Consider the following 72089-nt stretch of genomic DNA (forward strand, 5'->3'; position numbering starts at 1 on the left):
CAAGGTCAGAGATGTAAGAGGGAGAAGTGTTGGTAAGGGCTTTGTAAGTGAGGGTAAGGAGCTTGAAGTGAATTCTGAAACGGATAGGGAGCCAATGAAGGGATTTACACAGAAAAGTGAAACAGGCACGGTGGGAGAGGAAAATTAACCTAGCCGCAGAATTCTGTATGGATTGAAGGTCAGAAGTGCGAAAGCGAGGAAGGCCAGTGACAAGGAGGCTTCAATAGTCGAGATGAGAAATGATGAGTGAATGGACCAGAATTTTGGTTGCTTCCTGAGAGCGGAAGGGATGGATTTTCTTAATGTTATGGAAGAAGTGGTAGGATTTGGTGAGGGACTGGATATGAGGGGTAAAGCGGAGGGCTGAGTCAAGGGTGACTCCAAGGCAGCGGGCTTGGGTGACAGGAGAGTGATGTCAACCAAGAGGGAGATATTGGGAAGGACAGCAACATAGGCAGGAGGAAAGATGATGAGCTCGGATTTGGAGAGGTTGAGTTTCAAGAAGCGCTGTGACATCCAGGTAGCTACAGCAGAGAGACAGCTAGATACCTGGGTTAGGATGACGGGAAACAGGTCAGGGGAGGAAAGATAGATTTGCTTGTCATCTGTAGTTTCTTCATTTTTTCCAGACGTGGGGTTGATTGAACGTTAAATCTTATGACAGAAGATGCAGCATCTCTATTTTCTGGCGTTTGCTGTGATTTAGAGGGCTTCTCTATCATGGAGAGGCTCTTTAATTCATGTTTCAAGTTTTATATTAACAAAGGAACATACAAAATACCAGTAAAACTTTTGGAAAGCAATTAAAGTAATGAAATACCAAATATCATAAAACATCCTAAAAAAGCCTGTCATTATATAAATATACCTCTGAGTAGGTAAGAATATATAAAAAAGGTCATGTGTAGATGATATTGAAACAAACTAGTCAGTCAAACTGCACAGAGATAAACGGCTACAAACACAATTACTATGCTTTAACATTCACTGATCTTGGATCTAGTATGCTCAATAGATCGGTCAGATCCCACAACACGCTTCAGCCAGAAACTGTTAAATACAACAATCTAAAGATGCTACGTGGTAATAACATGGGTCTTAGTATTCAGGATATTACCTTACATCAATAAGCACTATTGTTAAGATTAATGCGGAGTTCCTGCTGACTTAGTTGGCAGGAAGGAACTTCAAATTTAAGAAAGCAATGATTGCAGTGTTCCCTAATCAGTGATGTGTTCCACCCTGGAATGCAAATTAATTCAGTGTATGGAAGCCCGCTGCTAACAAAAGGGGTGGGCCAATGCGTTTTGTCTTGTAGACTTTTTCAAGGGTCAGTCCTGTTGATATATATATATCTATCTATCAACATATATATATATATTGTTAGGTGCGTATTTTCGCTAACCAATAACGATTGTCGAACCTCGATTTGTGTTTCCAACGCACAAAGATTTATTCGCAAATAGTAGAATAAAATGCTCAAGCGAAGTGATAATAAATACAGCCGTTACTTATCGCAGGCGCTCTGGATCCAGTGTGCAGTCATTCAATCCTGAAGTCTGGGGACAAGATGTCTGAACACTAGATGTGAAGCTACTGCTTATATACACACAAAAATACAGTAACACAATGAAGATGGTATAGCTTGCATCTATTGGTCCAGGTCTCAGGAAGGTCCAAGGGGTTGTCAATCATTGGCTAATTCATCCTAAGGAATCCAAAGGAGGGGGTCACCTCTCCAGGGGGTATGCTCGGCTCTTCCCGCCAAGATTCCTTAGTCTTAAGTAGTTCATAATTCCCTATCATTCATAACTTGTGTATGCACTCTGCGATTCCCTCGCAGAGTGAACCAAACAGTAGGATATGTAAAGAGGTTCATTATGATACCACTCATGATGTTATTCCTTCAACCTGTTCCGTGTATTTCACTAATATGCATGTAACTCTAATATAACATATAAATACCACTATATTTCGACATAACTGACTATGTGTTGCAACTACCATTAATGTGTACTATTTTATTAGTATGCGTGTTTGTGCGAATGTATGGTAAAAGACCAATTACTGTTGCTGCCACGTGTAGTGGATACGTACGCCCTTTCACGCCGTAGCGTGCCCTTGTACGTCGTAGCGTACCGTACGCATCTTTTCAGACAAAGACAACCAAGTTTGCTCAACTTTAATTGAAATGACTCTATCCAATTTGCTGACTTCGACAATATATACACACACACACACACACACACACACAAACTCCTTAGATAAGCGTGTCTGTTAACTTATGAGTTATCTGTCTAAAAATATTATTACTAATAATATTTTATGGAGAATTAATAAAAATTGAAAATGATATAGAATATCTGGAAAATCACCAGAACCAATTAGCATTAGGGCACTGATCATTTTTAAATTATCATTTTATTTTAAGCAATTCACTGCACATGGGGTAATGTGTGTACCCGCCAATGTGCTTCTGCGTGGAGCAGGTTCCATTAAAAATATAGGCTTTTGGTGGAGAACTGTATTTCTATGTGCACTCCCAGCAATGTAATAAAAGGTTTCACATACACAAAGTGACACTTTTAAATAAAAAGTCCCTATGTCACCTCACTGTATTTCAGACAAAAAAAATGGAAAAGTGTATTCAACTGATAGAAGGGGGTTCAAAATGGGAAGAAGGCAGAATTTTTAGGTTACATTTACACATTAGTAGGTTTTATCAGTTTAGACTGAAACAGAATTTTGTATAAAATAATTCTATTTCTTTAACTAACATGTCAAGTCATCAAAATTACTTATGTTTTATATGACTTGAATCTGTATTTAGAGGCTAATTGTCACAAAGCCTAGGATAACTGAATCTTGATCTGACAATTTGACGCTACTTCTTTCAGAGGCACGGAGTCGTTGATGGTCTTCTCCAGGGACCCTCGCACAAAGGCTTGGCTTTAGATGCCTCCACTACGCACGTCATGGCTCTCTTCGAGAGTACTTGGCGAGACTTACAGGGAAGAGGCAAAAGGGAAGATCACGGAAGACACAGTAACCTGCAGGTTGCCAGGTTAATACCACAGATTGGGTATAGGGTGTGATGACCTGTGGATGGCAGGAAAGTTACCACTGAAATGGTGGAAGATGTGATAGTCTGCGAACTGCTCTGGTGATATCACTGGAAATGCTGACAGGTAGAATAGCCTGTGGGTCGCCAGGAGAGAGCGCAAAACACGTCCAACTCCTTAACAGTAACCTGAAGAGTAGGAAAGGAGTAATGGAAGGAGGTGCTTTAAATAGCTGGAGACCTAATTGGAGACCAATAGGCGATTTCAGAGGAATTAAAGGAGATCTGCGCAGAGCCGCTATGGAGATGGCGGCCGGCCAGAACTGTCAGCAGGGATGCCTGTGATCAGGTAAGTGAGCCAGGCTTCGGTTTATTCAGAATAAAGACCTGGCGTATGATACGAATTGATAATTGAATACCAACTGTCACAATACATAAATATGATGCAGCACACTAGTTGAGAACCTAAATTAATTCTAATATGTAAAAGGATTGTTTATGGGGGGATTCAGTTAGACACAAGTTGTTTCCTAGACGTTCTGGACACACCTCGCGATGGAGGATTGAGAGAAATCTCAGCTTATTTTTCTTTGCACCTCATAGGAGGTGAGAGGAGAAATGAGCGGCTATTCCTACCACAATTGCAGGCAACGTACACAGCACGACGTCCGAGCACCACATCGTCGCCAATCGAATCTCCCCCTATATCAATTAACTGAGCCCAAGTTAACTTAATGCATACTTGCCAACATTTGTATTTCTTTTTCCGGGAGATGCCAGCTGGGACGTAGCGTGCAGGGGGCGGGGCACCGAAATCGCATCATTTTGGCCCCGCCCCCGTGACGAAATGACGCAAATCGCGTCATTTTACAGTGGGGGCGAGGCTAAATGGCGCGATTCCGGGTGAATCGCGGCGTTTAAACCGCATTCTGCCCACTTCCTATCAGGGAGATTGCCACACTCGTCCGGGAGACTCTCGCAAAATGCGGGAGTCTCCCGGACATTCCGGGAGAGTTGGCAAGTATGACTTAATGTCAGCACTAAATTCAGGAGCAGACAAATATCTCCTGAATAAATTGACAAGTTGACCTCCCTGTATAAAAATTGCTTTGTATTATCTCCTGATCTGCCTATAATATATTGAATAATGTTTTATTCCAATACACTATCAAATAAATCCATATTACTGCTAACACCTCCCCCCCCCCCCCCACGATTGCAACTATTTTGCTTTGATAAACAAGTTATTCTCAACAATCCATAAAACAACAAAATACAAATTATGTAAATTAACTTGGTCATGTCATGAAGAGGTAAATACCTAAAGCAAATAACTACTTACTATACATACATACATATAAAACTTGTACTCACACACATCAAGAAAATAATAAATAACAGGGACAAACATTTCCAAAGCGTAGAGGAACTGGTAATAAAGACTATTATAAGCCATTGGCCACCTGCTTGTGCTCCAGGTTGTTTGGTCACGTGATAAAAAAAAAAAGTATTTGCAAATCCTTCACTGAGCTCCCGCTTATTTCAAAGCTGCCACGTCACACCGTGGAGCACCAGGCCAGCCGCGCGCAGTGTCCCAGTCTCCTCTCTGATTGGCTGCTACTGTTTGGGCTGTGCTCTGCGTGTGACGTCGGCGTTTGATGAGCGGAGGGCGGTGCTCGGCACTCGGCACTCGGTGGACACAACTGGTGCTGGGACATTAGCGGAGTGGAGGAGAAGGAAGCGGTGGGTGTGTGAGCTGTGTTAGCAGCTGCAGGTAATGCTGGCTCTGTGCAAGTCCGAGGGCTATGGCCCGAGCGTGGAGGGTGGAAGGCGGCCGCATAACCCGGGCAGCGGCCTATAAGTGCTGTGCTTACGGCTTGCTGTCACAGTGTCCCACGACATGGCCCTATGACAGCTCCCTTGTCTCCTGTCACACCGTGGCCGGTGGCTCAGAGCTGCAATCACACAAACTTTTAGTTGCTCATGTCTGGCAAGAACCTTGTCTATTGTCATGTGAGGTGTATCTGGGGAGAATTATGTGGATTTACTGTATGGCAGAAGTAGGTAGCTGCTGGTTGTCTATCTGCACTGCAAGTCCCAGAATGGCCTGTCAGGTTTTCATTGACAGGGCACGCTGGGACTTGCAGTTTCATATAAACCATTGGTTGCCAAACACTAATTAGTAGGTGGCTGGTTCTCCAACCTGTCTTTGCTGGGTAATGGCAGGCCACAGCCTTGCATTTAATCTACTTGCAGACTCAGCTGGTTTAAAACTATCTCTCCATGACTTATGGTTCTAGCTCGGCCCCCAAATTGCTGACTTAAATTTACAGCAGAGAGGTAGATTATTCCTATGGTGTGGTACTGATCACGTTAAGCTTTAAGGAGTGGTACTGCTATCTATGACAGATGGGTTTTGGAGAGGGCATGTGTCTTTTTGTAAAAATGTTTTCAAAAGCTCTTGGGGGGGGGGGGGGAATTAAGAGAGCTTTCCTCTATGATGCTTGAAGGTTGTAATTTGGTCTAGTGACTAAAAATAGTATTTGTGTACTAAAAATATAGCATGCCCTCAAATATTGACACTAAGTGACAAGACTATGCTATGCATTCAAGTACAGTATGTTTGTTAACTTTGGTGTATGTCCACTTTTTATAAATGAAATTTAAAACATGCAGGTATCTAGAACAATTCACACATTTAAATACCTTACCTTTTTACAATTGTAACTATTGCACCTCTTACAATGCTTTACAACTGGATTTATCAGCAGGGTGGCATTAATGTTAGATTTCTCTATATAAACCAGAACAATAACTTGGATTTATTTTTTTACAAAAAATTTTGTTTGCTTTTTAATCCACTTTGCACTCCCAGTTTGCTTAAGAGTGCATCCACAATGCAGCTCAGCCAATATGCAAATAACTGTTTGGAGCACCTGAGTTAAGCTCTGCAGTGTTTTTTTTTCCCCCCTCTCTAATGATTGTGTTTGATATTTGTGAGCTGAAGACTAGTAATATGCTCACTGTAATGGGATACAGTGAATTTGAAAAATAATTTAGTGCTGATAACTTTTATGTAAGGTTAGTGTAGGTTGTTGGATAAGCGCACTTGGCTTAGAAGCTCTTAGTTCATATATTTGCATATTGCGTTGACCTTTATCAAGGGTTCTGAGAACCTGGTCCCCAACATTTAAACATGGAAAACTTGTTTTCAAATTCCCTGAAATATTTATTTTTTCTACATCATTTTTTTTTTTTATGATCGAAGGGTTAATTTATCACTTCTTACTTTGATCCCACAGAGTGACATTTGCACATGTCCCTGATGTAGAGTTGCCATTCTGGCTTCTCTTAAACTGTGATAAGTCTTACTTCAAAGGCCTGGCCAGAAATCTTCCTGACGTTTAGGTGAGCCGTACACATTCATTTTTGAAAACTGTGCTGCAAGGGTCACCTTTTTGCACCAATGTGTTGTGCTTTGGAGCAACCTCTGATGAACAGTGTGCATGTAAAAGGGCAAGTCAGGTGCTTGCATTTTTGAAAGTTGTGTTCAAAATGCAGAGGCCACCTAACACTTCATCTAGTGACGTGTGGTTGCCAAGAAACCCAGTGTTTTCACTATTCCAATGGGATTCCTTTAAATGTGTTGCATCCTTTAGCAGGGTTAGGGAGGTATAAGGTGCTCATAGGACTTTTTAACACTGGGCTTATAGTGTTAATGTGCAGGGGTGATCCAGCAGACCTTTCTGTCATTCTAAAGAGTATCTGAAATGTAATTAAGTACAAAATAAAGCAGAAATTAAAACACTACAAAAATAAGAGAATTAAGTTTCTTTCCCAATGTCTTCCTTAGTACATTGACGCCAATTAAGTCAAGCAACCGTGAGTTAATGTGGCAAAATAGACACTTCAAAATTTCCCAAGTAGTACCAGCCCCCAAAATCTGCTTTCCTACTCCTGACTCTATCCCAACCTACTTCACCCTTAAGGTTCACAATACTCATGTGTAGTGACATAAGAGCAGGATGATTAAAAATAAAATGCAGAGCCCTTTATCTCTAGACTATTACATTCAGACATTGTATAAAATATTATCTTCTTTTTTATTATAGAGGGGCAGCATCTTATGCAGTGCTTTACAGAAAATCATTAACATCATTCTTTTCCCAAGTGGGCTCACAGTCTAAATTCTCTGACACACTATTATTCTTTTCAGAAACTATCTACCTATATGCTTTTGGACTGTGGTAGGAAACTAAAGTACTTGGAGGAAACCTATATGAGCATGGGGGGAATATGCAAACTCCACACAGATATTGCCCTTGTCTGAATGGATCCTATGGCCCCAGAACAGCAAGGCAATAATCTTAATCACTGTACCATTGTGCCGTTCTAAATATATTTGGTACAAGTTAACCCGTGCATGATACTCATGCATTCTAGTCAAATCAAGCTACTTAAGGTGTTAAAAAGGTTCTTGTCATGCATTTGGGCCATAGCCCAGGCCTCCTCAGGGGAAGAGCATTACTTCCCGACGCAAGCGCCCTTTTTTTAACGTGGTTTTGTCCACATGTCACCACCTCATCATTCTTCTCCATCACCTCATCCTTCATTTTCATCGCCACATCTATCCAGATGTCTATCCAGACACAGAGATCTCTCTCAGCGGTCCTGAGTATCACACCACTCCCCACTGTCACCCCCGGCAACCACCAACCACTCCCCACTGTCACCCCCGGCAACCACCAACCACTCCCAACTGTCACTTCTCCTTCAAGAAATATATATATATATATATATATATATATATATATATATATATATATATATATATATATATATATATATATATATATATATATATATATATATTTAAATCTTTATAAACACTTTTAACAATTAACATTAAATTAAAAACATCTTAGTATACCAAATTTCAGCCCTTTCTGAATTTTTTCCCCACACACACTAAGAATTTAGTAGGTCAGTGTATAACTCCGCCCAGCAGGTGGCGCTGCAGCTTGGTTTTATTTTTTCCACACACACAGACAGACTAACACACGCCACTAGGCATTTATATTATAGATTCCTATATTTGGAATAATTAGCAGATTACAATTTTAAATACCTTTACACAGTTAGTGCTACCCCAAAAGTGTAACGGGTAGAAATCCTGAAATTGTTTCACTATTGGCAGTTCTTCCTCATATAGTGACCATAAGAGATTTATTTCACCATTCTACAAAAGGAAGCTTCATTTGTTATGATAAAACCTAAAATTAACTTGTGTATAGTAAGAAATAAAGTTCTGTGTAATTCGAGTACTTTGCTTAATGGGTGAAAATGTTAAGAAGGGGAGAAATCATCCAATCATGCAGTGTTTCAAAAAGTGGCCATATTCTGAATTTATTATGATATGTGAGTTGTATAACATACTATTTTCATTTGTACGGTGGGCCCTGCATACCCCAGTCTTGCTGCTAACTACAGAAATTGCTGCTTGTTGGTAAACTGTCTGAAGCCTGTTCAGAGTAGGCCAGGGCTCCAAATCCAGTCCCCAGGGCTCCCCAACAGTGCAGGTTTTCTGGATCACATGTGACATAATTAGGACCACCTGTGGATCTGTTACAATGTGTCAGTCAGTAATGAATACACCTGTACTCCAGCAAGGAGATATGGAAAACCTGCACTGTTAGGGAGCCATGAGGACTGGGTTTGGGAAACCCTGGAGTAGGCTATTATTTTGTCTTATATGGCATTTCTCAATTGATGCACTCAAATTTATCCATAGCCACACACTCATCCATATAGAAACTGTCAAATGGTCATCTAATCAAATATTAATTGCGGCAATAAATTTGAAATTTGCATGTTGAATGAATAATTATTCCTTGGAGCCCACAAGCAGTTTGTGCAGTCTTCACACAGATCTCTTTGTGTAGAAAATTGCATCATCTTGGGAACCAGTCAGAGAAAATGCTGTTCAAAGATTAAATATGATTAACTTGGCCCATACCGTTTGGTTTTTTTTAATTCTTTTTGCAACTTGAGAGAAATCGACTAAGTGACCAGCTTCAGTAGTATCGCCATTCTTAAGCTTTTTTTTTTTTTTTTTTTTTAATAAATTGCGGTATTCAGGTAGAACGGGTTTTAAAAACTCCACTGTACCATGCCATATAAATTACTTGCAATTACTTGCAATAAATACATTTTTTTTTTTTTTTTTTAACTTAAAAGGTTTTTATTGTAATCTCCTACGTGCTGTGGCTGAATGCCTGAAATGGCCTGAAATTTTACGGGCCACCGAAAGCATCTCCTCCACCTCATGGTTATTTCGTAGGAAGCTCTGCACCACCAAGTTGATGGTGTGAGCAAAACAGGGAATGTGTTGTAAATCACCCAGCTGTAATGCTCGCACTATATTGTTGGCGTTATCAGAAATGACATACCCTGGGGAGAGTCCAAGTGGTATAAGCCATGCATCAATCACATCTCTCAGTTTGCGTAAAAAAATTGTCAGCTGTATGCCTGTTATTGAAGCCAGTGATACAAAGAGTGGCCTGCCTGTGACAAATGTTACGTAGTGGTGTAAATGCTGCTGCCGTTCCTGCTGGTCAAGGTGAATGACCAGCTACACTCGGGCTATTAAGGCACACATCAGCAGAATCCTCACGATTAGACATCCCACTGTTGAATGGACTCTCCACAGGGATTGGTGTCATTTGTGATTCAGAGCAAACATTATCCTCTAATGCCTTATTGTTATCTTGCAGCTTGACTTTGACGCATAACAGTAGTTGTGCACCAATTGTAGGCTCGGTAACTTTTTGGGATCTGCCACTAATAGCCAAAGGTGAAGGCCTCATTCTCTCTTTGCCACTGCGTGTGTAGAATGGCATGTTGGCAATTTTTTTTTTTTTTGGACTGAATTCGAAACACTGTATTTTGACCTCGCCTTGCCCAGATGACGTACTGGGAACACTAACATCAGGACTGATCATATGTGGACTGCTTTGAATCCATTCTGAGCCCAAAGCACTTGTAGTGCTAAAAAATATTTGGTAAGATACTGCTGACAGATAGTAATTTTGACAGCCAGAAATATTTAGGCACAATTATGGGGGACACCCAAAAAGCACTTTGACTGCCAAATATTGAAAGAAAAACCCCAACTCCTCTATCCTTCTCTTCTCTATCGATATTTGTTAGCACAATTGAAATCAGAATTTTGTATTCTCTGTCCCTGCTCTAATCAGCCTGTGACTACACCTTGCTCTCTCCCTCTGTCAAATGGCGATGGATTGCTGTGGAGGCGTGTATTTATAATCTTCAAGTATCGCGAGAACCGAGCCCCGAGATCCGACGACGTCACTATGACGTTCGGCCTCGATTTGGATTCCGAACGGGCGGGAGAGTACCGAGCCGAGTCGAGCCTACTCGGCTCGGTAGTCGGATACCCAAAGTTCGGGTGGGTTCGGTTCTCGGAGAACCGAGCCCGCCTGTCTCTAGTAAGGATAGAACAACTGTTGGCCAGTTAGAACTCTGGAATGTTCACAGTAACACCAGAGTTTGACAAGTGAGAGGGCAGTTCTGTACATTACAGGGGCAGTGTCATTATGTGTTGAGTAGATATGGGGCAAGCAGGAAGCTTCAGACTGCGATAGTGGAATAGGCAGGTCCCCCAGCAGCACAGAGTACTGATGTCGGGTTCTTGTCAAACTGATGCAGGGAGTTTGTGAGTTTCAATGTACGTCCTATATGAAATAAAGTTCATACATCCATACTTTTTACATAGTGGAGTTGTTTTTTTGTTTTTTTTTCAAGCTTGTTGATAGTGTTAGAGAAGATTGTGATGCCTCACATGGAATCTGTTTTCTTTAAGGATGAAACAAGATTATTTTTTATCTCCTTTGCTACTAGAAGTCATTCCTAGCATACCTATCCTGCTATATAATATCTGCTTTTATTATTGTATTGTAATGTGGAAGTGATGGGACAAGGTTAAGATGCCACACTGCTTATACCCTTGGTCTCCAGATATGTGCATGTAGTATAGATGGCAATTCTGTAGGGCCCAGATGTTATCTTTGTGTTGTAAATGTGTAAAATGAATGAAACTTAAATAAATCAAAGAACCCATTTTTTAAGGTCTCAGTCTATATTTATGTTTGATCTGTAAATGTAGTGTTAAAAAAAAAAAAGAAGCAGATTTTTGTGTTGTCATTTCTTATACAAGCGAACTCTGCATGTTTTTTTAGTATTAAATAGAGTTAAATTAACAGATATGGTGCTGCTGAGTGCTCTTCTATTGGTTGTGTATATATTTTTCTCTACAATGCCCCCAACCTTCCAACATATGCGACATTGTCAAGAAGTACTAACCTACTTTCCCAATCTGTTCTGCTGATGGCTTTCTCCTCTTCTGCACTCCTATCAACATCTCACACTCTGAGGACTTTGTCCTTGCTGCTCCTCAGCGCTCCCTGTCCAGCCAGACCAGACTCACTCTCTGTCCAGCCTCCAGTCTTTCAAGCGCTCACTTATAGCTCACCTCTTCGTGTTTGCCAACCATCTGAAGCTCCTCCCCACGCTCCATCTGCCCCATCCACTTTTTTCCGACCACCCCACTGTCTGCTCCCCACCCTCTAGTGTATTAACTCTGACGAACACGACTCTCTTCCTCCCGTCTCCTGTCCTCACCTCCTTGTCCTCTTGGAAATGTTACTTTACATTCTGATGTAATTGCTATTTTCTCATGTATGATGTAACTTGTACACATCTGTTGTCTGTATTGCTGACTGTAATGAGCTGCTGCATTTGTGGCACCCCATAAAGAAGTATGGTATTAGCTTCTTGCATGTGCAAATGTATTTGGTGTGTTTACTATGGTTCTTAGATTTTTGTTTTTCTTCAGTATTTGCGGCTTTGCCTTACTATTACTTAGGGCTATCCTACAGCTACCTACCCTTTCAGACCAATGGAGATTACACCTGGAAATTTCTAATCCTGAGTCCCTGACCAGATACATACTACATGGCTGCACTGAAGCCTTATGTCCCTGCCCCTGTACCATTATGTGGGTCATTATTTTCACACCTCAGCAAATATCTAAAGCATATGGAATGTGTTTGAGACAGTTCATCAGCAGAGCTATTGCTCTTTTATTAACGATTACACCGTCACACTATAGTATGGCAACGAATCTAACGGTACAAATACATGCACCTTGAGCCAGTACCGGGGCACACTCTTCTCTCTTACTGCCAACAGTGGTCCAGCCTCAGTGCCGCCCTGCTTTTCGGTGGGCACATACTGATACATTACCGTTTATTTATATAGCGCCACTAATTCCACAGCGCTGTACAGAGAACTCACTCCCATCATAGGCTGAGTTCACAGGACTGAAGAATGCACGTCATAATCTACATGATGTTGTTTCTCTTCCTTTGATACATAACGGTCTATTGATAACCATAATCCCCAGCCAGGCGTGTCCGCCATGTCACTTAGTACCTGGCCACCTGTTTTTACCCTTTAATACCAGGTCTGGTTCTCTGTACCAATGGGTTAAGTCAGTGAATGTACAGCAGTCTTCTTGTCCAAATTGATGTATAGTCCTGGAATGGGCTGTGTGATACACTGGTGCTTGGTGCACCCAGAGAGATAAGTAAGTGGAAATAGTCTAAGGGTTTTATGGCATTTCATTCATCTGTACAGCAATGTATTGAAATGATCAATGGTTACTTTCCTGTCTAAAGGTTTGGACTGGTTGACTGTGCTGGATAAGTACTTGAAGCTTGGTTTTGTCTCAGGGAATTTATCAGTCAGCGAAAGTGTTATAGGCTGAATCAATTTAACTTGTCTTTGTACTCGTGAGAATACCCAGAATGGCTTTAAATGAAGTGCATCCAATTTTTTTTTTTTGAATGGACAATAAAAATTAAGAGATAATTTGCTTTCATTAAAATACATTTTAATCATCTAGCCAATAAAAACTTTTATCTAAGACAACTTTGATAATATAATAATTAGTAATTCTATACAGTGCTTTTCTCCCAATAGGACTCAAGTTGCTTGTGGCATGTGCAGATTAAAAAACAAATTAGTCTAGAAATGACTAGCAGAGTATAGAAAAGAGAGCTTGGCATTAGGTTGTTCTTAGAAATTAAAGGGGATTTATGAAATGCTTGAAATTAATCAAACTACATGACGCATGTAAAAAAAATGTCAGTCATGAATTGAAATATCTAAACTGGATTTGCCCGCAACAGTAGTCCAAGTGTGTTGAAAAGCCATCCATTGGAGCTCACTGACAAGAGTTTATACACTCCCTGCAGATGTAACACTTGTGTATGCAGGTTGGTAAATATCTCCAGTAAGGAATCCTGTGAGATTGGGGATTAATAGATACCTTACCTGCAGTATTTACCTGGGAATAGTCATGTGCTGTTTAGATCTAGTCCTTTTGTAAACGAGACGTTCATGTTAAATAACATCCATGAGCTTTCTTGTTGAATCCTCTATTTTAATATAAATCTACCCTAAAATGTTGAAAAGCTCAGCAAATCAGAGGGGGAATAAAGACTATATATAATTTTTCTTTGTTTAGTTAATGCAATGAGCATTCTCTTATAAATAGAGATGCACAAGCTCTAATAAAATATATATATATATAATGTTAACCCGTGCATGATACTCATGCATTCTAGTCAAATCAAGCTACTTAAGGTGTTAAAAAGGTTCTTGTCATGCATTTGGGCCATAGCCCAGGCCTCCTCAGGGGAAGAACGTTACTTCCCGACGTAAGCGCCATTTTTTAACGTGGTTTTGTCCACATGTCACCACCTCATCATTCTTCTCCATCACCTCATCCTTCATTTTCATCGCCATGTCTATCCAGACACAGGGATCTCTCTCAGCGGCCCTGAGTATCACACTCCTCTCACTGTCACCCCCGGCAACCACCAACCACTCCCCACTGTCACCCCCGGCAACTACCAACCACTCCCAACTGTCACTTCTCCTTCAAGAAATATATATATATATTTTTTAAATCTTTATAAACACTTTTAACAATTAACAAATTAAAAACATCTTAGTATACCAAATTCCAGCCCTTTCTGAATTTTTTTTTACACACACACTAAGAATTAAGTAGGTCAGTGTATAACTCCGCCCAGCAGGTGGCGCTGCAGCTTGGTTTTATTTTTTCCACACACAGACTAACACACGCCACTAAGCATTTATATTATGGAGATATATATATCTATATCTACTCATAAATCCGTTTTGAACATAGATGAACATATTCTGCAACCAAACTGCAGACACTCAGTGCAGGTTGGTGGTAGGTTAATGGTGTAAGCAGTTTTTCCAACAGCATTGGTTCCTTGGATACGAGAGGAGCAATGTTTGAATGCCACAGTATAGCTGAACATGGTAGCCAATACATCAGTTTATGGCAACGCCACCAAACAAGTCTGCAAATTGGATTTTTTTTTTTTTTAAAGCAAAATGATGTTCAGGGCCAAAAGATTAGAAAAGCACTGGAACAGTTCCTAGAGCACCAGACTGCTGTATTAAGCTAAAATCCCTGTTAAATCGCTCGATCTAAGATGGAATTAGCTACTTGGATCAGATATCCACCACCACTTGATCTACAACAACTATTTGCCACCTTGAGTGCATGCCTCAAGCTAAGGCTGTTTTTGTGGGCAGATGGGGGAGCAACTCGCTAATGGGTGAAAGATTAATGTTTAATCAGTAGGGGGATATTTATGAAAGCTAGTGCACATGAAAAGTTATGTTGCTCATGGCAACCAATCTGATTGTAGCTGTCCTTCTTGTAGTATTGTTTAGAAAATTAGCTTACGTCAAATATGGGCAGCACCACCCAAAAAATATTTGTAATAATTGGTTCTCATCTTAGAACAAAATCTGTGCCTTTAGCCAATGTGATCAGTGTTGACCAGGAGATGTGGGAAGAACTGGTAGGTAGCAAGTTTAGTGTAAAAATAACTTGGTGTTAAATAAATAGCAATGCCAATCTAATGGGTAATGTGTTTTTTTTTTTTTGTTTTTTTTTTACTGGTCTTGCACTTATTAAAATAAGTATCTTAAATTCTTCTCCTTCACCTTTTTACTTGTGTAATTTGTATGGTCTACACACATTTTAGTGACTTCCCTGTAGACACACATCATAGCCATTATATAAACATGTCAATGCTACTAGTTAGTGCTAGTAGGTAGCAGGGTTGAAAATGAGGTCAAAAGTCTGTCTGGTTTAACCTATAAGTTCATGCTGAGTTGATCCAGGAGGATGCAAAGCCAAATCTCAGTGAAGCAGCTGCCAGTTTAGTCTTGGTGGGGTAAAAATACCTTACTGCACCTGTTAATGGCAGTAGGATAAGTTCCTGTATCAGTTAATCCAATAATGTATTGTAATTTAATATAAGCATCCAATTAATGAAGTTGCCATCACATCCTGTCTTGGTAAAGAGTTCCATAATTTGACTACCCTTACAGTGAAGAACTGCTTACTATGCTGATGTCTGTTTTCAAGTCTAAGTAAATGTCCCAATTGTCACCTGCCTCTTCATAGATATGAAGAGTTTTACTCATATTTTTATATTGTCTTTAGATCACCTAGTTAGTATGTATACATTTATCCAAGACACAGTCCCTCACTCCCCCCTTTGTAAGCAAGGCCCAGTTTGTCTAATGGTTGATTAAAAATCTAAGCTATCCAGTCCCTTAATAAATTGCCTAAAAAACAAACAAACCCTCACACAAGATCTCCTACTTCCTTTTAGACAGGAGACAGAGTGAACACCATATAACACATGTGAATGATAACATATTGCATGCATCCATCTGTATTGTATGTATCCCATGTTTTTTGAGCTGATGAAATTCCTTTCTGATAATCTTTCCCCCCCCCCCCCCCCCTTCAGTCTTAAAACAAGTTGTTGTTCTTTCTATGCTACCTAACTTCAGTCTCAGTTTGCCCTTCCTTCCTATTCTAACTAACTTCTCAGTCACTCTTGGCCTTCCTAAGCTTCTGCTGTCTTTCGGATATAGTACAGTTTGTCACAACATTTTGCATAACATTAAGTGTGAGCAAAGTAGAACGTGATCTAAGTCTAATTGTAATGCAGCAGCTTTTAGCATTTCCGCCAAACATAGAGCAGCTGGCAGTTCATGTATTTGCAGCTTTTAAGCCGACTGTTACTATTTGGGGAACTTCTGACTCATGTACACTGTGTTTATTTACTTGTCAACACATTCTGCAACTACAATGCCCCTTGTAGACATACATTCAGTATGCATTGAAATTTCTGGTGTAATTTTTGTCTGATTCATTCATGAGCATTTCACCAGGTAGCGGACATTTCTGAGCAGATCCTATGTATGCTGCACTGCTATGACAATTATTTTAGTCAGACCTCGCAGGGCTACTGCACATTAAGATATCATTTTAGAAGCTCTCATTTTGCTAGTCTACATGTAATTTATTTCCCCATAACCCCATTTTCTAGCCTACTTCCACCAACTTTCTCTCACTTGATTTCCAGTTAGAATCCTCTTCAGAAGTCCCTTACCTCTACATTCCTGTAACTGAGGCCACCAGAAAGGAACAATGAGATACTTACATGTTGGCTAGCTGGAGGCAGAGAAGACTTGTAGAGCTCAGAATATCGGCTCCTACTTTGGAAGTATTGATGTCAGTCACGTGCTGATTCGACTCGAGCTATTGACTATTGAAGACCACCACTAGCACAGGAATTGATAGGTGAGTTGAGCGTATTTTAACTTGAAAAATTCAAGTTGGCTTATAGAAGAGAGGTATGAATAATTTGCAAACATTTAGGTAAAGTTTCCAGAAGATCAGGACTGATATTAGAGAAAGTTGTAACATTATGGGAAGATTTTCTCTTTCTTAACGTACTAGTACATGCTGTCATGGACACCTTTACTGTACCTAAGACATTGTGTCTGGATGCAGTGCCTTTTAATAGAATTTCACCCTCCTTTTGTCTGAACTGCTCGATCAGTGCTGGATTGCCAGATGGCCAAGTGGGAATAATTTTCTTTTAAGTTTGTACACATGGCAGGGATAAGTCACTGGTAAGACTGTCTGGTGATTTATGTAGGGCTCGACCAATCCTAGCACTGAGTGGAGTGTTAGAAGGGGCAGAAACAAAATGCTTGGGGGACAGACTAGTACATTTTTGACTTCTCCAATAGGTGAGGCAGTATGCAAATGTTAAGACCTTTTTAAAAATGAGTTTTGGTCCCAAGACTACATGCATTTGTGTGGTCAACATTTTATGTCGCATGTGTTTTTTTCCTCATGTATTTCTGTGATTTGGAAGTGTGCACTGGCCTGAGGACAGCTGCTACTGCTGTATAACTTTTTTTGCTCTTTATTCTTACAATGTGTGTAAAATTACTGTCCAGGTAGCATAAAAATTAGCAATCCTGATTAATTTCCTGTTGATGGGAAATCTTACATAGTATGCGGCCTGTTTTATATATAACAAAAACATATGTGGTAGAGGATACTTGCTGGCTTTTGCCCATGCACTCACTAGATAATGTACTAGGCAAAAGCAGAGAGCGTAAATATGGAAATATGAGCCTTGGGGTTTTTTTTGTAAAATTGAAGCTGCAAAAATTGGTCTGTTTTCAATACAACTAAACTTGCATGTAACAATATACTGTATAGCACTAATGTATCAATGAGTAAATAACTAGTAGTAAATTGGTCTGACTATATATATATATATATATATATATATATATATATATATATATATATATATATATATATATATATATATATATATATATATATATAATGTCACATCACACACCACATAATAGCATATCTTATCCTGTTTTGTGTAAGAAGAAACGACATGACATGCAAATAAGCAAAGTAGATTTCCATGTAAATTATTTTCTGTTAAACTGACAGCAGCTACAGTGATCCTGTTCATATTTGTCTTTTTAGATCGCTGTGTATTTTACTGATAAAGGCAATTGTTTTGGTTTCTGCTCCATAATGGGTGCACTCCTTTCTAGATGGAAGGTAAGTACATCTTTACAATTATCTAGTATCTTCTAAACCAGCCTTACTGTATATGTGATGATCCCATGTGTTCTAGGACTGTATTCTACTGAACCATTATGTAACATGGTAAAGCTGATTAGCTTTGGACAGATCAAATGCCATAAACACATTAACCATATGGATAACCATATCCCAATTTCCGACTAGTTTAAAAAAAAAGTCCTGTCTCCAATTGGTCTGTGAAATGGATATCAATTGTGTTTAGTGTGATATTCAGACTACCTGCATATTTAGAATGTAAGCCCTCGTGGGCAGGTTCCTCTCTACCTATTGCCCCACGTCTGTCTCCTGTCCCTCGTACGTCCTGTCACGTCTTTTGCTGCGCTCTGAGTCCCTGTAGCAATACTCGGTCATCTGTGCTGTTGACTTGTATTATCTCCTCTATTTGTTAATTGTTTCAGTATTCGGCGGTACAGAATCTGTGACGCCTTATAAATGTTATAAATAATAATAAAGACCACATAATTATCATCATCTCTGGGTGCTATAAAGCACATTAGAAAAAAAGATGCACAAACATTTTGAATAGTTCTCATTAGCAAGTAAATATTGACATTAAACTGTGAAACCAACACACTATTATAAAAATAGTGGCACACATTAACTCTAAATATATACCACACTGTCATCTATCATGCATATACATTTGCACGTATGTACCTTGTCACATATGGTTGGAACATACTTGTGTAATCTACATCATGTCTAAGAAGATTTTATTACTTGTTTAGTACTTTTTTTTTTTTTTTATATATAAAAGACATCCAAATGTAACAGTACTTCACTGTGTACACTGGTATTAATATAGCTGTAACCTTTTATTTTTGTGCTATGATTTGGGCAAATAAAAGTACGAGGGGCACTGGTGATCTGTTATGAAACATCATTTCTGTGCAGTAACCATTACATGATATTTTTATCTAGTTTAGGGGATGTTTCGCTCCAACTTTTTATTTTATTTTTTTGTGATCATTTACAGGCCAAGCCTTCCACTGTTGAAGTTTTAGAGAAAATGGAAAAGGTATTTGTTCCTTATTTTCACCTACATAATGAGTTAATTTGATAGATATGTTCTTTAAAAGGGTGAAACCTGTGTCTCTCACATGTGTTGCTTTGGCCCATGACAGATGCCTTTTTGCAATAACGAAGGTAAATGTATGAACCTAGATTAGTATGTGCTCCTTCACATTGGACTAATAAATGCAACAGAAGAAAATAAAGCTGTAGCATGTACAGTCACGACCAAAAGTTTTGAGAATGACATACCGTATATACTCGAGTATAAGTCGACCCGAATATAAGCCGAGGTACCTAATTTTACCACAAAAAACTGGTAAAACTTATTGACTCGAGTATAAGCCTAGGGTGGGAAATGCAGCAGCTACTGGTAATTTTTTTTTAGATTTATTCATTATTATGTTTTTAATTTACATCTGTATATGCATTTTTATATCATGTGTGTTTTTCAGTTTATTGCTATTTTGTCATTTTGATGTATGCTTTCACCCCCTATGTACATTGTTGTGGAAAATAAGAATATGTATACACATAAAATACAAATAAATTATTAAGTGTGTAAATTGTGAAATTTGAAAATCTATTACTTGCAGTTTGGTGGGGTTGTCAGTTGTCAGGACTTGAGTTCCAGGGTCACTCTCACACGTTTGGGGCCACTATTGCACTCCTTTGGGACGTACGGCATCATATTTGCCACAGCCTCTATTATATGTGCATCCTCCTGGAGCCCATATTGTCTTAGCTCTTCCTTGATACACATCTTCACATGCCGGCGCTCCAGTGGCAGAAAGGGGATGAAGAAATCAACTATGTTCTGGTCAATGAGGCTGCTGTGAAAGAATGCACCTTTTTTGTTGTAAAGTGCTAGAGAGATTTCAGGCTGCAGATCCTGTAACTTCATCTCCTCCCTGTCTTTCCCCATTTTCAAGTTCTCAGGCACCTTTGTGTTTATCAGGTTGCCATAATCATTGCTGCTGAAAAATGAAGATCGCTTTAAGGTAAGACACTCCGTTAAAAAAAAAAAAAATAGAGAGAGATTTTTTCAGCCTTTTCCTTCCTCCGCAGTGGAACGCATATGCGTTCCACCAACAGGAAGTTCGGCATTTGGAACGCAAGTTTGCGTTCCAAATGCCGAACTTCCTGTCAGTGGAACGCATATGCGTTCCACTGCGGAGGAAGGAAAAGGCTGAAAAAATCTCTCTCTATTTTTTTTTTTTTTAACGGAGTGTCTTACCTTAAAGCGGAACTGAACAACTGAGGGACCGGCCACCAGGTAAGTTCACCCGTGTATAAGCCGAGGGGGCTTTTTTCAGCATACAAAAATGTGCTGAAAAACTCGGCTTATACACGGGTATATACGGTAAGTATTTTCACGAAGTTTGCTGCTTCAATGTTTTTTAGACCTTTTTGTCAGATGCTGAAGTATAATTACAAGCATTTCATAAGTGTCAAAGGCTTTTATTGACCATTACATTGTTTATGCAAAGAGTCAATATTTACAGTGTTGACCCTTCTTTTTGAATACCTCTGCAATTCGCCCTGGCATGCTGTCAATCAACTTCTGGGCAACGTACTGACTGATGGCCGCCCATTCTTGCCTAATCAATGCTTGGAGTTTGTCAGAATTTGTGGGTTTTTGTCTGTCCACCCACCTCTTGAGGATTGACCACAAGTTCCCAATGAGATTAAGGTCTGGGGAGTTTCCTTGCCATGGACCCAATATTTTGATATTTTGATCCCTGAGCCACTTAGTTATCACTTTTGCCTTATGGCAAGGTGCTCCATCATGCTGGAGAAGGCATTGTTCATCACCAAACTGTTCTTGGATGGTTGGGAGAAGTTGCTCTTGGAGGATGGTTTGGTACCATTCTTTATTCATGGCTGTGTTCTTAGGCTAAATTGTGAGTGAGCCCCCACTCCCTTGGCTAAGAAGCAGCCTCACACATGAATAGTCTCGCAATGCTTTACTTTTGGGATGACACAGGACTGATGGTAGCTCTCACCTTTCCTTCTCCGGACAAGCGTTTTTCCAGATGCCCGAATCAATCAGAAAGGGGTTTCATCAGAGAAAATGACTTTACCCCAGTCCTCAGCAGTACAATCCCTGTACCTTTAGCATAATATCAGTCTGTCCCTGATGTTTTCTTGGCGAGAAGTGGCCTCTTTGCTGGCCTTCTTGACACCAGGCCATCCTCCAAAAGTCTTCACCAGATGCACTCGCACCTGCTTGCTGCCATTCCTGAGCAAGCTCTGCAATGGTGGTGCTGCTGCGATCCCGCTGCTGAATCAACTTTTGAGACTGTCCTGGCGCTTGCTGGACGTTCTTGGACACCCTGAAGCCTTCTTCACAAGTATTGAACCTCTCTCATTGAAGTTCTTGATGATCCGATAAATGGGTGACTTAGGTGCAATCTTACTAGTGCAATATCCTTGTCTGTGAAGCCCCTTTTGTGTAAAGCAATGATGTCTATGCATGTTTCCTTGCTGGTAACCATGGTTAAAGCTTCCAGTCTGTTCTAACTCAATCAGCATGAGAGTGATCTCCAGCCTTGTCCTCATCAACACCTGTGTTTGAGGAGAATTGCTGACCTGATGTCAGCTGGTCCTTTTGTGGCAGGGCTGAAAAGCAGTGGAAGTGTTTTTGGAATAAAGTTCATTGTCATGGCAAAGAGGGACTTTGAAATTAATTGCAATTCGTCTGATCACTCTTTTTAATACATTCTGGGGTATATTCAAATTGCCATCATAAAAACTGATGCAGCAGACTTTGAAAAATATTAGTGTCATTCTCAAAACTTTTGTCCATAACTATAGTTTTGGTAAGGATCCCATACATTGAAACTTGTGCATCAAACATTGTTTTTTAGCTTTTTGGGAACTTGTAGATGCCATATTCTGCAAATGCTTTTACTGCATAATTCATAATATATATTTTATTATGATGTTCTGTTGAACTAACCTTCAAGTTAGTCCCATGTCTGGAGTGTCCTGGTAATATTGAACCAACAGCATAGTAGTTGGGATGATGTGCCACTACCTTTTTTCTGTGTGAAAGTATTACAAAAACAAATAATGTGGTTATCGTACTCATGAATGTTGTCTCTTTGAAGTTTTTGTTGTGTTTTTAAAAAAAAAAAAAAAAAAGTTTCACCTTTTTAATGCTGTATGTTGAACGCTAATGTCCCAGGTAGAACGTGCAGTGTTGCACTTTGACAAAACCTTGTTCTGTTGCAGGGCAGCCAATTTAAAGTGTGCAGATAGATTTAGAGTTGGAGCGGGTTCGTACGAGTTGCACTCTGAATCGCAGTGTAAAAATAAACCTGCCAAGTATGTGTGCTCCATGAAAAAAAGGTCAATGATTTCCCTGCATGCAAAACAAAATTGCATTTACATCTTTTATATTACAACTTGGTCTGTCAAGGTGCAAACTTGCACCCTTTTATTTGAATTTGCTCTTAACTAAATGAGCCCCTAATATGTTTGAATACATAATATATGATCAAACTTAATTCTGGTCTTTACCTATTTTGATTATGTGGTGTAAAATGTATTTAGAAAAATGAACAATGCTGTGATTGTTTTGATATCAAAAAAATTAATATATAATATATTTTTTTTAGGGATAAGTTTGCTATGTAGACTCTGAGAAGGTGCTGAATCTCTGCTTAACTCAGCATCTACATGTATCTTTATTATGAATGAAATTTGTCCTAGCACAGACTGGTGCTTTTAGTATTGGACTATTGAATAGGCTAGTGTATGCAGCGCAAATATGTAATGTAATATGAATCATGGCTCCAGAGGTCACATGAAGGGAACATACTATGGGTTCTTGAAAGTTCCTTGTTTGATTTTTGTGTGTGCCCCTTTGGTTTAAGGTAGTTTAATTTTAACATTTCTAACTTTAGTTTTACATTAGTAGTAAATTTACACCTAATGTCTCCTTGTAGGAAATTCAATCTTTAGAAGAGTTTAAGGAGAAAAACCAGAAGCTGCGGAAGATTTGGATCAGAAGATTGATTCTCTATTCCCTAGTTTTGTACCTCATCACATTTGTCATTGTTTACGTATGGTACCTTCCTGATGGATTAACGGAGAGGCTCCTCACATTTTTTCTATTTCTGCTTTTCCCAGTATTGTGAGTCTGTTTCATTGCTACTAAATTTTATGTTCATTGTATCAAAATGTTATCAGAACTCTCCATGGAGAAAATGGGTGACTGATACAAGTCTTTGGGGGAAATTCAATTAGCTGCGATGTTCCTCAGTACATTGTGGGTGTGAGATTTTACAGAAATTCCTGCCGTTTTTTTTCTCCCCGCAACCCATAGAGGTGCGAGGAAAAACGAGCTGAGATTTTACCGTAGTAACGGTAAAAATGCAATTAAGCACCCCCCCTTTGTTGGGTTTGGTTTGCATTAAAGCTAAACGTGCAAGAGCTTACCTGTTTTAAAATTGTGCAGAGAGCGAATCGGCACTTGGCAGTTTCGGCAGACATCTTGTTTTAGACCAAAGCATCAGCAAATTGCAGTGTGTGGGTCCAAAACAACCACTGGTCCTGGTCAACAGCTTAAGTGCAGTCAAATAATGAACGGGATCTGACATTGTGCGGCGACTGTGACCAAACTATTTGTGCTCCTTAAGATCAGCTCTCAGTCCCGACATCTTCACCATCCAGATTAAATGTGGACTGGGGCTGACTGTGTGCAGGTTCTTTTCTTTGAAAACCCATTTCTCAGTGACCTGGAGCAGAATGGTAAAATCAGACCAGGTCCTTGTAGATGTCCTTTTTTTTCCTTTTCTTGTTTGTTTGTTCATAGGAACTGGGGTTTGCATACTGATAATATTGTGTTTTTCATCATTTCCTACTTTTCTTTTTTTCCCCCTGGTCTTATTTTCAACAGAATATGGTTCGTTAGAAAGCTGCTCATTGTATGGTTCTCCAGACGAACAGAAAGAAATAGTAAGTTTGTCTTATTGACGATTTTGGCACCTACTATCTCCACTTTATAACACAAATAATAGAGGAAAAAAGTAGTTTGCTGCTTAATACCTCTTGCTATCATTTATATAGTGCCCTCATATAATGCAGTGCGTTACAGAGAATGCTTAATCCATACTTGCCTACTTTGTGTTGTCTCCTTCTGGGAGATCCCAGAAGAGTGGTGTGTGTGGGAGTACGGAAGAAGATGGCAAATTGCGTCATTTTGGTCTGTCCCTTCGGCAGAATTGACATTTTGTCACGGGTGGCTGGGTCAAAATGATGTAATATGCCATGAAACGCATCATTGAGGCCCATTGGGGACAAGATGCGGGAGAATTGGCTGCTCTCCCGGGAGTCCTGGAGACATACCTGGAGTTCTGGAATCTCCCAGACATTGTAGTAGGGTAGGCAAGTATGACTTGATCTGTCACATCAGTTCCTGCCCCATTGGCACTTTGACTAAGTTCTCTACTGACACACACACACACACACACACACACACACAATTTTTGTCAGCAGTTAATAGATGTAAGGTTCATGTTAAGAACTGCTTATTTTATGTAACTATAAACATTAACAAATGAGCCTAACTTTTTTTTATTTTCATTTCTCTAAAACAACGGCATGTCTACTAGATAGACAATTCAGCTGTGCACTTTGTATGTTAACCCTATTTGGTTTGTGTTTTTACAGATGAGGGACTAGAAGACTTAAAAGCACAGAGGAAAAAAATAGTGAGTATACTCCTTTTATTTTTTTAACGTTTTTACCGTGTATGTATCATATTGTGATTTGGATAAACCTAAAGCTAGAAAAAGTTTTGTATACACCTGTAGGGTGTTTTAATTTTAACTGTATTTTCTATCTTAAGTGGGTATTCATTTAGCCGCGATGATCCTCTGAACATCGCGGCTTTGCACATTTTGAGGTACTATGGTACCTCAACATTACGGATTTTCTGCAAGGTTACATATTAGGGAATGTTACATATACATGGAATGCTTTCGCGACAGTTTTGAAGGTACTCTGCGGCTAATTAAATACCCACCCACCACCGCCTCTGGAGCTTGTAACCCAAAGGGTGGTTGAGAAAAAGTGCCAAGTATGGTTTCCGCAGTGCAGCGGGACCTACTTTGTGAATAGGGATGAATACTTTATGATTGATAGATTCAGAATACAAGATTGCCTAACGTCATACATGAAGAAAATGTAAGAAAATAGACCATTTCATGTTAGCCCAGTTCTAGACTAATTACAGATGTTCGTATGGATGTTGAGCAAAATTAGCTTCTACCACCGCTAAGGAGTCTGGTTAAATGAGTTTGCCCTATAAAAGATTTTACACATGAGGTTTGTGTATGTATACATTGAATAACCTAGGAGACAAATGGTGGGAATCACCACGTCTGTTGATATTGTGGTGGTGTCCTGGAGCGTGGTTTAACACCCTACGTTGTATAACTTTTGAATTTGATGACAGTCTATTTTCTATTCTGGCTATACTGATATATTAGATGTTTATAGATAGATATAGATATATATAGAATAAAAACTGCTCAATGTAATACTATTTGAGAACGTCATTTTAATAAGTGTATAAGGGATATTTTTAAATACTTTTAACAGTACTTCTTGAGAAGGGGTTTTACTGTAATGTATGGGAAACGATCAGACATTTGCTTTAGTTTTCTCAGCCATTCTATAGCAATCTGGTTACTATGAGCAGCTGCATCTTTGTGAACAGTTAACATGGATAATAACTGTCCCTAATTTCTGGAGACCTTCCCATGTTTAAAAGTTATTTTATTGTAGGAATGTATGTATTTTAATATGAACCATTTACACAATGTTATAACTATTATGTGATAATAATAATATTATTCCAAGATAGTTCCCAAAGTGTTGTGATTTAGATACCACTGAAGTGGGGCTGCTAGTCATCAGAGAGGAAATAAGATACACTTTTATCTTTTAAACGGGAAGTATAACAGAATTCTATCAGTTTTAATTTCTAGCTAATTGATTCACTCTCCTGCTATTAGTGCCTAAAGTTAAATAGTATTATAATGCTACTAGCTTAACGTTCAAGAAGAAACATTCCTCTTATGAAGTCTAATCTGATACTTTACAGATTAAACCACCTTTTATAGCTGATGGAAATTCTCTAGGTCAATGCTGTGATTCTAATGCAACAGATTTGATTGTATACATGTCTTTATCAGGATAGAGAATGACTAAAGTATTTTTGATTCTTTATAGGTTTGCCTATTATTCCATTAGACAGCTAGTGTTTTATAATCCCCTACCTCGTCTAATCAGACTTATTGCATTGTAGTGCTTTCTTTGGTAAATACTTAATGAAAGGTTGGCGTTCAAATGGGTGTGCAAGTGCAGTTCTGTCTTGAGTTTTGCACTGAGATTAGATCGCATAGCATGTAAGAGCCCACCGTTGGATATTAAATTAAAACCTGTATATTACAAAACACACACACACACCAGCCGTTTATAGTTAATCAAATCTGTCCAGCTAGCTACAGGATGTGTCCCAAAGGTGCTTGTCTTGTATCGGGCAGAAGCCAGAATGTGACTGGTTGTCTTGCCGTCCTCTTTGCTACCAGAGTTCTCTGTACAGACTGCACATTGGTAACTGCACACACAGTGCATAACTAGTGATAGTAAGCATAGCTGACATACTGCGCTTTAAAGTGATATCGGTATAGGAACTCGCTCAAATAAGACATTGGGGGTAGGGATGATTATTGTCTGAAAGTGGTGGAAGCTGTAAATTTTGAGTGTTTTCCATTAATTTAACACCACTGTTGGAAAATATTCCCTCGTAGTCTAAAGCTGGTACACACTACAGAAAATTACGGATTCGATTTCTGTAACTATTTTACCAACAACTGAAAGATTAATGTGTACACACTCACGGATTACCTTCAGATCTGTGCTTTTCATCTCTCATAACCATCTGCTGAAAAGATTGTGACTGCACAGTATATGGAGATCTGCCTACACGGCTGGTTGTGAGTGCATACACACTTCCAACTTTTGCCCAACAATGTTCCATTGTTGATAGTGTTTTTCATAAAATTAAATGATAGTGTGTTTTTGTATGATGAAACATGATCTTGGGAGCGTGCATACTAATGCAATATTGGACCCAACATTGGTATATCATGTGATTGGCATGAAAACTTGTAGTGTTTACCCAGTTTAAGGCAGGTGTCATGCTGGTATTTTAGAACTCGTGCTCAGAAGCCTATGTCATTACATATAGTAGTCAGTGGGAATGCAGTTTCCTCATTGTTTCAGATGTGTTTTTAATGCAGTTTTTCACACAGTTTAAATTCTATCTGGTTAGAAGAATGTAAAATGTCCAACAGTCTCTAGAGCTTACAGAAAATGGTACGCAAAACAAAAACATCCAGTATGCGGCGGTTAAAAAGCCTTGTTAATGAGAGGTTAGCGGAGACTGTTTCAAGCTAACATGAAGGCGACAGTAACTCAAATATCCATGCGTTACAACAGTGGTATGCAGCAGAGCTTTTTCGAGCACACAGAATGGATGTAGATGTGGAGCTCTGGGTGGCGAGACCCTTTGAATACCTGCAAATAAGAAAATAAGACTTTCTAATCTTCCCAAGACTCGTATAGCTAGGCCCCTAATGTAACTTTAGTCTTTGTTACCAAATACAAAACAGCCCTCCACTCCCAAACATAACATCTATTGGGAAGCAGAATTGGGCAGGCCTCCAGTTGAGGATACCTTGACACCTTACCCTAATTGTTGTCCAAGTCCTCTATGTAAAATTTCTATAAAATCTACTTTACCTAGTACCAACTAGACATCAGAGGATCTTTTGTATGGCTTCCCCTTAGAGATGGAGAGGGTGTGGTGGGCTCATAAGCTATTTATATAGTTCCACTAATTCCAGTAAATCCCAAAATTCCTCACTAGCAGACTTTCAGACCTCTTTTGGTGGTAGTCTTTGCATTTTTGCTATTTCATTTACTTGTTTCGTTTGATTGTTTTCCCTATGACACACTCATCCAGCCCAGGCGTTTGAGTCGTCCTCTGTTTTCTTTGCTATTCCCTTCTTTCTCCCGTTTTTCTTCCCTACGTTATACATCCATATTGTGTATAGACCGGCATTCAGGACTCCTACACTACTTGCTACCTCTTGAATGCTAGATCGATTTGGTGCTGTCTGTTGTCTTGTGTAGGCCTATTATCCGTTTAATTGCTACCTTCATGTACCAACTGCATGCTGGGTAATATTTTTGCTTTTCTTTACAAAAAAAATATTAAGTACATTTTTAAATGTATTACACTATTTCTCCAGGTTTTTTTTATACAATGTGTAATTTTTTCTGAAACAAACTGTACTTTCTTTTGAGAGCTAATCTGAATCTTCTGTCCTGCAAGGTGGGCCTGGGTATTGTCTGATAACTGAGGTGTCACCACTGTATGTTAAAGTACCACATTATGTGTAACTTTTAGGTTTCGTGAAAAAGCGTATTTGTGACGAGCAGACCTAGTGTAAAATCTACATTGTGTTTTATAAAAGGGCTATACATGTTTTCTAAACTTTAGTGAACTTTTGGCTTTAACTTTATACCTGTATAATTATTTCTAAGTGTATTTAACCTACTGTTAACCTTTTCTTTAAAGCTGCTGTCATTAATTCATGTGTCTTAGCAGCGCTGCATCTTTTACATACGCCAGCACTTCTTTAGTTTGAGACCTGGGCGGGAAAGCTTCAAGCTTGGAATCTAGGAAAAGGAAATAAAGATTTTTTTTTTAGCCCTCACAGAAAATGAAGCTTTAACCTTTTTTTTAAGACAAGCAGGCAAGTTTAGAAATGTTTTCCTCTTATTGAGTTTTCACAGCATTTGGAGCAAGCTAATTGCTTCTGCTAATAAATAATCTACAATCGATGCTGACAGCAGTTAATTGGCACAGAGACTTTATTCAGCAAAGCGCTTGGCTAACGACCTTCTTTAAATTAATAGCATTAAATGGTACGAGGAAATAAATCTGAGGAATTGCCTGTCATTCGCTGTCATGTCTAATAACTTCCGATAATGATGGCTGATAGATTTTTGCAGATTCCATTATTGAAGTTGCTGCATGTAATTATTCTCCTCATTATATGTAAACAATTAGCAACATTTGGTGTTTCCTTGCAATAAAGCGGTTAAATACCAGCAATACATTTCTATCCTTTCTTTTAAAGAGCTTAAGTAACAGAAGATCTGGGGAAAGTATTGCTGTGTATTACATGTGATGGCTGTAGAGTGGGCATTAACTCTGTAAATAAACCGCCATTATTCAGCAGAAGTGATTATAAACTGACTTTTCAGCAGTTTCAAGCCATTGTACTGTGGGAATTTACATTTTAAATATGCTCTATTTTCTGTAATGACCGCTATGAACACCTGGAATAGTTTTCATACATTGTTGTTATGAAATTTACTTAGTATCTCCAAAATCAAAGCGCTCATCTTTTCTGCTCGTGTGTCGGCAGAATCAGATTATTCATTTTTAAACTCCTGCCTATCTCCCAACAGTGTTTGTAAATATTTCTGACTTAATGTGGACTTGAGTGATACTGTTGTGAGGTATTTTGATCCAGGTCTAATAATAAAACAATCTCTCTCCTAGCTGGTTTTCGCTCTTGCAAATTGCTAGATCAGATTACAGTATTGGATTGTGTGCTTAACACTGTCTGACACTAGCAGAAAATGTATACAGGTTTTTTTTTGGGTTTTTTTGTTGGTGTTTTTTTTTTTTTTTTTTAAAGTGCCAAGGAATCAACTTTAAATTCTAGTCAGCATCCGTTCACATATGATGTCTTATCTGCACATAACTGGCTTACTTTGAAAGTGAACACTTTATTTGTGTGCTGAGCTGCTATTACACGGTTTCTATAAATTCAGTTCCTAGAATGTCTGACTATTTCAAAGCAATAGGTTTCCACTATGCGTTTTATGTATTACATTGACAGAAGTGGCCTAGCTTTTGCCTGGCTACTAACGTGAATAGATGAGAGGTTCTGTATTTGTGATCATATCTTCACTAATGTCTTTGAAAGCAATTCCGAGTTTCTCTAACTTTTTGTAAGGCCTCTTTATTTGCATGAATGTATTATTGTGTATCATTGGGGTGAATTCAATTCCCCCCGAAGTACCGCAGCGCTAAAACTATTACGGTAGTTTTAGCCCGGCTTTCAGCGAGTTGCGAGCAAAAAGCCAGCGTTAGAACTACCGTAATAACGGTAATGTGCAGGCCGCGTTACTTTTAACAGTAAGGCACCCAATTGAATATGCCCCATTGTGTGTTGTGCATTTTCTCAGTTACATCCTCGCATGGATACACAGATAGAACTGCACAAACTATCCAGTGATTTATTATAGTGTGTGTGCCATGATGTAAAATGTCACATGTGATAGTGTTGTATTGGCTCTGGTTGCAGACATTGGTTTGTAACATAAATTGGAGCTGTGCATTTTTAGTGTAGGTTTAAATAATGTTCCAATATCCTGATTTGCCTGTTGCACCTCATAACTGTAGAAAGCCCTAATGATTAGACAGCATGCAAGAGCAGACTATAACTGTCGTGTGGTATACAGTAACCAAATCAAGAGTGGATATTATACCTTTTTTTTATTTTATTTTTTTAATCCTCTGTTTTTCAATAAATTTAGTAGTAGTATCTGTACCCCATTATAAAGTGTACATGGTTATCATTCTAACTATCTAAGGTATAGTTCACTTTTTTTTTTTTTTTTTTTTAAGAATAAATTCCTACTGCTGAATGCACTATGGGGAGAGCAGTGCACAGCTCTGCATTCTTTTGGGTGTGTTGTGTTCTTATGGGGAATGCAGCTTTCCTCGTGATATAGAAGTGTAAGGGAGTAATTCAGTACTATTATTTTGCAGATTCGCTGCATGTTTGTATGAAAACTGTGAATTCTTCTGTGGAGAGTCTTTCTGTGTGCATGCCAGTGAGACCCCTGTGGTTCATGCTATACAATGATTTCTGGACCTGTAACATGCCGATTTGTATTCATTTATTTGCATCTAGCAAGAACTGTCACACTTAAGTCTAACTGCTAGTAATATAGATTTGAATTCATGTTTTCCTTTTAACGCTTAGTTTGTAATGTGTTTTAAATTGCAGCTTGAGGAAGTAAGGGAAAAAGAAACTTACAAGGCTGCAAAACTAATTCTAGAAAGGTTTGATCCAGACGCAAAGATGAAGGTAAAGTATATTTTATTGAAAAACTCTAATTTTAGAGAATACATGTTACAAGTGAAGTGCAACTAGATATTTGTTTTTATAAAGACCCTGCCACCAGGTTCTACATGTGCTTGATACAAAGTGCTTTGTGCACTGTGTAGTTGCCCGTTTGTTTTGGAGAGCGCATGTAAGGGATCTTGCGCTGATGGTTTTATTCAGAAACACTGGGGTTGTAGTCATGAGCTTCTCCTAGTCAGTCTTCCTCTATACCTAACAGCTGCCCTGCTATATGCACTGTGTGGGTAGTCATAGGGGAACCATGTGTTTTGTTGTATTCCTGCTTGAAGTATAGTCCAAAAAATAAATAAAAAGCAGTGTAGAAGCTGGTGACAGATGTTCTTTAATGTCAATAATTTGCATTATACTGATCAATGCTGTTTGGAGCACAGTTGGTAAGTAATCCCAAGTTCCTGTGTGCTGGTCAAACATTAACTTTGTTTTCTCTCCCCGCTTCAGGAACTTGAACTTGCAGCTACTGATATAACTAATACACCAAGGCCTGGCCAAGGTACATTATTAATGCTTTATGCCCTTCTTGATCCATATATCTTTTTGAGTGGCAAAAATAATCTGCTTGGAAGCTGATTCAAAGAATAGCCATAGTATCTGTTATGGTTCATTTGGTGGGGTTTACAGGTGGCTGGGTGGGGAGGGGGTGTTGCTATAGACATTTTTTGCGTATAAGCTGATATACACATATGGAGTAGAAAATGGTAAGAACCACATGACTATATTGAACAGGCCTGGCCCTGCAGAAGGTCATAAAGAGTATGTGACCCTAACACAGCAACATGCTGGAAGTATTGGTTTCCATACTGCTGGGGTTAGCAGGCAGTAATAAAAGCTGGGGGAGGGGATAGATATGATGCATAGGTTTTGGGTTGAAATTAAATGGCAAGTGTTGGGCTTTGCAATTGGGACTGGTGTGGGTCCTAGAGTTTTGTGGTGACTGGAGTGCTGGTGGTAGAGTGTGGCTAAGATGACTGAAGTGAACGTGGAAAGCATATGTTACAGTAAATCTCACAAGAGGGGAGATGAAAGTGTGAAGTACAGTAAAGGTCAGAGAGGCTATTAAGAGTGAAAATTGTGGGCAGTTCTTGAGTTAATATTGGGATGATCTTGGCAGAAGTCCATTTTCCAGAAGGAGGCACCACTTCAGAGGACTAAATAAATGGAAAATCTGCTTTTTTGATATGTAGGAGCGTGGTAATTCAATTAATCACAGGTACAAGTTTGCAGGAAAGATCTTCTATTTGCTATATAATGTTGTACTCTATAAACTGATATTATACACAGTAACCTTAAAATGAGTAGCATGCAGACACACAGTAACCAATGTATCGCACTGACCTGTGGAGCAGTGCCTCACTCTGGAGAAAGTGTTCAGCCTTCTAGAAAAGCCCTTAAGTCAGTGGACTGAGCGCAGGCAAATGACTAAATTAAGTTTCTTGCATTATGTTACCATTGCATCTTCTGCATTATCTTACACATGTGTGTGAATGCTGGGTCATCAGTTACTATTGTTGACCGATTATTAGCTGGGAAGCAGATGGCAAGTCTTAATGATTTGCATGCCAGTGCAAATGGGGAACGTATGGTGCGCATTGCATTGGCTGGTTTAGTGCAATGTAATTTTCCTGGCATATGTTTACCTTTCACCTAATCTGGGTACACAGAATATTTTCCACAATTATTATTTTTTTTTATTTCCAATAATACTGCACACAGGTACTCCTCTCTCCACTTTTCTTTTGTTATAGGTTTTTATATTACCAGATTTACCACCTGGTCTATTGGAGTTCGACTACCGACTACCACCTTGTAAAAAAAGGGGTGCAAACTCTTTAGGGCTACTATATATATATATCTATCTATACATCTATCTATACATCTATCTATACATCTATCTATACATCTATCTATACATCTATCTATACATCTATCTATACATCTATCTATACATCTATCTATACATCTATCTATACATCTATCTATACATCTATCTATACATCTATCTATACATCTATCTATACATCTATCTATACATCTATCTATACATCTATCTATACATCTATCTATACATCTATCTATACATCTATCTATACATCTATCTATACACACACACACTCTGGTTAAGGTTGTGCTGGGTTGAGCTCCATTCTGTTAATTTTCATACTAAAAACTGTGTTCAAGGTTTTTCTGCTTTTAGGAAGCTGTTGATGTGTACGGACAGTGTGTTCTCCATAGAGATCAATTATTTCCATCTTCGATGCAGTCAGGCTGGGTTCACTATGTGTAAATGCAGCTGATCATTGCCAGAGAATATCACATTAAAAATCTAGTGTGTACACAACTCTGACAATGTGTTCATTGTATTGACTAGCTTAGAATGATGGAGTGGATCATAGATTGATGTTGGGTGGATGATTGAGATCTCCTGTCGGGTTCAAAACCATAGTACTAAAGACACCTATAGAAGGGCCGAGCAGGCTAGTTTTCCTGGCCACCAAGTGGACATATACAATGGAGCACTAATAGCCTGGTTGGATGATGTCCTGTGTGCTGATGGAATTTCCTGTCCCCATCTATCTGATCATCATTATGCTCATCAAAATGGGCTATCTTTTGGCCCATATACTGAGATTAGTAAGCAGTTGGCTCTAAAAATGCCTAATTAATTGTCAAAATTGATGTGTATGAGGACTTTGAACCTCATTTTAATACAGTCCTAACTACTATAATGCCCTTCACTAGGAAGGAAAAAGGTCAGTAGAACATGTTTTACTACGTTTGCCACTAAGTGTCAGTTGTATGTCCTTGTATAGGATAAAGACAGGTGTTGTATTGCAATTAAAATATTTGAACTTTGGTAGAGTATCTCTCTAGTTTGCATAGTGTGACCTGAAACATTTGTTAAAACTTGCTACATGTACATACTTGACATTTAATTCTGTTCTGCAGGGCGTGCGTTTGGCATGTATAAATCTTTAGTTCTTACATATGATACTTTTTTTATTTAATTTCATTTTAGCTTTATCGATCATACAGGTACACTTTTGTGTTGGGTGTATGCTGACACATAGAACATTATTTCCTAAAAATATTTGATTTATTTAATAAACATTACAAACACATATTTGCAATATTATTGTTGCCACTCCATGCAGTTTAAGACAGAAGGAAAAACTACAAAATAAGTTCATTCATTTATTTTTTTGTGTGTGATTCAGTTGGTTATTAACCCCAAGGTGTTGATTAACCCTAAAATTAGTGCTTATTTGGGTAATTTAGACAGAGCTCTGAATTCACAACTGAAATGGTCCCCCTAAAATGTTTTGGTGGAGGGAGATGGATTTTGTTTTTGTTGGGGGTTTTTTTTTTTGTTTTTTGTTTTCCCCAGTTATTTCTTGGTCCTAAATTTTAAATCTGTGTCTAACTTGATCAAAATTGGTTGATTTGGTGGCACAAGGGATCATAATTAGAACTTGTATAAATTTTTGGGCAGTTTTTGAGGTGCCACTTAGGCCTTGGTGCTAACATCTGCTTGGGGAACTCTTTGTGACATCAAAGGATTTTCCTTTTATAATGAAGGGGCACATTGTGTTCACTTTGTGTGCTGCAGTTGGGTTGTCGGGAACTGAGTGAGACTGTTCCTGGCACCCATCCTCTGGCTGTGACAGATGGCTGGTATTAGTTGTGTCGGTGTTCCGGTAAGAATACAAAAAACATCACTGCATTATTTTACAATGCTGAAGTGGCCAGCAAGTAGTTGTAGGGAAACTCACCCTATTTATTCTTTAAGACTTCTGATTTGTTAGTCTTTATTACATGTTATCAATAAAATATTAGTTAATATATAGTTAAAAAGCCAACAGTGACCTTTATTGGTTTTTTTTTTCTGCTCCCTATTTAGCATATGTATAAAATTGTCCTTTTAAATAGGTAATGGTAATTGATTAGTGCTGAAGTCCTTCCTTTTCACTGTGCCATCATGTGCAGGCCTTGATCATGCAGAACATCTTGGTTTACATTTATAAGAGTTAGAGATCTGTTATGGCTCATTCGAAGAGTAATAGCAATAAAATGTAACTTTACTTTACTTTATGAATACCATTAATGTTTACATTTTTTAATTCAATTTTTTTTTTTTAAGTGCTGCTTGGTTTACATTAGGGATGAGAATCATTTGATGTTTCATCGGAAACATTGGTTAAATCGTTCCAATGTTTGGATCCTCACCATTGCAGGGTTAAACATCAATGGTTGCTCACCATCGGTAGATTTCTCCAATGTTTTCCGATGCTTACCGATGGTGGTTTTTTAAATTTTACTTTACTTTTTAATTACACGGTGATGGTTTGGACTGCCTGCTGCCTGGCTCTCTATCTTCATCACAACTAAAGAGAGTCTGACTCTAGTCTGACAAGACACACCATGACCTGGCCGCTGCTTGGATGGTTGCTGAAAGTGAAACACTCTGGTCAGCCAATCACCAGCAGCACATTGGACAGAGGAGCAGACTGACTGGCAGCTTTTGGTAATTGAGCAATGAGTGACAGTGTCAGTCACTCACTGTGTTTTAGCATGTGACAGACCCAGCGGTGTCAGTGAGTCTGGAGTGATGTCATCTGAGGAGCATGATGAGTGTTGGAGAGGAGGGAGGAGGACTGGATAGTGGAGACGGTGTGTGGATTAAGAGAGAGATAAATAAAAAATTAGAGGCTCTGGCTGAGAGTGAGGTCTGGAGGAAAGCGAAGTCTGTCAGTCTGTGACTTGTTTTTGCTTGTGGAGGACTGGGAGAGAGAGGACAATAAGGTTGTATTGTACCACTGGCTGCTACCAACAACTGGAGCCAGCAGTAAAATGCAAAACCCCACACTACTTTATTAGTTATTCTGTCACTAGTCATCATCACCCAAAAGTCATTTGTGGAAACACTTTGATAGGAAAGCTGATGTTGAGCACAAGACAGCTATTTGCAGATACTGCAGTAAGCACCTAAAAACACCTGGAGACACATCTCCAGGTTCATCTGCAGGAAAAAGACTGATGAGCAAACCTGTATCATTAAAGTTTTACAACTTCTTGATAATGCTTCGTGTTTTTTTTTTTTTACCTCCAATCAATAACAGGTTTCCTTTATCACATAAACATGTTCTACTGCTAAATATGTGTACATCTCATCTGATTCATAATAAAGATACTTGTAGATGCTGAGTTAAGCACCTTCTCCGAGACTACATAGTAAACTTATCAAAAAATAAATAAAACAAAATAAATATATATATATTGTAATCTCACACACTGTACGCCTACATTTAGCTAAACACGACTTTAGAAGTTTATTAGTGTATTATACGTTTAACTGGTCAGTTTAGTGAAGAAAAAAAAATGGTAACATAGGTTCTAGAACCAGTGTTTAGAACTAAACAATGTTTTGTAAAAATATTTAAAACATCGGTTCAACCAATACTTTCTTTTGATGTTCCGTCCCTAGTGTATAGGTTTAAGAGGCTTTGATGTGCGCTTTAAAGTTTTTGACTGTCAGTCACATTGGGAGCATTTTGGGCAGCACAGTGCAACTTGTTAACTGCCTTCCTTTTGTAATTCTAGTATGCCATGACTTGGCACCTCTCATTTTCATGTACCTTTTTTTTTTTTTTTTCTCTACCCTGCTCATGACCAGGTTTATAATGTTACATGAGCTTTGTTACTTGCTTTCAGGAGGTCGTAATGAATCATTAACTTTCTTATGTACTGTACACCCTTCCCTCAGATCTGCGCCAGAGGACGGCGGCTCAAAGAAATATAAGTGTGTCTACCCCAGTAAACTCAAGCCAGGGATCTCAGCAAGTTCCAGGGCTGTTGGCAGCAACTCCAGGTCTTCAAAGGGACACTTCAGCTCCTGGTGGACCCCCTGAGCGCACTGTTCAACAAGGATTACAGTCAGGCCTCGTACAGAGACGCCCTGGATCGCCTGCCACTGCGATATCTGGAATGGGTAAACAGAGCACTTACTGTTATTTACAGTTTATATAGTTTTCTCTGGTTACCAATAAACCAGGTAATATTCAGACACCATGGAAATGGCATTTCATTTGGAAATAGGAGCACAGTTATCTGATTAAGCAGGAGTTCCATATTCAATTAGCCATAACTCTTTACAGCTGGCACCTTGTGATACTGAAGCCTATTGCTATAGCTCGTTTAACTGTTATGGCTTCTTTGTTTAAATGGCAATAAAACGTTGCAGTTTTCTGTAGTCAACGATATATAACATACCTTTTTACAGCCCTGGGTTTAGGAAAGCTTCAGATTTATATGGATCCGTTATAAAGGCAAACACGTCTAGAATATATATTCTTTACAAATACCTGCAGGTTTTTTTTTTTAAACATTTTTGTGTGTGCAGTTTATTAGAAAAGTTTAATTAAGCCAACCTAATTAGACTGTTTAAACCTAACCAAATATCATTCTGATTGTACTGCAAATGTGGCCAATGGTATGTTAATATGCTTATATTGCAAACCACTTTTGGGTATAAATTACTGTTATTTAGTTGTCTTGTTTACTTACTGCTGGAGCAAGCTGTAGAGGTTAATTAAATTGAGTTGATAATTATACTTTATTGAGAATATAGCGTTTATCTTCAAATGACATGGCTTTAAATTGGCTTACAACACTTCTGGTTCTTTGTTTCTAATTTAGAGCTGTTCCATAAACTGTCCATAGCTAAGTAGTCAACATATACAATGTTTTAGGGCAAGCCTTTGTGTTTTCTATGATTATTGGCCATTTAACTACCATTTGCACAAAACCTCTTATGTCTTGTCACAATGTTGACATTTTACATAAATTAGTCGACTGTTTACAAATAGTTGTACATTTCGTTTAACCTCTAGGCAGTAGCAAGGTTTTTAATCATATGTAGCTGTCATCTAGTGAAGACTATAATGTGCTGGGTGATCAGTATGTAAGGGATATTTTCCTTTAATTTTTCATTTATTTTTATTTTTTTGTTCTAATCATTTCTCAGTTTAATTAAAACCTCTACAATAGGATTAAAATTTTTCACCTATTGAAATGTTCTTTTCAACTAGATAATTTTTTAAATGTGTTAAACCGACTTGGTTACTGAAAGTCAATATCTGGCAGTGTCTACTTAAAAAGTGGGGCAAAATCTACAGTGGCAGGATCTATCTTTCTTCCAAAGAACGTCCCTTATTTGCATCCATTCCAGTGGTACACAAGCAACATTAAAAAGATATACAGGGTGAGTCAAAAGTCGCAGTACACCCTTTTATTTCAAAAACTACAGAAATTGGGGAAACCTGAATACTCCAGTAAGGTATGGGTGACGTGGTCTCTCTTTTACGGTATGTACAAAACATGGGCGCCATCTGGAAATCGGCCCAATACCTGTAGAGTTTTTGAAATAAAAGGCTGTACTGCGACTTTTGACTCACCCTGTGTGTGTGTATATGTATATGTATATGTATATGTGTATATATATATATATATATATATGTGTGTGTGTGTGTACAGAAAGTTGTTCTGTGACCCTGCCTGCTAAAGACAGCAGTTAATCAGCTGGTGTGAAGCACCACCATTGGCTTTGTTGCTTATAGAGACTACCCATCCCCACCCCTGTCTCCACCACTCTCCTTCCCAACAGTGGCTAGAAGTATTTTGGGCATCGGATACTTGTTTAGGAGGGAGGAGATAGGGGGCAGAAGGGGCCTCTGAGGGCCACTCATCACTGCCTTCTTTATGTAAACAAATTCCAGTCCCACAGAAATGTTTTTATCCTAAGATACTAAATAAACACAGTATTTTCAGCAAAGAAAAGTTTAGCAATGAGAAAGTAATAACAGATAAAGTAAACTTTTATTGGAAATGATAGGTTATCCTCATCCCCATGACAATGAGTAACATCCTGAGTTGGAATGGGGTCATTGGAAAGAATGATGTGAAATGTCAGAACCTTCTGTGATACAAAATCATATGAGACCTTACTGCATGTTGCAGCTATATTGTCTCTTCTATAGTTGCCTATTTGCATGCCTAGGTGAGCTTCTCAGTCTTCTGGGTAGCAACGAATATTTGAGTATTATGAGAGTTAATGGCCCGCTTATTAGCGGCAGCATGCTCACTATGAAACTAAAAACCGTGACATCCATCTGAAAGCTTTTTAGTACATGGGCTCTGTACGGTCACATGGACTTGGTGTAACAGTGACTGCCCTTACCAACCGTAATTGTAAACGAGGCCTAAGGCATTTTTGACAGAGACTGGCACAAACTTTCAAGCTGATGACTTTTTTTCAACAGTGTTGTGTATTAATATTTATGACTCTAACATACAATGCAGAGCTTTTACAGAGAACATTTAATCATTCACATTCGTTCTTGCCCCACAGTGTAAATTCTCGACTACACAAACACAAATTTTGTCAGAAGCCAGTTAAGCTACTACTATGTTTTTTGAATTAATGCCATTACTTTACAATTAGAAAGCACTGCACAGTATGGGGGCAATACAAATAAGCAATAATGAATACATTGGGCTGTACTATTAATGTTAGGTTATTAAAAAGTGCTTGAGTGTTCCATCTTAATTCTACAAGCTTTGTACAATATGTAGCATTCCAACCAGTGTGCACATCCTATATTGTGTGTTTACGTGCATGCAGCACAAGCTCTGAATATTGCAAAACTGTTTATGAATTGTGTAATCTCACTATCGCATGCATGCGTGCATTAGATTTCTGTAATGGGTGGACTTTGCTAAAATAAAGCTGAATACTTTTTTGAAAATTTTTTTTACTATGCATTTATGCACATTTCCAGTATGTCCATGACAGCCATTGGATTAATATTACAGAAGTGGCTCTAGTTGGTTGCACAGTTGTCAGGAGTTGGTTGGAGAAGGCAGACAAGAATGAAGTGGCTGAATTGTTTGGCTATTGTGTGCTCAGTCACTTGCTGTGAGCAGGGCATATGGCAAGCTTGTCTATATCTAGCCCGCGTAGCAGATGCCTGCCTTGTCCAACCTATACATATGTGCCTCAAACTGATATTGTTAGTACGCTATCACCCTTTGTAAGTTGTATATATTTAATTCCAATATACTGTTAATTTGCTAAGGAAAATCGTTCACAAAGGTTACATTCTCATATTATATGCATCTAAATCATTGCTTTTTTTTTTCCATCTGCTTAGTCTCCAAAGAGTATATTGTGCTTCATCACTAATGCACACATTGCAGACAAGTAAATGGATTTCATTAGCTTTATTAAATAGTTCTATTCATATTTCACATAATTTCGCGGGAACGGAAAAATCAATTGTATAATTCCTTGCTACTGCGCTCCCATATGTTGGGAAAATTAATAACCAGCAGGTAGTTGAGAGTATGCCAAGCCTGCAGAAATGACCAGTCGTCTTACAATGATTGCTTTGATGTTTATATTAATTACTGTTGTCGGTAACAGCATGAATAGCAAGATGCATGGCTGGAGAGGCGCATGAATCCAAAGGCCAATTAGAACATTTTAAGGGAGAGGTTATTATGTAAACACTTGTCTCTTCAGCCAAGTTACTTTTCTAGCACTTCCTAGAATGTTGTTTTATTAGTTATATTAGAACACATCTAAGATTTTTTTTTTTATGTAATTTTTCTTATTTGTTTTGACTCAAATGTGTTGTAACTTAAAATAAAAATCACTTTGAAACTTATTTTAGATTTTAACATCCATTATAACCTATATTTAATAGTGAAGTTACATGTGAATCATGGTCGTGGGTGCTGTTATCTTTTCCTGTTGTCTTGGTCACAGTCTTAGGATTGTGTTGCATTTTTGGGTCATTTGTAATATTAAAGACAAAAGTGCCGTAGCAGTGATGTTTAATGTATATTATTGGGAATGTGTCTGTTAATTCTGCAACAAGTGCATTTATGTACTTTTAATAAACTGATAAGCTCATGTTAAATTTAATCTATAAATGTAACTATCATTGACCCCTGATAGAATTAAGACATACAACCCATTTAATTGATGCATACATTTATGTATGCAATATGTATAGGTGGTGATATAAAATAGTCCTACACCCAGAGCTTTCTAAAAAAATTCCTGACTAGCTAGTAAATTCAAGTGATCCAAGGACACTGGTATTGTTTTTAAATATTTTTTTGGTTTAAAAAAAAAGTGATTATATTGGTGAAAGTTGAAGCCAAGCCCATCTGCTCTGTAATTTGCCAGTAAGATTTTAATTATTTTAAATTTGCATGTTTCAGAAGACCAACAATAGGGAGAGAACACTAGCACGACATGCAGACAGTTGGATGCAAGTAACTGCCCTAAAAAGATATTGATGGTGAAATGTACAATGGAGCCTTTTGAAAAGCACATTCAATGTCAAGCTTTAACATACAGTAGTGGGATTGACCATTGCATGTGCTTATTATGGAGCTGTGTGTTTGTTCAATGTGGTCCTCCACCTTGTCGAAAAACAGAATGGATGTTCTGTAACAAAAGCTAAATATATACTTTCACACACCTCAGCAGAGGGTGTCCATAAAGTTATGTTTATAATTTTATTCCTGAGAGAGGGGTTGTACATCCTTCCTTTTGATGCTGCTTTTGACAGCTATTGATGGCAGTTAAGGGGACATTCACTGCTGTAGAGGACAGCAGCATATATTTGGCTGTGATCCATCCTCTGCGGTAATGAATGCCCTTAACTTGACTAAGATTTGTCATAAATAACTGTCAAAAGCAGCACCAGCATTGATGTGTGGGGGAGAGGGTGACAATTCACACTGCCCATGCAAGATTTTCTATCGGTCTAAATCCACACCTGATCACACTCAGATGTTGCTCGAAATCAGGGGCGCTATATAAATGGTGATGATGAATTGCTCGTGGTCTTGACCATCAAAATACCTGTATGTGGGGTTAGCTTTTATTGATGAGTTCAAGCCACTTGGAGGTTGGTTATGCTTCTTTCAGGAAATATCAAGAGCTTACTTGGGGAAATAAATTTTTCCTAAATGTCTAGGAGAGAGACTGAAAACTTGGGCTGGGTACACACAACAGGTTTTATACCGGATTATGGGCCAATCACATGATATAAGATTGTCCAGCCCGATATCGCATTAATGTGTACGCTCTAAAGGTGAGTGATTATCGTTCCAAAGCATATTGCATTGTTTCATTTTATAAACAGACTAAAAACCTCGTTCATGATGAAACAACATTGTTCCAATTCTGCAGTGTGTATGCACTCACAACCGGCAGTTTACAGAGTCACAATCTTTTCAGGCTTATGACAGATGAAGAGCTCAGATCTGATGGTCATTGGTAAAATCGTTAATGATATCTCATTGGGAGAAACTTTCTGTGGGAAGGCACTGGTTTAGAATATAATAAAAGCTATATTCTATTAATGAAATATGTAAAATAGTTGATACATGACCAATTGACTTTTTATTTTTCTTAAGATTTTGATTGGATTCCCTCCATGGTTCTTTTGGGAGAAACTATAGTATCTACTGACCAAAAACATAACACTTGTCTAATAGGAAATCATGGGTTTGCAGGAGAATGTAGTGTGTGTGTGTGTATATATGTATATGTGTGTGTTATTTATATATATATATATATATATATATATATAATTACATACACATTTTTTTATTTTTTTTCTAGAGCCCTATGTAATTTTTGTTGTTTGTTCTATCTAGCTATCCACCCACCAGGGCCTCCATTGGCCAGACCAATTCTTCCACGAGAGAGGGGTGCACTGGATAAAGTTGTTGAATACCTTGTTGGTGATGGTCCTCAGAACAGGTAAAGGAATTGTGAAATTAAAAATAGGAACATATTTGGTTATTTTTGTATACCTTACATTAACCTATTAGGTTACTCTTGCATATTAGCTTTCACTGTTAGCTTTGTCCCTGCTAAACAGCAATGTCAGTGTGTGTGTTCACAGCAAAACAAAACCTCACTGAGTTTTCTTATTTTCACTTGCTGTCCACCTTTAAATGGGTTTAATTATTCTACTGAAGCGATGCAAAAAACACAAACATTCACTAATGCTTGTGTGGGGCTGGTGTATAGTTGACCTATTGTCAGTTATACAAGGACTTGCTATACTGTATAGTTATGATGGCATTATTCAGTTAGTGAACGTACTCCTCAAATTGGACCCACCCCTGTATAGTCTCGGTGCCAGTTGCTTCCGAAGCTCTAATATGCATGTCAAAGATCAAAGGCCAAAGGCATTTGTAATTACAACTCTCCATTAGAGTAAATACATAATGACTATTACTAAAGGTATTGATAAGGAAGTTTCTAGGCAAACATATTGGTGCGACATACATACCCACCTTGCTGTGTATCTCAGGCATGCATCTATTAGAGAGAACCATACCTCCTATAATATCTTGTTTCTGTATTTTGTGAAAAGTCCTAAGTCGTATTTAATGTGTACATTGTTAAAGAACAAGCAACATTGCAATTCACTGTGCACAATATCATGTTTTGTCTTAATGCAAAGTAGATTAAATATAGAAAATACGGGTTCTATATGGGATTACATATTAGATTTCATGAATCATTAATACTTATAATAGCTTTTCTATACCCATTAAATAAGTTGCAGATGCGTTATTCAAGCGGTCATTAATTTGATCATCATTAAAATGGGGAATGAATGAAATATAATCATGGTATTAAAATTGAGTAAAGCTTAATTGCTTTTAAAATATGCTTTGGGGAGATGGTGAGAGAGATTGTAAGAATAATGTCTTAGATGCTTGTGATGAACATGAAAATGAGGAGTTCATGCAATTCATTACATTTAAATGAATTCATATAAATGCAGTAGCGTACCTACTTCTCATTTTCACTATTGCAATGCATTGGACTTAAATGAAACATAAAGCCATTCTCCATAATTCTGCTGGCACTAAAGATGGACATGTTGGGCAAGCTAATCTTTCACAATCTCTCCTACTCTTTGGAAATAGTCTATATGGTTTTATGCATGGAGACTTTATTATACCCTTCCGGTGCCTCCATAGTGCTCCCAGTATGTAGGTTAGTCAGCAAAATGACGCAAATGCTTCTGAAGAATGTAATATATGTATATCTATACATGTGTTTAAGGAATCTTTAATTGCTCTGAGCCTCCCATTTCTTTAGTCTATTTATTGTCTTTTATGATCTTTTGACCTAAATATGAATTCAGTCCCTGACAAACTTATTTTTATTCCTAAAGATATGCCTTGATCTGCCAGCAATGTTTTTCTCATAATGGAATGGCGCTCAAGGAAGAATTTGAATATGTTGGTGAGCATTCTTTAACTTTGACACCGTGTAGCTTTCTTTTTCCTGAGCAATAACTATAATAATGTATGTACTTATTGACAAAACATCTGTGGAATATTCTTGAAAAGTTTGGTCATGTCACATAGATTTTAAACTGATACGCTACCACCTTACATTCTGTCTTAAGCCTCCAGTACCCAGGATATATGTATAAATAGATACGATTTTACCATCCACATTGGACCTGTGTGGTTGAATCTAAAAAACATCAACCCAGAACTGGTGATGTGTAAATGAACATTGGCATGTGATTAGATGGGAGTTGGCTCTTACATTCTCGTAAAGTTTTCACCTCACGCAATGAATGTCTATTAAGAACTGTTCAGGTGGATGATGCATCTAGTGAACATTGATCTGCTCATAAAACGGAGGGACGGTTTTAAAAAGTGTATATATTTTCTGTAATAACCCCCTAAACCCCATTTTTTTTCACTGCTTTAATTAAACCACCTTCTCTTGAAGTTTGACATGCAAAAATGTTTTTATATATATATATATGTGTGTGTATATGTGTGTTTTTATACTCATTATCTTTTATACTCTTCCTAGATTACACTGTCACTTTCACTCTTTACCTTGCTCTTTTTACACAAACACCTACGCTGGTCTTCTCTACCACTTAATCCACACAGGTCACCACTTTCCCCAGATCAGCACTGTACACATTCTTGTTATAGATAACCCACAATCACAGTGAAAATATAATAGACTGTGTGTACTGTCTGTATATACTTGAAGTTATCTTGTGTATATAATCTGACACACAGTACACATAGACTATATTGCAGTTCGACAGGGAACATACAATACCAGTCATATACTGGAGCTTGTCTGATTTATGTGTGCTGACCTTTATCAGTGTAGATATCCTTTTCTGCTTTGTGTGTAGTTATATTCCTGTGTGTGACTTGGATGTATGGAGTGAGGCAAACAGGGAGTCATCCCTTTTGGTAGTGGTGATAATGAGAATATCTGTGCTTATGGTGAGAGCTCTGAAAGAGCCTGAGCGCCACAGTCATGCTTTTGTAGGTGTGCTTTGCAGTCATACATGCCCATTGATGTTATCCTTTTTTTGTGATTACCGTGCTACCTGAACAGTGTGCAACTTTCCTCCTGTTAATGATGTTGTGGGGGCGGGCGTGGATCCTTGCACATTGTGCATGCAGGGTCCTGAGATTTCTTTAATTCTAAACTAATGCTTTTCTATAACTATTGTGTTCCTTAAACAGGTGTTTAAAAGGCCTTTCTTTGGGTCCGAATTGATTTTGATTTGAGCAGTGAAACGCTCTTTAGGGTCATGTTATCTGCTCCTCACACTAGGTATTAAGTAAAGCTAGGAATTGACGTTAATGAAGTATGTCAATCCTATGCTGCAGGCTGCCATGTTGGGAGGGAGGGGCTTAAGGAGCCGATAGTAACTAACAGGTCTACAGCCTTGATCTGTAGAAATGCAGTGTCACTTATCCCACAACAGCTCAAATAACTGTAGTCGGCTTTTTTAGTTGTATCGGATGCCTTTAGGGCACTGTCCTGAAGCAGTGGTAGAGGCTTCAGCTGTCTGACATCTAATGTGCTGTTAATAGCTCTTTGTCAGATGAAAAGTGGGATTCATTTTTAACAGTGTTTTTGTTTTTTGTTTGTATTTAACATTCATTGTTCATATCTGAAAACCTTAAATATTTGTGGTTTAGTGGTCCTTTAATAAGGTTTAAAACAGATCTTGCTCAACTAGAATTCCTCTGACTCTTGCAATGAATATGGACTGTTTAATAATCATTGAATCCTGTGAATTAGTTTATCAACTCTTTGGTCTACTCCCCCATAAATTTAATACAAATGTTGACATTTCTTTGGAACCACATGAAAATAATATATATGATCATAGAAACATAGTCAGCTCATTGGTACAGTTGTAGAATGTAGAAAGTTTTAGTCATCTCCTACAGTCCAGGTAGATGTGAACATCAGAAATGCGGCCAAATTTCTTTTAAGATACTCCCAAGATTCAATTTTTTTCCCTCTTAAGGGGAAAATGGAATACATTAAATATCTTACTCTCCTATATTTAAATATTAGAAAGTAGGTGGTGGTATTCACAGTGTGTCAGGAAAGCATAGTGATCAATGATGACATCATTTCCCGAAAATGACCCAATGTAAAATGGCTCTGATGGCAGAGCTTAACAAATAAGAGCTTCATCTTCACTTAATACAATTTAAGAATTGAATATTATAAAATATGCACTATAAGGCTTAAAGTATGTGGACACCTAAACATCACATCCATATGTGCTTTTTGAACATCTCATTCCAAAATCATAGGCATGGTGGAGTCGGTCCAGTCTTTGCTGCTATAACAGCCTCAACTCTTTCACTAGATTTTGGAACATGGCTGCGAGGATTCTCATTCGTTAAGCCACATGAGCATTGGTGAGGTTGCGATAGGACCTAACTCGCAGTCAGCGTTTCAATTCATCCCAAAGGTGTTTGATGGGCTTGAGATCGGGGCTCTGTGCAGGCCAGTCAAGTTCTTCCACACCAAACTCGAGAAACCATTTTTTTAATGGACTTTTGTGGATTTTTTTTATTTATTTTTGATGAGTCCACCACTGGAGTAAATCCTGCGCCAAGACCCATCTTGGTGCACTGTGTTTAAAAGAGAGCACTCAAAGGAAAAGGGTTGTTTCATTCCTCCAACCAGATAGGGCTGTCCTGGCAGCCAGTCACTGGCTGAAGAGCAGAGGCTCACTCAGTAATGTAAATGCTTGTATATTGTAAGATAATGCATATGAAAATAAGATACTGCTAAAATCAATTATCTAATCTCATCAGCCCCAAATGTTTTATTTAGTCTATCCGATTTGGGTTATTTAATGTGTTCCTGTGTCAGCGATTAACAGTATTATAAATGTGTAGTTGCGGCTAGTGCTATCAATTAATTGAAGCAACAACTACACAATTTTAATATCCTTAGTTTTAATATGGAGCTTGGGTAGAAGAATAAAAGATTGAAATTGTCAATCTCAAAAGGCTAAATCTATATATTTAAACTAGACATTTTAATGTCTGGGCAACAATTACTTGATTAGAACAGAGTCTCCGTGCTTTCAAAGAAAAACATTCCCTTACACTTACCTAAATATTACTGTCTGAAGTGGTACATGTGTGCCAAGTAATAACCAGTTTTTCAAAATTATTAAGAGTTGGGTCTAGATTTTATAGGTTCATGAAGTATTGGCTGAATGGGCTTCTGTTTTAATTTTGAGTGCACCAATCAGTCGAGACTTATCTAGAGGATTGATGAAACACCTTTAACAAGCAGCCAATTACTGTTAATGGCGATAGTCAATCATGTTAAAGAAACGGCTCACATCGTGGGGTTCGTATTTCTTTATACAATGGCAGTCTACTTCTAAATTCTATAGAAGATGTAATTTTCTTTACTTGGATATAGAGCAAGAACTACACATTCCAGATTACTTGTTTTGGCCAATGTAAATACAAATAGTGTTTACAAAACAATTTGCAAATGTTATAATCAAAGAGCATTCATAAATTAACACAAACCATGTGGTGATCGGTCATGTAATGTGTGAACAAGACTATGGCCACTCTAAATTATTTCAAATTACATAGTTTGTTATTAATTATACATGCACAATTTGTGTGTGGCTATAGATAGACAAATATAGATATATAGAGATATTTATTACTATTTAATACATTTTCATAATTTTTATGCAATGTATAAAAAGGAATAGCTTGCTAAACTATTTATGATCTGTAAACAATCATTTTGGTTAGAGTAGTATCTAAAAACTGGTTTTTGTTTTTTTTTGTTTTTTTTTAACATAAAACTCAAAATCTGCCTTTGGCCATTCCATATAGTCTTGTGTGTAGGGGCATGAAAATAGTTCCATTGCTGTCTCAAAAATATGCAAATCATTGTGGTTAAAAATGGCAAAACAAAACAGTTGTGCAAAATTTTACGCTGCCTAGATTGAAATTTTGCCCTTCCACTGTCATTACAGAATCTATACTTAAATATTATTCTGCTTGCATGCCTCTTCACACACAAACCCCCCCCCCCAAAAAAAAAACAAATTGAGAAAACTATTTTAACTTAAATCTACCCCAAAATGTTGAAAATCTCAGCAAATCAGAGGGGACAAGACTATATATAATTTGCTTTGCTTATAATAGAATGCTCTTTGCATTCACTAAATACAGAGATGCACAAGCTCAAATAATATATATATATATTATATATATATTTTCTACGCAAAGAAGTTGTGAGGTTAGGGAATTGAACAGCCATCGCCATACAGTTGGTTTATTCACCTCTAGTTTAGTGCAGTGTTTTTGATTTGCGTTCTGTGTGAAAGTTGCATCAAAATCATTAGCTTACATGTCTCTTTTGTTAGGTTGTATTAAGTTTAATCTTTTTGCTATTCCTCTTCTCTAGCGTTTAGATGTGCCTACTGCTATTTCTTGAATCCTGCCAGGAAAACACGTCCACAAGCACCACGACTTCAAGAGTTAAGCTTTGAAAGGAGGCCAAGAACTGACTCGCAGAGTTCTACTAGCGCTATGCAGATTGCCACAGATGAGCTGGAAATTAATGAGTCGCCAGGTATAATTAGACAAAATAATAGTGCATGCATTTTATCTGTTTTATATGGATACAAAACTTGTCTTACTGCAGTTGAGGGAAACTTTTGTATGTATATAAACACACTTGCAACAATGAAAGATCAGGTCTGGATAGTTCAAGCTTATAATTGGGACCAAAAGGCTTTACCTGCTAAGGAACCCTAATAAAGACATCATTAGGGTTTTCTTAGGAAGTGCTTCTCCTGCACCCCTGCACAGCATTTTCTCTGTGAGTGTTTATAGTACATAGTGTTTAATGAAACCATAAATAAAAATGGGAACAATTGGAAAAGAGACAAATGTCAAAAGATAGATACAGAAGGAGGAAATGACTGGATGGGATTCCTTTCCAAACGATGCTGCAGTAGCTTCTTTTAGCAGCTAAAGTGGCTATATATTTACAAGACCGGTAGACCCCAAAGAGATCTGTGGACAGAAAAATGTAGAAATGTTTCCTGAAATACCAAGCATCTTCAGGAACAGTGGTTAAAGAAAAGTCAGGTCCATTATTCGGTTTGTTCTTACTGGGGTGTGGTATTCGGTTTCAGAAGCATGACTCCGTAATAAAGTGGGGCAAGAGTAATTTCATACCCTCCCAACAGCTAAAGTCCCTAGGAGTCAGGATAGAGACAACAAAGGACATATCAGATGACGGAAGATCAACTGCTGTGACTTCTTGAGTCTAAGTTCAGTAATAACCATTTGTCTCAGACTATTGTAAATAAGTGTCCAGCCATGGGTAAGATTACACACGAGAAGTGCTTGACTAATAAGATCACAGTCCAAAGTCACTGGGTCAATTTATGAAAAATAACCACTGAATGTGAGACTTCTTGGTTTTATTTAAGTCCAACACTGTTTAAACAGTGGTAATATTGGGGGCATGGTCACAAAAAGGGGTTGCATGCAAATATCTTTGATGCAAGAGCAGTAAGGTGAGCAATGCAACCATTTCTGTTGCAATTGTAGAACAAACATTTAAAGGTCTTCTCTGAGAAGTGCACTGTGATGGGCTTTCTAAACTGACAAGTGAGCCTGGGCAGAAAAAATTTGAAATTCCTGGCAGCTCTGTACATAGTGGCATAGACAACAAACTGGCTGACTACTTGAAATCTGATTCATCCTGGCGAATGGAGTCTAAAGAAGTGTTTCTACAGGTGGTCAAAAGATACCACAAATAGACCTAATGGCAAGAAATCAAAATGCAAAGCAACACAATTGTAATCTCGTCACAAAGATCCCAAAGCAATGGTGTAGACGGACTGATAAAATGTTGGCGGAAATACACAATTCAGATTGTAAATTCCAATACCCCTCATAGATCACACATTGAGGACATTCAAGAAAAGGGGAGCAGAAGTGAAAACAATACTTCCACACTGGTTTTGACGGCACAGGTTCACTCAACATGTTAAATGTGTTAAGAACAACCTTGGCCTCTGAAGCAGCAGCCCTGGATAAGTAGGCAAAGACCCATCTGTCATCCAAATCTCAAAACTTTTTCCTTAAGGGCCTAGAGATTGAACGGTTAATGCTCAAGAACAAGGGAGTCTCAAACAAGGTAGCGGAAGTACTACTACAAGCAAGTGGTAGTTTTGAATACATTTATAATTTGGTGCAGGGTCAAGTCAAGATGATTAAACCTGTGCATGTAAATATACCCCAAGTACTGAACCCTTCAGGAGGGTTTGCACCTTTAAAGTATTGCATACTAAGCCTGCATATTTCAGCACGCAGTGTGCTTAGTAGCAGATGAGTTTGTGGAAAAATTTCTCCAAACAGCTAAAAGTATTTGTCCATGCATTAAGTTATTTTTGGCACCATGTGGACCTTTATTTTAGTACTAGAGTCTCTAGTATCAGAACCCTTTAAACCTCAGCAGAAGATTTGTCCCAAACTGCTTGCACTAATGGTCTTATTCTTGGTGGCAATCACATCTGCTGTAATAATGAAAACACTCAAGCTTTCTACCTAAATTTGGCTCAATTTTATACATACTGGACTTGGTGAGAGCAATCTCTGTTTCAAGGACTGAAAAATATAGGAACACAGATGATTTATTTGATTCCGGAAGATCCATGGCAAGAACAAATACCATCAAAACACACTTTAGCAAGATGGATCCAGCCAGTGATAGTACAGAATAGTGTTAGAGGAATGAGCAGGGATGTCAAAAGTATTGAAGGCACATTCAACAAGGGCTGTGGTGACTTCATGGGTTCATCATAGAACTTGGACTTTGGCAAATGATTTATGGAGAGCTGCAGGCTGGACTTTGCTACATACGGTTTGCAGACATTGTCTCCTGCTTGGCGGTAACAGGAGGTGCACAATTTGGATGAAGGATTCTCCAGGCTGTTAAAAAATATATATATATTACATGCAGGCTTTCTGTTGTTGAAACTGGTTATTCCTGTTAACCTAACCTGGGCTATTGCTTGTGTACTTGAGTACATCCCATCAGTAAGGAAATGAGCAACTTTTACACTTGCCAATATCCCCCCTCCCCCCTCTTCCAAAATACTCCATAGCAACCCTCATTTTCCTCCCATTTAGTACATTATGTTTTTTTCAGAGGTAGCTTAGGAACTTATGGAAAGACAAGTGGTGGAAGGAGGTCACATAATATAATCTTTTTTCTTTTCTTTACTCAGATGAATAAGAGATAATTCATCAGTAAGGGGCTACCAAGGTGTATTTCCAGGGGGGAGGGAAATATCAGAGGAGAATTGGCTTTTTTTTTTTATGCTGCTGCTTGTGTCTTTTATATTAATATATAGTATTTATCAGCCATAGTTACATGTACACATTATTTTTCCAATTCCCCATATTTACACATCAGAACGTTTATACTATGTTATGAGCATAGATTATTGCTGTCAATGTCCTGTATGTGGATTTTTTATTTTATTTCTGTTTTTAGATCCATCGGAGAAAGAAGATACCCCGAATACTGAGGAAGTAATTGGAGAGGAGGTTCCGTGCACTGAGGAGTTGACTGATGAAAAAGAAAAAGATGAAACTCTGGCAAAAGAAGTTAAAACTCCAATTAATGTTAATACAAATGAAAGTGAGGAGTCTCTCATGGAAACAGAATGAATGTCCTCTGTGCCTCCCTTAGTTTATGGCAGCTTAGGCCTCACAACACAAGTTGTTTCTTGTGCAATACAAGGAAAATAAACTTCTTATAACTTGTCATAGCTAGAACTGCCTCACTGCCAGAATTATGTGCCATATCTGTTGGATATCTGCAGCTGTATAGCACTTGGAATGTATACTTGACATTTAACCTCTTATCACGCTAGAGTTGGCCTAGATGTGTCCCCGGCCTATCACCTAGCATGGATAAAATATATACAACACAGTTTTATTTTCCATTTGAGTATTTTAAGGTAATAAGCTTGCAGGTTTATTTATTTTACATGTAGCAGTTAGAAAACAGAGGGTTTGGGTGAACTGATTTTGTACTGGGGAGATTTTTAATTGCAGATGTATGTAAAATGTCTGGATGGTAAAACAGACCACTTATTGGTACTTTAAGCTTTAAGTGTGTTTGCAATTGTCACAGCATACACCACAGTATATGTATGGTGTTTTTTATGGTTTAAGGAAAACCTACAGTAGTATTTGTAACACCTACTTGGTAGGTAAATGTCTGGGTGTGTCTTTGTAATTGACTTACAGACCGGCTACATGCGTTTGCAGTTTGGTTCATGTTTACATAAAATAACCTAGGAAGAGCTTATATTGTACTTGAATACGGAACTATATTTATAATTGTACAATGATGGTACAGAAGTCAGTTGTCGTGCCTTTTGTGAGTGTGGTTTTTGTTTTTTCTTCTGTTTGTGTGTTTTTTTTGTTTTTGTGTAAATAAAATCTGATTTATTTAGTATCGTGAATGTAAGTTATTTACAGAAAATGTTTGGTAAATGGCTACCTCAATATCACTGGGTATGTGCAACTTTCTGGTGTTATGCCAAAGAAAACATGATTCCTAATTTGAGTAGGAGTAATTTGAATTTAATATGAATGGCTTGTGAAACCGCTTTATGCTCAAAATAATGCTTCCCGAGTATTCTTGTGGCGTTCAGGTGAGTGGCTTGCTGTGTAACCAATTAAAAGTAACTGTTAAAGGCCATGAACCCAAAGATAATTTGTTAGAGGGCCTGTCTTACACCTAGTGGAGACCGCCATTTTCTGTGCCGGGATAGGTTGCATTGTTATGACCATTATCTATTCACTAGGACCTGGACATCACTGAGTTACTTTACCGCTATTCATAAGTCTCTCGTTGAATTGATAAGCTACATTTTCGTGAATATCTATAGTATGCGGCAGACTCACTCTGTTAAATGAAATGGACATTTATAAACACTAATAGAACTGTGGCCCTAGTGTCCAAAGTACAATTCAAAGCAGAGGAAACATTGCTTGATTGAATACTGATTTATCTCAATACTATGATTTAAACAAAGTTAACAAAGATAAGTTTAGACCTTTTTTTATAAACATATTCACTAATAGAGAAAGATCTGATGGAAAAGTTCTTGTCTTGAATTTTACTTTTGATATAGCCATCCACAGTCTTAGACATGACAGTCAACAGCTTGCTGTCACCTGATAATATGGATGAAGGTGGTAAGTAAGCAGGTAAGAGACGTGCATAGGAAATCATAGAACACTGAGTGTCCAGTGTGTGTCACACACAAAATATAATCTAGTGTCTAATGTTCAAGAAGAGATTTGTATTTCTTAAATAAACAGGCGCGTTCTCCCATGTGCAAGACACAGTACAGAAGGGTGCAATCTAAGGCACTGTTCAAAAGTAGAAATGCCCCACCCCCAGCGCTATTCGAGTGAATGCAGCTGGGGAGGAGGAGGGAGCGTCACAATACACCACAAAGCCTATTGGTATAGTACAATACAATGCATATGATTTGACATCACGTGTTATTCATACACTTCTTAAAGAGGGCAACATTTCCAGCAAAAAGCAAACTGGTTAAGAAGAGAAAATGTGTCGGTCATCTTCTTTCTTGAGACAGTCGAGGATGGAATGGACTAACCTCTCCATTTTCAAGACGAGATTTCTAGCAATCCATACAGTGTCCTTTAATATAGTTCATAAGGCGCCGGACCTCATGTATGGCTTGTAGGTATGTGTGTCAGGAAATAGTCTATAAAGTACTGAATGGTATGAAAGGCTGTTCCTGGACACACTGGGCCTGATTTATGTTCGGAGGCAAGTCCATTTGCCGTACCTTGTATGAATGGCTCTGCGCATACTCTGAAACGGAAATTAATGCCAATGAAAGTAATTACACACAATTCATGTCCGAATGTAAATGACACTAGTTAAATGCCTGCAACTTGAGGGGGGCAGGTGTAAGTGCTGATTTATAGTGATGACTGACATGGCAATATCGATTTAAAAACTACGTGTGCCACTAGCTAGCACTGAACATGTGTATGCAAGTAAGATTGACTATATAAATGTATGTACAGTATGCAATAAACATATTTAATGTATATAAAAAATCCAAATTTTTAGCAATTATGCTGTTGAGTTCATTTATTTTATAATTCTTTATATTATATTTAATTTTGTGCTAGTGTGCACAATCTGTTGCGTGTATTTACATCAGGCAAGTAACGTTTAGGCACAGTGTATTTCCACTCTGCTTTATGTAATGAAACCTATTGAATAGTGTATATTTTATAGCTTTCTGCCATTAAATTAGTTTCTACTACTGTTACATTTTGGTATTCAACTTCTGGCCCTTCATTTTTGCTGCCTCCCTGTACTATAAATGCTTGTTTTGAACACAAGGAAGCAGCAGTTTGATTTACCTTGAACTGAAGACGACACTGCACATTAAAATGTTTAGGAAATGACCATTTTCTATCGCACTAATGTCCATTCTCCAGCTCCCTAGTTTTGAGATACAGGGTGCCTTCAGCGATCTTGCATATACCTAGTGGTCAAACGATGTAACTGGTCAACGTTGCAGGTAACAACCTATTGATTGCTGTGAGTTGCTCCATTGTAATCTCTACTGGCGGCCATATTTCCGTGTGTATTAGGTAAGTAGAAATCGCTTCCATGTGTGCCTCATAACATTGAAGGTTAGCTTGAAATCCTCATGCACTCAACTCAAAAGGAAATTTTCAGTAGCTTCTAAAATTATCTGCTCTACTTTTACAGCTGCCCTGTGTAGAAAAGTTTATCACACTTAGCTTAGCAAGTGTAAAATTCTTCAGCTGTCACATTTCGTAATTCATCCTAAGAAAAGAATCTTGTGGTTTGAACTTTGTACAAAGTAAGATCTTATTAATAAGGACATCCCTGCTGTATAAATACCAACCAAGACTTTTTGCTTTGTGTTACATTATCAATTTAAAAGGTAATGACCTCTTTATGTAATATAGTGTTTTTTAAATTATTTGATCCTCCAAACCTTCAATAATTTTACTAGGGGTGGTGAACACTTGTTAAAGCTGTTTTAATGCTTCATAACTGTAGAGAAAAATGCAGCAGTCCTTTTTTAGAACAGGATTTTTTTTATAAAGTTTAATTGTGTTTTTCAGCTCGTCCCACATTAACTGCAAAAGCCTTTCAGGCAGCCTGCAAGTTATCTGTCTATTAAAATCCAATCAGAATCATTAAGTGCTATGAAGAAACAGATTCACTTTTCCGTTCTTTAGCCATTGACTAGCAGAATTATGTCCGCTTATTTGCAGATTATTATTTTATTTTGATATAGAGATTAGAATAAGCAATCTTTTACATCAAGGCAGTGTTGCATTAACCCCACGTGTTGAAAATGACTGGTGAGGCCTAGATTTAGACAGTGCAGTGATGGGTCATGTGGCTACAGTGCTGAAAATAAAAAGTACGCCACAGCATTGTAATGCAAAAATGTACATCACTTCAGTCAGAGGTTATACTTTTTTTTTACTTCAATAAATTTTTATTGGGTTTTTCAAAGTTAAATGGGGTACAGAAAAAAGAAGGGTAACAAGCACAGTTGAAGGGACAAACGAAAGGGTAACAAAAGGGGGGGGAACCCCCACGCAGGGGGGGTGGGGAGGGAGAGGAGTCACTCAATTGAAACAGCGATCTTATAACATGCACGTTACTTTAAGAAGCAGAAATAAAATATACACATTGGTCTTTCTCATAATACACCACATGGGGACATATTAGTACCTAGGTAGCTCCAATGACACACAGGCAGAGGTTATACTTTTAAAAGTCCAGTGAGAGGAATTTATGAAAACCACTATATAGAAAAGCTCTGTTGTTGCCCATAGCAATCAACTACTACTTTCATTCTTTTTGCAATTGAAATCTGATTGCTATATGGAACACCAGTAGGTTTCACAGCTACTCTATCCCACATACCCTTTTATAGACTGCATATGGAATACAAATTTTTGCAACTTCTGTTGGCAAATGCGAATACTTTTCACATGTATATATGTAGTTACATATACTATTAGGGACAATACAGTTACAATAGATCTATACATTTAAAGATCATGTGGGATATATATATATATATATATATATATATATATATATATATATATATATATATATATATTTATATTTATATTTTAGACATGGAAAGAAAAGAATGTATTTGGGCACTCTGGGAACCAATTCTTTAAAACGTATATCAAATTTTATTGGTATGCATTAAAATAATTCATCTTTTGCAGGCAGAATATTAAAATATGAATATGTAAATGTAGACCAAAGAAATGCACTGATAAAACTAGCAGTAATATACTGCTAGGCCACGCCAAACTGCCCAATAATATATAATTTTCTGTAGGTGTAATTGCGCCCATATCCTTTATCAAGTTCTTCTATCGCCTCAGTTATGTGGTCAATATACAGTTTCCACTATCCAGATAAAAAGCTCTGTTTATAATTTGTGGGCCAAGTGAGACAAATTGCATAGGGTATTCAAATAAATATTATTACCCCTCTTATAAAACGCTTCCAGATATATTATTATACAGTCGCTCTAGAAGATGAATCTACATCATTATAAATGAGTACACTCTTTTGTAAAATCACACTGTCAGGAGTATTCGTATTTATATAAATTATCCCTTAACTAGTTCTGTGGAGTAGATACTATAGTATTGAACCAATTCTCCCTCACTTCTATTGAGAGAACTCTTGTATGAAGTCTTTGCACGGAAAACTCTTTCTATGGTTTTTACATAATTTTGATTAACCCCCCCCCCTGATACTAGGTCCTATTATAACACCTTAGAGTTGTAAAAGTATATTTTTATGTTAAGAGCTGGAGCCGCATCTAACGCAGACGCTCATTTCGCTAATAAGGGCTTTATTAAGGCCATTTGTCAAGGATATTTGATAGTTTAACCATAGTATTTCATTCAAATAAATAATGAAAGCTGTTGGCTATGCTGAAAGCTTCACAATATGAATTTTATTTTAAAAAAAAAAAAAATTTTTTTTTTTTTTTTTTTAAATGTACTGTTTTGACCAGTATTGAGAGGCAATGCCTGTACATAAAAGAAATGAAGTACATAGTCCTCTATACGTCCTGTGACTAAACAAGTTTGTCATCACTGTAACCAGCCTGTTCCTCGTTTCTCACAAAATGTGGATTATATCATGTACTTTTTATAGCCCTTGCTTTTGTTCCCCAGCTCAAGAGAATACCACTGCAGTGTCTAATTACATGTGGATAAGGGGACATTGTAGCTCATTGTAAATATGTATATTGATGATGTGGCAGTGAGGTGGTTGTTCATTGTCCTTAAAGTGAAGCCAGGTGGGCTATGGGTAAAGATAAGGTGGTGTCCAGGATACAGGTGAGGGGGCTGGAGCTGCATTCATTCTCCCCTCCTTCCTCTACAGGAAGCATGGAACAGCTGGGGACCCTGTGACATCACAAAGTAGTGTAAGGGGTTAATTTTAGGAGGGGCTGTCTGCTACCCTATCTTTAGAGATGGGGGAAGCAAATGAGTATCCATTGTTCTCCATAGGATTAGTCCAGATGTTTTGTCTGTGTCCCAACAGGGGGCTTCTGTGGAAGCACAGCTCATCTCCACTCCCCCCTCCAACCCCCTGATCCAGGACCTACCAATGTTTAAAGAGAAGCACACCCAGGGGTTTGCCAAGGGAGGGGAAAGCACTGTGGAAATTTCACCCTAGATATAAGGAGCCACTCCGGGGGGGTGTTCATTCTGCCATTTGATTCCTGGAAGGTGCAAGGTCTGGTTTTGAGTTATCGCTTTCTGCTAGAGTCTACATATGCAGCTGAGAGAGATCCATGGACTTTAAGTCAGGACATCCAGGTGACTGTAGCTCCTTAAGCTAGTGGGGTAAGGGACAGATGATGTGGTAAACTTGCTGTACATAATCTAGTGATTGGTTTTATTACAATAGATATATTGCTTTACTTTCTAACTGCATTTGCCTGATTGACTATGCGAATCCTAGAAGGTACTGGGTAGAGTTTAGGAAGGCACCCATTGGTGGCCAGCCAGAGTGAAGTGGGCCAGAATACCTGGTATCTTCACACATCCCAACGGCCCCACCACCACCCCCCAATTACCTGGCTAGTTTGGACATTGGTGTATATATTGTTGCACTGCTTCAATTTATAATATAGACCCTAAGTAACTGTTTCTTTGGGTTTTTTTTTAACAATACTTATTAAACGTTTCTAGTTGTAATAAAACAGATAAAGGCTTATTGTGTATATAATTGTTCTTTTCACAAGAAACTATATGGACTGGGAAACATTACATAGTTGAAATGTTTTTCAGTTGTTTAACATTATAAGTAGTTTATAGTCTCTGTAGTATTTTACAGTTTCTTACTGCAGGATATTTTAATATAGTATTAAACCATTTTGCTACTGTCACGAGCCGCGGCGGTACTCGCGGCCGCCGCCGCTCGCTTCCTGTGTGTCCCGGCCGTCACCATGACAAGGCAACGGCCGGACGCTTTGCAAGGCAGCGCCGCGTCCCGGCAACAAGGGGACAGCCGGGCGCGTGCGCTGAGGTCTTTAATAGCCAGATGGCTATTAAGCTAGTTATGTTAATTAGCCAGCCCCTGAGTGTGCTTGCAGAGCTAGGCTCTGATTGGTCCATGTGTATATTTAAGGCAGTGAGGTCTGCAGCCTCACTGCCGGTTATAGTTTCTGTTGCCAGTGTGCTGACCTGCTCCTTGCCTTGTTCTGTCCTTTTGGATATCGTGTTGCATTGCTCGTGTATGACCCCTTGCCTGGATTTGGACCTTGCTCGTGTTTCTCGTGACCCTGACCCTCTCGCATGAACTGGACCTAGTTACCGTGCCTGTGACCCTTGACCCCGGCTTGTGTATTGGATTTCCTGTCTGCTGACGGCCCTCGACCCCTGCCTGGACTTTACTCCGCTTTCCTGGGTTCTCACTAGTTGGTACGCACTTCACGCACTTCACGACCCTCTGCTAGTCTGCGGCCAAGTCTGTCCCCACCACTAGGGGCTCCAGTGAACACCTGATTGGCAGAGCAGACTCTGTTAGGAACTCCTATAGCCGGTACAGCACAACCCAGCTACTTGTAATATCTCTCCACTACTCATAGGAGTTTCTCTTTTCTTGGGTTCTTCCTGGATTTTATAGATATCTGATATTTGCCAGTCATTCTTGGCTTCCTATATTGCCCCTAAAATACTTGACAACATTAGTGTATGTTGGTCCCACCAGGCTGCTGCTTCCTTTTCCCAGATGAAGTGGTATGCCTTGAATGTGGCAAAACAATGAGAAAATGTATCTAATATTAAATGAGGCATTGAGACTATTGCCACCCTTAACTAGAATTCACCTATTCTGTTGATCTACCAGAGACTTCACAGTCTCTCCAAAGTAGAGGTCCGTTACTCTGGCTTCAAAACAATAGCAAAAAAAAAAAAGGTAATTATACATAGACTATCTTCAGGATGGGTGACAAAAATGGCTGTTATTATTGGTGAGATTTTCACATCTATTCTTACCCCATCTGATCAGTAGGTTTAGACACAAAGGATGTATTTAATTACTTTTTTTGTTGCTTTATTTATTTTTATTTTTAAACTTTTCTACATACACAATGATCACCTTCCTTTGATATCCTCTTCTCTAGTCCGGTTCCTTATTGGAGGCAAATAAGTAATTCCTGCATGCTGATTTGCTGATGAATTACTAGAAGTCAAACTAGAACAAGAAGCAGAAGAGAGTATGTATAGAGGGGCACTCTAGGGGTTATATTGGTAATATGAGCAATCAAAACGAAAAAAAAATTCTTTATTTATTAAAAGGAGCATAACTTTTATTGATATACATTAAAAATACTAAGTATCCCATTTAATATCCGGGATTCATGATAATACACAAAATTAGCGAAAATATTAAAAGATGTAAGTGACTGATAATAACCAAAAATGAAAATACTGTTAAGAAGCAGTATTAACTGCTAAACTGTGTGGCTGTCTAACATATCTAGTATGGGTAAAATACCCTTAATATTTTAGTCAACATAACTGTTATCTAGACCTATCAGTGGCATAATAGAAAATGCCTAGGGGGAAAATTGAGTGTTAATACAATTATAACCTTATTAAGAATATGTGTCAATATTAGCACACTGTAATGTAAATGTATACTCTAAATGGAGTTGAATAAGCTATTCATATAGCACAAATGAGTATAGTGTGATGTGTTACATGGAGGCTATATTAGAGGGATTATAAAATCCTAAATAACACCTTTATAATAGTGGGTGATTAATATACCATGAACGTGGTTTGAAGAGTCAGTGAAACCCACTATAGAATGCTATACTTTGTAGAATTGAAACTAATTGTTATATTGGCAACTGGATTCCCTGTAGAGGACCCTATTATACAGCCTCTGTGGATAGTACTGCTATATGTATGGAGAGATTGCCTGTCTAGCACGGGATTCCCTATAAAAAGCCCTATAATATAGCCTCTATAGGTGGTTCTGCTTGATGTAATAAGAACTGATAGTGTAACACAGAGTTCCCTGTGAGGGATTCAATTATGCAGCTTTTGTGACCCGCATGTTGTGTGCATAGACAATCTAAAGCTTGGTAAGGAATATGTAATAGCGTTGTTGCCCCCTAACTGCAAACAGTACTGAATTTAAAGAGCACTGAGGTGTAGATATTGTAACAGATTGACAAAGCAGCACAACACAGAAACGCCTAATCTCTCCATACATATAGCAGTACTATCCACAGAGGCTGTATAATAGGGTCCTCTACAGGGAATCCAGTTGCCAATATAACAATTAGTTTCAATTCTACAAAGTATAGCATTCTATAGTGGGTTTCACTGACTCTTCAAACCACGTTCATGGTATATTAATCACCCACTATTATAAAGGTGTTATTTAGGATTTTATAATCCCTCTAATATAGCCTCCATGTAACACATCACACTATACTCATTTGTGCTATATGAATAGCTTATTCAACTCCATTTAGAGTATACATTTACATTACAGTGTGCTAATATTGACACATATTCTTAATAAGGTTATAATTGTATTAACACTCAATTTTCCCCCTAGGCATTTTCTATTATGCCACTGATAGGTCTAGATAACAGTTATGTTGACTAAAATATTAAGGATATTTTACCCATACTAGATATGTTAGACAGCCACACAGTTTAGCAGTTAATACTGCTTCTTAACAGTATTTTCATTTTTGGTTATTATCAGTCACTTACATCTTTTAATATTTTCGCTAATTTTGTGTATTATCATGAATCCCGGATATTAAATGGGATACTTAGTATTTTTAATGTATATCAATAAAAGTTATGCTCCTTTTAATAAATAAAGAATTTTTTTTTCGTTTTGATTGCTCATATTACCAATATAACCCCTAGAGTGCCCCTCTATACATACTCTCTTCTGCTTCTTGTTCTAGTTTGAAATGTTACAATATGTGAGGGTGCACCAAAATTCAGAGGTGTATTTAATGGGTTATACCTATCTTTAATTCACAATATCTCTGTAAGGGTTCTCCTAGTGCGGTCTACAACCTTTTAGAATTACTAGAAGTCATTAGGTCCTCCCATCCTCCCAGTCGGTATGAATTTTTCCTAGCAGATCTTACCCGTATGCTGTCCTACAAATTACTTACTGTGATTAGATATTTGATGGAGCTTTCAGTCCAGTCTACGCTTTACTTATGAGTGGAAAATGCAGCTTCAGAACTATGGATAACCTATGGACCATTGGTATACTGCCTGGGCTTAGATAACAGCCTATATTCTGCTCCTTAATGATTTTTCCAAGCCCAGCAATCCCCATAGTTGAATCGGCAGAGTTCCAATCCCTGCCGTACTATCGCTGTACACCATTCTTCGGGCACTCTATTGAATGGTTCTTTGATTGGTGGCCAAACTCCTTCGGTGATTTCTACAGACTGTTTGGTGCCAGCATTTGCTCCCACAACTTTTAATTTCAGGTCTCCACCTTCCACTGTCTTTTTCTATTCCAACCGTGTCACACCACTGGAAGCTGCAGAAGAATGCTAGAAGCCATTGACTAATTTAACATTAATGGGCGATAAGGCTTCTACCTGACAGTAGCCCCACACACTTTTCCCAGATATGGCTATATTGTTATATTGCTATCTGCTCACTTGTATCAAGTGTTTCCCCATACCACTTAGATTGTAATCTCATTTAGGGAGGGGCGCCTTTATCTTCTGCTTCATGTAATTATGAATAATTTGTTTTTATCATCATCTGCTTAATGTTCAGCACTGTGTAATATGTTGCTGCTTTATAAATAAAGGGGGGTAATATATGAGCCAGTGCTGCTTGCCCTAAGATCAGCCTGTACTCACTATTCTACTGTTTGTCCATAGCCATCTAGCAACATTAGCCTGGGGTGTTGCAATCTGTGGGTTTTCTCTCAGAGAAGTCCATTACACTCTTGCTCAGTCCTGACTATGTTCATAGACTCCAAAACTACAGAATCATTCCTTCAGGAGTTTAAACTTGGCAACTCACAGTTGGATACAGGCATGTCTTTAAAAGACTTTCATGCAGGGCCTCCACTCTGTGAAGCTAGAGGTTGTGGTTATATAAAACACAGTTGCGTGTTAATGGTATAAAACCTTTTGTACAGAAAATGTATGATTGGGCAGCACCGTGGGATAGTGGTTAACACTTCTGCCTCATAGCACTGGGGTCAGGAGTTTGATTCCTGACCATGGCCTTATCTGTGTGGAGTTTGTATGTTCTCCCTGTGTTGGCGTGGGTTTCCTCTGGGTGCTCCGGTTTCCTCACACACTCCAAAAAACATACTGGTACGTTACTTGGCTGCTATTAAAATTGACCTTTCTCTTGGTGTGTGTATGTTGTGGAATTAGTAGCGCTATATAAATAGCTGATACTAACGCATTCTGACACACATTAATAGTGCATATCGATACATAGAACGCTAAGTAAATCCTCAGAAGCAAGAGATTCCAGCACCTGATATAATAAATATGTTTACAGACAGATGTATGTTCCCAAAAGGATGGAACTACTAGTGAGATTTCTTTGATGGCATGCTGAAATCACTATTATCTATCAGGTAGTTCATGTGTATCATATATTTGCAGTTATATTTGTTTCTGTTTTTCTTACAATATGGAGATTTTGTCTGAATGCAAGAAACACGGCTGCATAGAGCCCAATTATAGGTTACTATGATACAATGACACTTAAGCATGTTTACTTAAAGATAAGGCACCTATGTGTGCCCTAGAAAACTCAAAAAAATAAAATGGAACAATAGAGGATACAAATAGAAAATATATTAAATAAGATGGAGGTGTGAGAGAAGAACGGGTAAAAGAAAGGCATTAGGAGGGCTATGCCCAAGACAACAAGGTACAAATATGTTAGGACAACTTTATGGATAGGACATTAAGCTGCTATATCTGTCGTGGATCCATGATAAACAAATCATTAAAAATCTGTTGTGAGTTCTTTAAAATATCTGAATTTTTCAATGACTGTTGTTCAGTTCATTTTCTTTCTTTTTTTTTTTTTTTTTTTAACCACTGAAATTTAAGGAAGAACCCTTTGCTTTGATAATAGACTGTTTTGTAGTATTAAAAATAATTACAAGATTTAAAAAACTACTTGATAATATTTGTACATAAAAGAAAAGTGCAAAGTACCTAAAGCAATGTATTTAGTAAAAGTTGCAGAAAGGCATGCACAAGCCAACATTATTATTATTTTCAATTTATATGGCACCACAGTGTTCTGCAGCACCGTACAGTAGGGTAAAACAGGACATACAAGGTAGAAAGAATAAATGCAGATGTGACAAAGGGTATGGAGGACCCTGCTTATAAGATAGCTTACCTTCTAATTGGAAGAAGGCACAGATGAAATAAGGAGTAAGTATGGCTTAGAGGGCAGCATGTGATAAGTTTTGTAAGCAAGAGTGACAGGTGGTTTTCAGAGTTGAGGCGGGGTAGATCTGGGAGGGAAAGTATTGTGAGATGAGATTTGAGGGCTTTTTAGGTAAGGGTGATTTAATTTGAATTTACTTTTGGAGGACACAAAGCCAGAGTAGGGGGTTTGAAAAGTGGTGTGGAGCGGCAGGAGAGAAAGATTAGTCTTGCTGCAGTATATAAGATGAATTGAAGCAGGAATAGATGGGTGAGGGGAATGTCAGATCAGAGGAGGTTGCAAAAGATAATGAGTGGGTAAGCGTTTTGGTAGCTTCCTCGATGAGAAAAGGTTTGACAACCGGAATGGGTTGATAGACTGGATATGAGGAATAAAGCAGAGTGGTGAGTCAAGTGTGACACCAAGGCAGTGGGCTGGGGAGACCTGAGAAATGTATGGTGTGGGAGATTTGAAGGGAGTTGGTGAAGATGATAAGCTCTGTTTTGGACATGTTGAGATTTAGGTAGCATTGGGACATCCATGTGGAAATATCAGAGAGACTGTTACATACGATTGTGCAGAAGGGGAGAGATCAGGGGACGTGAGGTAGATTTGAGTGTCATCAGTGTAGAGGTGGTATGGGAGGCCAAATTAGTTCCTTTAAGATAATAGGTGTACAGTGAGAAAAACAGAGCCAAGAACCGAGGCCTGAGGGAATCGGATAAAGTAGAGGGTGTTATGACCCGCCGCGACTCGTCTTCTGGTCTCCCCGACGTCCCGGTCGTCACCTTGACGTCACTTCCGGCCATTGCCAAGGCAACGGTCGGACGCTTCCTCTTCAGCGCCGCATCCCGGCAATGAAATAAAGCCGGGCGCGTGCGCACATCGGCCCCACTAGCCTGCGGGCTAATTTAATGAATATAATTAAATTATGCAGGGGGCTGTGTATACTTCAGAGCCAAGCTCTGATTGGCTGCTGGTAGTATTTAAGGCAGGGAGGGCTTAGCCTCCCTGCCGGTTATAGCTTCCAGTTCTCTGTGTTGCTGCCTGCTGCTGTACTCCTGGTGTTAGGCCTTTGGATCTCTGTTTGCCGTGTATGACCCCTGCCTGTCCTCTGGATTTGTCTTTTGCCTGTGCCCTTGACCTTTTGGCTTATATCTTCATTTCTGCTGATTTGCTCGTGACCTCGACCCCTGGCGTGTTTTCTGACAATTCTTCCTAGCAAGTGACCCCTGAGCTTGGCCTGTTCTTTGGATTTTTTCTGCCATTACCCTCTGCTCCTGGGTTCCCTGCAGGTGGTACACATCACATGACCCTCTGTAGTCTGCGGCCAAGTCTGTCCCCACCACTTGGGGCTCCAGTGTTGTTGTACTAGCTGGAGGGGTTCCTGACAGAGGGGAGTATTTTTCCAGAAATAGAGAAACTAAGTGCCCAATTAATGTTTGCGTAGAGTATCTTGTGTGAAATCATGCTCAGAAATGGACATTATGTAATGCAATTTCTGTATGAACGCAAATGACTTGACTGCCTACACCATGAGGTGGAATGGGGAGGGAAGGAACGGACTGATGCAGGCCAGTAAGGGCGATGCGACTGTTGTTGTTTTCAGCCACATCATTTGCACCCACTACAGGACAGGTGTAAATACCGACTGATAGTGATGACTGACACAGCATAGTCTTTGATTTAAAAGTTACATGTATACATGCCAATAGCTATTACAGAACAACTGTCTGCAACTAAGATACACTATTAGAACGCATTGTATGTACAGTATGCATTTAAAGCATCTTTATGTAATTAATGTAGAAAAAATATATCTGCAATATAAAAAATAAATTAGATTCGAAAATTAATAATATACAGATGATTAATTGATAACCGTTGTTACAAATTTTACAGTTTTATGCATTATCATGTGAACTTTTATTGTGTGCATACTGAAGTCTCTTCTGTGTGTGTGTGTATACATACGGCTAGTACTTTTTAGGCATGGTGTGCTTAAATCCAGATTTAAATCGAAATGTATCTTCAGATAAGCTTATATTTGAATACAGTCTGAACTACGCCCACATTCCATGCACTTTTTAAATTCGCAATTTACTTGCAAGTTGCATTCGGACTTGAATCGGGCCCTAAAGGAGTGGTTTGATAGGTAGTAAGTGAAGCGGGAAAGAACTGTGTCATGAAGAACAATGGAGTGAAGGGTGTGAAGGATAAGATGGTGGTCAAAAGTGTCAAGAGTAACAGAGGTACAGGAGGATAAGTAGTAAATATACCTCTAAGGGTCATTTCTTTGTAAACTGCGGGTTTGAAAAAGTGGAGATGTTGCCTATAGCAACCAATCAGATTCTAGCTGTCATTTTGTAGAATGTACTAAGTAAATTAAGCTAGAATCTGGTTGCTATAGGCAACATCTCCGCTTGTTCAAACCAGCAGTTTAGTAAATCTAGCCCTCAGTCTTTGCTGTAAGTAGATCGCTGATCATGTCTGTGAGTGCAGTCCCAGTGGAATGTTGGGGGCGGAAGCTTGATTGCTGAGAATGGAGTGAGAGAAGAGAAAATGAGAGAGGCAGTTGTACGGAAATAGTTTGAAGGCAGAAAAGAAGAGAAATAGGGTGGTAGTTGGAGAGACATGCTGGGTGACAAGCTTTTTGTTAGGTTTGTGTTTAAAGGAGGATGGAAATGTGCCAGTGGAGACAGACAGTTTGAAGAGGTGGGCAGAGAGAGTGAGGATTTGGGAAGGAATACGGTTGAGGGGGCAGGTTGTAGGGTGAGATGATGAGTTGGATGCAGAGACTTTGTCCTCACTTGGTGTGTATTTTGTCTTTGAAACAGGTGGTAAATCATGAGCTGGGGGGGAGGGGTGCAGACAGGGGCGGATTGGCTATTACTTTTACCGGGAGGCCGCCTTCTATTTTTTTTTTTTTTTTGTGTCACCCGGAGCGGTCGGAAGGAGGGCAACAATCCAAAAATTGGATGGTGGTCAGTGGTAAGCACCAGGTAGCCTCACGCATCGCGAGGCTGCCTGGTGCTGCAGCACTGTGGGTCCTTCAGCACTGTGCACCGATCAGACAGGAAGCAGGAAGTATTCACTTCCTGTCTGTCTGATCATGTGTGCAGAGCAACGCTGCAGAGCGCGCCGGCCCTGATACTTAAGGTAAGTGAGAGGGGGCTACATATGGGAAAACTATATGTGAGGGGGCTACATATGGGAAAACTATATGTGAGGGGGCTACATATGGGAAAACTATGTGAGGGGGCTACATATGGGAAAACTATATGTGAGGGGGCTACATATGGGAAAACTATATGTGAGGGGGCTACATCTGGGAAAACTATATGTGAGGGGGCTACATCTGGGAAAACTATATGTGAGGGGGCTATATCTGTGAAAACTATATGTAAGGGGGCTATATCTGTGAAAACTATATGTGAGGGGGCTATATCTGTGAAAACTATATGTGAGGGGGCTATATCTGTGAAAACTATATGTGAGGGGGCTGCTTCTGGGAAAACTATGTGAAGGGACTACATCTAGAAAAACTATATGTGAGAGGGGGCTACAGCTTTTTTTTTCCTGCATTGCTTTAGAAATGACCCACTGTGTATTAAGTCATCATATCTAGGTTTTCCTAAATGTTTCCCCAACCAAATTCCAAGTTCTAAATCCCGCCTACTTTTGTGTTGGCCCCACCTACATTTAAGTTTGCCTCGCCCACATGAGGCCACTTCAATATTTTTTTCCAGGGCCACTTTAAGTTCCCAATCCGCCCCTGGGTGCAGATGTTAGACTGGGAGAATATTAGAGCAGTGAAATATGTTTGCTTAGCAAGTGATAAAGCAATGATGTAAGTTGTAGAAAGAATTTATAGTGAATGAAGTCTGCATTGGAGTGATATTTCTTGCAGTCACGCTCAGCAGTGTGAGAGCACTTTTGCACATTTATAATGTCAATGATATACAACAATGTAAATTCCAATTGTATTTTATATTGTGGCATACTTTCCTTTTAAAACATATCTTCATTTACTTACAATTTGTCTAAGTTCTTAGTGACATTGACTTTATTTAAAGTGCACATTTTAATAAATTATAAAGTAATAATAAGAAATACAGACATTACATTTGCAGGTAATGTTCTGTACAAAAGGTACTATGCAATGCTAGGTAACGTTTCCTGAGGCCGTGTAATGTTCCTGATTAAAATGTTTGCGCTTATGATCATTCTAACATGCCCTTATCATAATGAATGGTATCAATAGATCCTTGCAGTGACATCTAACCCGGTCATTCTGAATATCTGACCCATTGCTAACTGAAACATCTGCTTCATTTTCAGAAATCTTTTCCTTAACAAAGAAAAATCAATTTTCACTTGTACCAAGACTTGTTTAAAGATTGTCCAGAATCAAACATTGCTCTAAATTTGATAATGTACGACTACAGAGCTGTGACCTGCAATACATAGTAATATATCAATATGACACAGCCAATAAACTCTGCAATTACCTTTGTTACACCAGAGAATGTGTTCTCTATCTCTTTAGCAATTGTTTTCTTCATTTATTAATTACACCAGCCATAAAGAGGATCGAAATAATGCAACATTTTTTTTTATCTTTATATATTTTAGCATTACCAATATTTTATCCCACGAGTTGTATTTCTTTAAGCTTTGATCTGTGTCTTGGGTTTGACGTTTTTTAGAAGGTTTTTTTTTTTTTCCCCAATATAGCATACGTGAACAAATTCAGTGATTTTCCTACTTTGACTATTGTCAATTATCTTAACAAATATGGTAACCCTTTTAACTGTTTAGCTGCCAGGTTTGTACTAATTATATATGTGTAAGGCTAGATGAATACAGTTTTAGTACACTAAATTATTGCACACTTGGATAGAGCTAAATATATTCTAAAGACATTTTATGAATGATTGTCCTTCCAGAGATCTTCTGAAGACATTGCTTAAATTCAAAGGTAGCAGCCATTGTGCTGACTGAACCAATCTTCATAAGAATGCAGTCTTTCCATTTATTACAAACCCGTTTGTGTTTATCAAAGCGTCTAAATGAGTTGAGGTGAACAAAATGTGACAACATGCTCTCTGTAGTTTGTTGCATCAGTAAATTTACCGACCATCAATAAAAAAAATAGTAAAATTTTTACCTATCAGTTTAAAAACAAACACAGGTCTTTATTTATGAACATATTGAATGTGCATATTAAAATGCCTTGTTTTTGTAGCAGTGTGCCCGAATGGTTTGGTTAGAGCACATCAAAGTGTGCTTCTTTTTTTTTATTATCCGTTTTTGTATGTTTTGTGTGTAATCTCTTATTATTGAAAAATAGGGGAAGTCTTACAGCAGATGGAACACAATACATAAGAAAAAGTAATTGAAGAACATTGCAGTCCTTCAACGAATAGTAAATGCACAAGCTGTAAGGACAAACAGTATACAACAGACAAAAGATAGAGTAAAGCAAAGAGGGTAAGTGGAAGAAAGTGAAAAGGTGTGCGTGTGCGTGTGCGTGTGCGTGTGCGCGTGCGCGTGCGTGTGCGTGTGCGCGTGTGTGTACGTACTCCTCATGATGTTAAGCAGCTTTGCGAGAGAAGGAACACCAAATGAAAGTGCATACAGTATGCCTATCCACCAGAGAGCCCACAAGGGAGCGGTAAGATGGAGTCGCCTTAAGTTCAAGCCAGCAAAGCCACATAGCCGTATACTCAACAAATTTATTTTGGACTGATAAAGAGATGTCATCCATGAGCCTATAAATATCTATCCGTCTAACCCACTCTCACACGCTGGGAGCAGTGGTAATCGTTTTCACGATTACCACCAATCCGACAGGAAGAAGCCCTACAAATAAAATCCGATTCTCTGTAAAACAGATGTGAAAATAAACAGGCTTACCTTGAAGTCGACTCTGGAGATCTCCGATTGGATGACCATGATGACAGCAAGTTATTACGATTGGACAAGTGTTCGGCAGTGCAGCTTCATGTCATTGCGACGTGTGGCAATATAAGTTTAAAGCGGCAATGTTGGGACGCCTAAGGTTAACTGTTTAAACACTTAACCCAACATTGCTGCTTTAAATTTCTGTTCACACACGTCGCGATGACATAAGGCTGCACCGCTGAACACTTGTCCAGTGGCTACCGGTACGTTAGCCACTGCCCTTAAGTGTATACGTAGTGAATCTTAGTAACTAAGGCAAATTGTCGCATAAATGGTCTAAGAAATACAGCTTTATTTAGCATACATGCCTACTTTTGAAATATCATTTCAGGGAGATTGTTCAAGTAAGACTTATGCGCTGCCTGGTGCTGAAAGGGGCATGGTCCTGTTCTGCCAAGGGGCATGTCTAGCTCTAGCTGTAGCATATCTTGTGTCAATCAGGGACATGCCAAGCACCACCAGGTGGATTCTATAGTACTGTGCACAGCATTGCGACATAGGACTTTTTGAATGGGAGGCATTCCACCAGAGGCTTGATTTGAAAATCTGTGCTGGTATCAGTTAACGAGCTATATAATAAAGAAATCCTACCCCTATGTAATGGAGATCAGAGATATAAATAATCTCAAGAGGAGGGAGCATAAGGATGAAGTATCTAATCTGTAAATATTCAAATAAAGATGGAGTCAGAGCAAGGATTTTTTTTTTGTTGGATTGCAGATAGAGGAGAAGTGGAAGCCTTTTGTGAGATCAACAATACATTGTCACTCACAATTTTTCCTAAGAATAAAGAATGAATAAATAATGGTACCAAAACATCCTCCAAGAGCAACTTCTTCCAACCATCCAAGAACTGTTTGGTGATGAACAATGCCTTTTTCAGCATGATAGAGCACCTCGCCACAAGGCAAAAGTGATAACTAAGTGGCTCGGGGATCAAAACATCAAAATTTTGGTCCATGGCCAGGAAACTCCCCAGATCTTAATCCCATTGAGAACTTGTGGTCAATCCTCAAGAGGATGGTGGACAAACTAAACCCCACAAATTCTGACAAACTTCAAGCATTGATTAGGCAAAAATGGGTGGTCATCAGTCAGTATGTGGCCCAGAAGTTGA

At 38.4% G+C, this 72089-nt stretch overlaps 1 protein-coding gene across 3 annotated transcripts; it reads left to right on the forward strand.

The window, feature by feature from the left end:
* Nucleotides 1-4690: 4690 nt before the first annotated feature.
* LNPK (lunapark, ER junction formation factor) lies at nucleotides 4691-53447 on the forward strand. Of its 3 annotated transcripts, XM_075180574.1 has the most exons (15): nucleotides 4691-4835; nucleotides 6364-6469; nucleotides 16636-16853; nucleotides 18078-18155; nucleotides 19177-19218; nucleotides 23165-23352; nucleotides 24118-24176; nucleotides 24891-24931; nucleotides 31385-31465; nucleotides 31961-32012; nucleotides 37281-37505; nucleotides 43253-43358; nucleotides 44794-44864; nucleotides 49368-49535; nucleotides 52479-53447. In XM_075180574.1, the coding sequence occupies exons 4-15, from the start codon at nucleotides 18129-18131 to the stop codon at nucleotides 52652-52654; spliced, it is 1236 nt and encodes a 411-aa protein (XP_075036675.1). In that variant the 5' UTR covers nucleotides 4691-4835; nucleotides 6364-6469; nucleotides 16636-16853; nucleotides 18078-18128; the 3' UTR covers nucleotides 52655-53447. The 3 variants fall into 3 exon arrangements, with proteins under 3 accessions (XP_075036675.1, XP_075036674.1, XP_075036676.1); XM_075180573.1 differs by lacking the exon at nucleotides 6364-6469; XM_075180575.1 differs by lacking the exons at nucleotides 6364-6469; nucleotides 16636-16853.
* Nucleotides 53448-72089: the final 18642 nt, after the last annotated feature.

This window comes from Mixophyes fleayi, chromosome 7 (genome assembly GCF_038048845.1).
Source record: "Mixophyes fleayi isolate aMixFle1 chromosome 7, aMixFle1.hap1, whole genome shotgun sequence".
Lineage (NCBI taxonomy): Eukaryota > Metazoa > Chordata > Amphibia > Anura > Limnodynastidae > Mixophyes > Mixophyes fleayi.

Excerpts from the sequence above, each read along its gene's own strand:
- LNPK (XM_075180574.1), top strand. The coding sequence starts at position 18,129 with ATGGGTGCACTCCTTTCTAGATGGAAG. Across the intron at positions 23,353-24,117 it reads TTTCTGCTTTTCCCAGTATT|AATATGGTTCGTTAGAAAGC; the intron begins GTGAGTCTGTTT and ends TATTTTCAACAG. Across the intron at positions 44,865-49,367 it reads GGAAGAATTTGAATATGTTG|CGTTTAGATGTGCCTACTGC; the intron begins GTGAGCATTCTT and ends CCTCTTCTCTAG.